Here is a 71,485-nt window from a genome sequence, read left to right as displayed (position 1 = left end):
GCTTCCTTCTCTTCGCCTCCCCTTTAGGGGCTTGCACGAGCTTGGAACAAGGCCCTCTTCCCTTTCTGCCTAGCTTCCTCCTGCACTTTCCTCATCCCTCAGCTTGGTCAGTGCCACCGTGGGAAGTCCACCTAGAACTCCCTCACCCCCACAGAAACTCCACAGCAGCCTGGCCTTCCCCTGCACCGGGCTCGGTGTCACGGTACTTCTTGTCTTTTAGCTGCCCCCCATCAAGTGGCCCTTCCATGGAGACAGGGACCCACCAATATCCCCACACCTGGTATACTGCCCAACAGTAGAACACCTGCTCCCTAGATAGGGGGAGACCGGATGATAACAAGAAGGATCACCCCCCAAGCGGTCTGAGCACCCCGACCCACACTCCTCTTGGGGCACCTTTTTTTTTTTAACAGCTTCTTTTATTTTATTATTTTATTTTTAATTTTTTTTAATAATTTTTTTATTTTTTATAAACATATATTTTTATCCCTAGGGGTACAGGTCTGTGAATCGCCAGATTTACACACTTCACAGCACTCACCAAAGCACATACCCTCCCCAATGTCCATAACCCCACCCCCCTTCTCCCAACCTCCCTCCCCCCAGCAACCCTCAGTTTGTTTTGTGAGATTAAGAGTCACTTATGGTTTGTCTCCCTCCCAATCCCATCTTGTTTCATTTATTCTTCTCCTACCCACTTAAGCCCCCATGTTGCATCATTGCTTCCTCATATCAGGGAGATCATACGATAGTTGTCTTTCTCTGCTTGACTTATTTCACTAAGCATGATACACTCTAGTTCCATCCCTGTTGTCGCAAATGGCAAGATTTCATTTCTTCTGATGGATGCATAGTATTCCATTGTGTATATATACCACATCTTCTTGATCCATTCATCTGTTGATGGACATCTAGGTTCTTTCCATAGTTTGGCTATTGTGGACATTGCTGCTATAAACATTCGGGTGCACGTGCCCCTTTAGATCACTACGTTTGTATCTTTAGGGTAAATACCCAGTAGTGCAATTGCCGGGTCATAGGGCAGTTCTATTTTCAACAATTTGAGGAACCTCCATGCTGCTTTCCAGAGTGGTTGCACCAGCTTGCATTCCCACCAACAGTGTAGGAGGGTTCCCCTTTCTCCGCATCCTCGCCAGCATCTGTCATTTCCTGACTTGTTGATTTTAGCCATTCTGACTGGTGTGAGGTGATATCTCATTGTGGTTTTGATTTGTATTTCCCTGATGCTGAGTGACATGGAGCACTTTTTCATGTGTCTGTTGGCCATCTGGATGTCTTCTTTGCAGAAATGTCTGTTCATGTCCTCTGTTGGGACACCTTTTGAAGAAAACTCAATGGCACACATTCTGGTTTTAGAGAACATGGTATCTGGTGACGGCACTGGGAACACTGGGAACAGTGACAAAAATGTGGCTGTGGCGGATTCACCCAGCTCTCAGGAAGGAGCAAGGACCGAGTCATGCGGATCATACACAGGAAGAGCCTGAGCTGGTACCGCCACGCGGGGTGTCCTGAGCCCCTGGTCTTGGGTTTCTCTTCCTAGAGTATTTATAGCCATCCGGAGAAGCCGGCTGGCTTCATTAATTGTAAGCGTATGTCCACCCAAAGCAGCCATACGCTGAATGTATTGAATACCAGGCCTTATATGGGCATCCCTTGTTGCTTTCTATGTTGTTCCGAAGTGACGTGAAGAGGATGGCTAAGGCAGAATGCCAAATGTTCCTCTCTCCCCTGTCATCTCAAAGGCGCACGTTGGCTGTTGGCTTGGCATATTGTTTGCTTATAATGGAATGACTACTTTTTAAATGAAAAAGAGGCGGTTGTGAGGCCCAGAGACACTGGGGGAACGCCACAGGGACAAACCTCCAGCTCAGAGGTGGCAGCAAAGAATGTGGATTCCAGATCCCTGCGTCAGACAGGCGGTCAGCGTTGGCACCAAATACCGTTACACGAACTCACAGAATGCTCACCACAGCTCGATGATGCGGGAGCTACCACTGTCCCCATTTTGCAAATGAGAAAACCAAGGTTCGGGGAGGTTAAGGGGCTGGCCCAGGTAGTAAGCAGCAGAGGTGGAACTGGAACCCAGGGAGCCTGACTCCAATGTCTAGAAGTAGTGGGGGCCCCCTGGAGACACATTCGGTACAAAGCAAAGCCGAGCCCAGGGACCTACTTCCAGAGGACTCAGACCCCGTCCTGCTTTGGTCTTTTCTCTCCAGAAGGCCACAGAGAAGCTGGAAGCACAGCCCGGGCCTCAAGGAGCACACCGCTTGACAACAGCACAAGTTAGCAAGCACGCAGTGCCACGCAAGGGTCCCACGCGGCACACCGAGGCAGGGACCTCCCAGGTAGCAGGGGGATCCTCCCACTTCCCCCCCCAACTCCCCCGTCGTCAGAGCCACGTCAGAGCCACGTCAGAGCCACCACCCTGCTCTGGTTGCCAAGTTCTGTGGCTGTGGGCAGGTCAGTTTCTTCTTCTGAGGCTCAACTCCCAAATCTGTAAAATGGAGATGATGATAAGGGTGATGATGGCTCACTCACTCCCAGCTCACAAGGATGGTGTAAGAATTAAATGAGAAAAAACACACGAAGCGTTCAGGACTGGGAATGTGTTCCATCAACATTGGCCATTTTAGTTTCTAGCAGAGAGCTTCGGGACACCACCACGCATCCCCTCACAAACATATAGCAAGCACCTACGAATGTGGCAGGCGTGGCGCCGGGTGCTAGGCATACCAGGAACCAGATAGCAGCCAGGCCTTCAAAGGGCGCTTTGTCCAGAGAGGCCGTGTGATGCAGGGACAGCAGGGACGAGGCAGGGAGGGTAGGGGGCTTGGGTCCTTGCAGAAGGAATAAGAGAAGGTGCCGTGGTGGAAGGTGGCAAGGATGCAGGAAACGGGGTGAGACTGTTTCCCTGCATTGCAAAAGCAGCAGTCAGGGGCCCCTCCAGGGTACCCCATCTGCAAGTCAGGGGGCTTGGGGATAGGTGCTACTGCTCCCAAACAGGAACTGGGTTGCAGGCAGGTCACTCTGATGTCACAGTCTCCCTCTAAGTCCTGAAGTCCTCTGTTTCTCCAGATTCAGCCCGAGACAAAGGAATAACTAAATATCTTAGCAGCAATCTAAGTGAGGGTTTTTGGTTTTTTGTTGTTTTTTTTTTTCTTTTTGGTGCCCAATTATTTGCCTGTTAGCCAGCCCCAGGATGGGACTGAATTTATGTCTCACCAAAGAGGCACCAGAAAGGGAAGAGAAGAGAGGGGAAGGGGAGATTATGCAGGGTGGTTTTTTTGTTTTTTTTGTTTGGTTTTTTTTTTTTTTTTTCTCTTCAAAGTGTCTCCTCTGTAGAATCCTGCTGCTCTGTCTCCGGGGAGCGGTTCACCCTCCAGAAAATATGACACTTTATTTCCTGCCCTTGTTTGTTAACACACCCCATTACCATCCATCTCAGTTTCATGTAACTGCCAGCCGGCATTAACGCCCTCCTCCTCGCCCAGGCAGAAAATAGAAAAGGAAGAATTCAGCAGATTTTCCCCCGTGGCACCCTCGGCGGCACCAAGATAGCCAGAGCAGAAACCACAACTGGATTCTTAGTCCTTCAGCCCAGGAATGCGAAGGACGGGGCGGGTTAACCACCTTCTGCATTCTCCTGCAAAGAGAGTCGGCTTGTTATTTCGGTTGTCTGGGCTCCGTTCTCTGCTACGGAGAAAGATACATTAATTAATTTTTTTTTTTTAACCTTAGGCAGGAGATGTTGCAAAACTGTCAGGAACTGTCAGTGGGCGCCCTCCCCAATCAGGTACGCAGCCCGCGGCGCCTGCGGCGGAGGCACACTGACCCCTAGTGGCCGGGCCGGCCCTCGCAGCCCCCAGCCCCGCCCCCAGCCCCAGCTATGGGCTGGGACAGATCGCGGGCAGCTCTGCGCGGGTTGGGGTTGGCTGGTGCCCCAACACCCACGCACACGCACACGCGCACACACACACACACACACACACACACACATGCACAGGCATGCATACAGACACCCGTAGACACAGAGACATATGCACATACACACACAGACAGACGTACACACACATACACAGATACACACAGACATTCACAAAGAGATAGACCTGCACACAAACACACACATAGACACAGGGACCTACAAACCCACATGCAGACATACACACACTTACACACCCCGCCTCATGTCCAATTTCTCCTCCTTTTCCAGCTCCATAAAACCGATTTTCTGAGAACTGTCCGGGTACCGGCCTTGGGCTGCAGATAAGGCCTGCATCTCTGGCCTTGAGGAGTTGAGGGAAAGACAGATAGAGTCCCAGCAAGACTCAGGGGTGAGAAGGAGGAAAGGGGGTGGAGTGTGTGCAGACTCACCAGGCCTGGGCACTATGCACACCTTATTCTACCTTACTCGAAGAGCCTCACAGGAGCTCCAATGTACAGATTTGCAAAGCAGGGCTCTGGTTGGCAATGGCTTGCCCAGGCCACAAAGCTAATGTGATGTTATTTGTTTTAACAAGCAGATATATATACAGCACTTTCCTGCCAGGCATTCTTCCAGTGCTTTACCCGGATTCAAATTATCCCACGGATATCACAGCCCTGTGAGGTAAGGACTACTACTGCTTCCATTTCACAGATGAGGAAACTGAGGCACAGAGAGGTGAAGTAACCAGCGAGTGGGGGCTCCAGCATGAGGAACAAGCAGTCTGGCCTCGGAGTGCTCTCAGCCCCGACACTAGGTTGCCTGCAGCCGGGATGCTCCCTGGTAAGAAGAAGACCAAGATTCCAAGCCCCAGCCCTTCCCCATACTTCCTTCAACCCCTAAGGACTTCCACATCCTCTGTGTGCTGCTGCCACACAGGAGGAGGGGCTGTCAATCTAACTGCCTTCGAAGAAGGATGCCTCGTGGATGAAGGGGTTGAGGATCCTTGAAGTCACAGACCTTGTCGTTCACCTCCACAGTCTCTTGCCGGGCACATGGATGGGGTGTGTGGCGGGGTGGGGGGAGGTTGCTCAGTAAAAGTCTAACTGGACTGGACCTTGAAGGAAGCTTCAAGGAAGGTGGGAAACCAGGAGGGAGGCAAGGAGGGCTTATGAATCACGACCACCCCCATGATAAAGTGTTTTCAAATGCACCCACACTCTGCTAGGCAGGGCATGGGGCTTAGCAGTGTCTCCCTCCTGTGATTAATACCATGTCAAATGTATGTGTCTGTCTGTACTTTATCTCATTTGAGCTTCAGAGCAGACCCATAAAGTAGGAATAACCAGCCCCTCTTTTACCATGAGAAAACAGAGGACTTTTCCAAATAGGCTAAGTCACTCATTCTCTGTTTCCTAACTAACACACAGAGACCTGGACACCCAGGCTTCCTGATGCCAAAGCCCTCGTCCTCTCATTCTGGGCTGCCCCCAAGACTGCACGCAGGGAAAGCCCAGGCTCCCAGCCCCCACCCAGCAGCCCTGTCCTTCTCCCAAGAGGCTCCTTGAACTGGCTGGCTTGTTCCTGTCTTAAGACTCTGCCCTGGCTGTTCCCTCAGCTCTTCCGGTATATGAATCCTCAGGCAGTTGGCTCCTTCCTGTCATTCCGGTGTCAGCTCAAGTGTCACCTCCTCCAAAAAGCCTTCCTTGTCCATCCAACCTAAAATAGCCTTCCAGTCACTCTCTGTTGCATCACGGTTTTATTTTCTTCCCAGCAGTCATTAATCTCTGGTAACTTCTTGCTCCGTTACTATTGTTAGTCTCATCTCAGGTGAATAGGAAGGACCATTGGTTACACAGCACAGAGCCACCACGTGCCACGCAAAGTCCCAGGAGCTGTACACACAGCAGCCTTCTTAGTCTTCACGGCCATCCTTTACCCCAGGTTCTGTCACAATCCCCACTGTTTAGAAGAGGAAACTGAGGCAGGAGAAGCTCAGAAACATGTCCCAGATTCTATCTACCTTTAGTAAGCTCTGCTCCTAGCACCTCAAAAACATCAGCCCTTCAGCAACCAAGGTTTTAAATGGGCAAAAGACTTGGACATTCCTCCAAAGAAGATATACAAATGGCCAATAGACACAGGAACAGACACTCACCATTCGTAGCCAGTAGGGAAATGCACATCAAAACCACAATAAGATACTTCACGCCTTCTAGGGTGCCTATCATTTAAAAAAAAAAAAAGGAAAATAACGAGTGTTGGCAAGGACATGAAGACATCGGGACCTTTGAGCACTGCTGAAGAGAATGTAAAATGGTGCAGCCCCTATGGAAAAGTTGGGTGACTTTCCAGAAGTTCAAGATAGAGTGACCGTATGACACTGCAGCTCTACCCCTAGGTATATTCCCAAAAGAAAGGGAAACAGGTATTCAAACCAAAACTTGCACCTGGGTGGCTCAGTCAGTTAAGCATCCAACTCTTGATTTTGGCTCAGGTCATGATCTCAGGGTCCTGGGTGCAAGCCCCACATTAGGCTCCCTGCTCATCAAGGGGTCTACTTGTCTCCCTCTCCCTCTACCCCTCACCCTGTTTGCTCTTTCTCTCTCTCTCTCTCTCAAATAAATAAATAAATCTTAAAAAAAAAAAAAACCTTGCACACAAATGTTCACAGCAGCTACCATTTAACTATTGACAATAGTTAAAATATGGAAGCAACCCCAATGTCCATCAGCTAATGGCAGGTGAGCAAAATGTAGTCTGTCTATACAATGGGTATGACTCAGCCATATCAAGGAATGATGCATGTCATGGCACAGATGACTCTCAAGACATATAAGAAGTGAAAAGTCAGACACCAGGGCCATATATTGTATAGTTCAACTTATATGAAATGTCCAGAATAGGTAAATCTAGAGAGACAGAAAGCAGACTGGTGGTTGCCAGGGGCCAGAGAGAAAGACAAATGGAAGTGACTGCTTCGTGGGTACAGGGTCAAATTTTGGGGTCATAAAATGTTCTGGAACTAGACAGTGGTGATGGTTGCACAATATTGTCAATGTACTAACTACCACTAGCTTGTATGCCTTAAATTAGTTAAGATGGAGAATTTTATGCGTATGAATTCCATAACTTTTTTTTTTTTTAGAATCAGCCTTTCTCTGTCTTGTTCATCCCTGGGTCTGCAGGACCTAAAATAGTGCAAGGCACACACAGTAGGCACTCAAAACATATTTGTTGGAGAAATGAGTAAAGGGGACCAGAACTCAGGCCTGCCGTCTCTCAGTCTAAGGTTCTTTCCACAACATTGGGAAGCTTCAGGAAGCTCCAGGAAGTTCTAATCCAATGGTTTGCAAAGTCTTGAGTACGTCAGAATCACCTGGAGGGCTCACTAAAACCCAGATCACTTGCTGGGCCTCAGCCCCCGAGTATCTGATTCAGAAAGTCTAAGCGGGGTCTGAGAGTTTGTATGTCTGACAATTTCCTGCTGGCCCGTGGGGACCATACTTTAAGAACAATTGCTCTCTGCTACCATAAAACTGCAAGAGAAGAAGAACCTTGACATGACCCAGAGAGAGGAAAGGCAGGGCCCACATTTAATAAAAAGGGAGAGAGATTTGAACCACCTGAAACCTGAGCCACACAAAATTGAGTAGTCCATTTTAATCCGATAAAAAATCTCTGAAGCAGAGACTTGTTTCCCATCAGATAGATGAGTTTGCAGGTTTGAGGAGAACGTTAACTGGGCTGTATGAGATTTACGGGCTGCCTCCTTGGGGCCAACACTCTCCCTCTCTCTTCAGAGGTGAAGCCATCCTGGCTCTGTGGAAGTTCCTCGAACAAACTGGCTCCTTCCCCACCTCAGGACCTTTGCACTTGTTGTTGTCTCTTCCTGCAACAACACTCCCCACCTGCACCCTCACCTTGCCATACCTCTCATCCCCAATGTATCTTTTTTATCCAGCTAATTCCTTCGCAATCATTGATGGCACCCCACCTCTAAGAAGTCTTCCCTGACAAACCACAATGAGCTCAGGAATTTAAGGATGGCTTAACATTAGGAAAATCACATTCATGTTATTACAATTAATATTGTCATTTCAGGGCACCTGGGTGGCTCAGTGTGTTAAAGCCTCTGCCTTTGGCTCAGGTCATGATCTCAGGGTCCTGGGATCCAGTCCCGCATTGGGCTCTCTGCTCAGCGGGGGGCCTGCTTCCTCTTCTCTCTCTCTCTCTCTGCCTGCCTCTCTGCCTACTTGTGATATCTCTCTGTCAAATAAATAAATAAAAGCTTTTTTAAAAAAAATTGTCATTTCAATAACACAAAAGAGAATTCAAAAAATTAAATACCCACTTAAAAGTTTTTTTTCAAATCAGAAATGGAAGGGAACTTTCCTAACTTGATAATAACTTTCTACCAAAAGAGTACAGCAATCATATAGATTCCCTTTAAAGACAGGAATGAGGGGTGGGAAAAAGAGACACACTATAATGACATCTGTTCAACACTATCCTAGATGTCCTAGCAACAGTAATAAGACAGGAAAAACTAATGAAAGGGGTAAGGATTGTACAAGAAACAGTATTGTCATGGACAATTATGTTTTTATAAAGAGAATACAGTGAAATCTATAATATGGGAAGGGCATTTAGTTCATGTTTCTTCATGTTTGTAACTGCATTAGAGTAACACTGCTGGCCTCTCTTTGCTCTCCCATTCACCCTCAAGAGAGTAATTTGTTGAGCCTGCAGAAGGAGCTAGACCTGCATAGCTCAGTACCTTTCTCTCCAGTGTCCTGAGGAACAAGTCCGCCCCTAGAAAGTACTTATTCTCTGCTCCTCCATTCCAGGATTTTTACAAGGGCAGTGCCCATAGGAGATGCCTGCAGTTTTCCAGCCCTGTCTGTGACTGAGTACATTAATCATAGAATGGAGTATTAAAGAGCCTACTGTAGCTACAGATCTAATCCATATTTTCCAAAGAACCGTACTGGTAATAAAGGTGATCATTCTTATTCTAACATGCTCCTATGTCTACTTCTCAATTTGTTCTAAACTTAGAAGAGAAGCCAAGGTCATACACAGTAATTGTCTCAAAACTGTAAGAATTTTTTAAAAAATGTAAGAATTGGTTAGAGATACCAGAGAGGTGGCTAGATATAATCAATATATAAATATCAATTTTATTCCTATATGCACCAGAATAACCAACTAGAAAATGTAATTGTAAGAAAATTCTGGTTATAATTTTGAAAGTCCTGCACGGTATCTAGAAACAATACTGACAAAAGATACACACGGCCTTTGCAAAGAAAATCATAAAATTTTAATAACAAACATTTAAAAATAGCCTGAACAAATGGGAAGATAGACCATGCTTACAGATAAAAAGATTCAATAATGTAAACAGAGCAGTGGAGAGGCAGCCCTTCTCTACTCTGGGACCCCCAAAACACTCTCTACCTTTTCCCTAAATAAAAAGTTAAAAATAAATAAATAAAGGGGGAGAGAGTGAGAGACACTTTATCTTGGTTAATGAAGTAATGCCCATAAATCTTTGAATCTTTTTAAGCAGTAATAGCTACTTTTATGAAGTGTGTCCTCAATAAAAGAATTATCACAATAACATTTGGAGAGAAGTACTCTTTTTTTTTTTAAAGATTTTATTTATTTATTTGACAGACAGAGATCACAAGTAGGCAGAGAGGCAGGCAGAGAGAGGAGGAAGCAGGCTCCCCGCTGAGCAGAGAGCCCGATGTGGATGTGCGATGCGGGGCTCCATCCCAGGGTCCTGGGATCATGACCTGAGCCAAAGGCAGAGGCTTTAACCCACTGAGCTGCCCAGGCGCCCCAAGAAAGGACTCTTATTAATCCCAGTTTACAGAGAAGGGAGCTGAGGTCCAGAGAGGTCAGTCCACTTGCCTGAGGACACACAGCTTGTCAGTGGTGGAGCCAAGAGCGAAATGCGGGCAGTCTCGCTCCAAGCCTGTGGTCTGAAGCACGGATGTCTGCTGCTGTCAAGATCGTCCTGTCAAGCTGTTGCTCTCATTCACGTGTCCTCCAAAACACTGTCGTGAGCAGGGGGAAGGTGAGGCGGCCGCAAGCTCACGGTCAACTACCATGCTCTAGCCCCTGTGTCTGTGTCAGGGGAGTGTGTTCTGGGAAAGCATATCCATGTGTCAAGGAGGGGGAGGTTGGAAGCCAGGCTCTATATGACAGATGAATCATCTCCTCTGTTCATAAGGAGAGCTTTTGCCCCTGAGAAATGTTCCTAGAAGCTCAACCAGGACCCTCCTCTGCTCAGACATAAGACCCTGGTTCCCTGTGGGTCCGCTGTATTTTCACTTCTTCCCCAGTCCTTTTCTCCCTTCTGACCTATTAGTCTCAGCCCCCTGCCTTCTGGGCCACACACACATACTGAGCTCCTACTTCTCAGCCCCCAAGAGGCAGGCGGCATGGGGCACTGGGCAGGAGCGTTTTGTCTGCCACCGTTCCACATGCCCTGGGCAAGTCAACGTCTAGAGTCCACGTGTTCAATGTCAGGGTCCGTGAGTTCAAGGTCAGAGTCCATGAAATAAGTCTGACACTCAACGGAGGGCCCCCTACCAGGTGAGGGTGTGGGGGTGTCCCAATAAAGACACATCCTGAGCCCTCAAGGAGCTCAGTTGAGAAAACCACTGAATCTAAGGCAGAAAGATTTCAGGGTTAGGACAAAGCGACAGAACATTTGGGCGGCCCAGGGCAGTGAGGGGCTTCCTACCTTCAAACCTCTGCTGCCTGACCTACAAGTTGTGTGAACTTCAACACACTGCCTGTGGGAGGCAGACTAATGCTCTGCCACCCCTGCAAGATATCAGGACCCTGTAAGTACGTTACCTTACATGACAATGGGGAGATGAGGTCACAGATGTAATTAAAGGCACTTATCAACTGGCCTGAAGCGAGTGAGGTTGCCCTGATTTCGCTGGGAGGGCCCAATGCCATCACGAGGGTCCTTAACAGTGGAAGAGAGAGGCAGGAGAGACAAAACCACATAGTGGGAGAAAGGTGCAACTTGTCACTGCTGGCTTTGACAATGGAGGAGGGGGATGCGACAAGCAGGAGCCTCAAGAAGCCGGAAAAGGTGAGGAAACAGATCCACCCGTGGAGCCTCCTGAGAGCAACGCAGCCCTGAGGCGTTGAGACTCGGGTTGGATTTCTGTCCTCGGAATGTAAGGTGATGAATTCCCGTGGTTTTAAGCCACGAAGTTTCTGGTAATTTGTTACAGCCAAGACCTAGAACAAATACACTATCAACATTCTGTAAACCTCAGGGTTCTCACCTATAAAATGGGAATAATAACCACATCTACTCAGTGCATGGAGTGGGTGTGATGATTCAACGAAAATCCTAGTGCGGAAAAATCCTAGCTCAGGGTTTGGCCCTGAGACACTCTCCGACGGCTCCCTAGACAAGCCCGCCCAGGCTCCCTTGGGACAAGGGACGGGGCGCCCCCCACTCTGTAGCCCAGGGTACCTCTTTTTGAGGATGCCCAATTCTCTTTCCCTCGCCCTCCCAATTCCTGCTGTTGTTGGTCTCTGACCCTGCAACCTCTGATTCTGAGAGTTGTGGGCACATGAGGGATAGAGAAGCTACAACCCACTTTCCACCAAAAAGTTTTATCCTTGGCTAGAAGACCAGGCTGTGCGCCTGGTAGTCAGTGATGGCTATGTCCCGGGCAGGCCTCAAGCAAGTCATCTCTTTGCCAATAAAGATGGCCCTTGTAAAAAACTGGTAGGAGTTTTCATTTCCTCCATCTACTTACTCAAAGAACTGCAAGCTTTCTTTCTTTCTTTTTTTTTTTTTAAAGATATTATTTATTCATTTGACAGAGATCTCAAGTAAGTGGAGAGGCAGGCAGAGAGAGAGAGAAAGAGAGGAGGAAGCAGGCTCCCCACTGAGCAGAGAGCCCAACGCGGGGCTCAATCCCTGGACCCTGAGATCCTGACCTGAGCCGAAGGCAGAGGTTTAAGCCTGAGCTCAGTTTAACCTAAGCCATCCAGGTGCCCCCGGACAGCAAGCTTTCCAATGCTGGATTCACAAAGGAAACAGGGAGGGAAATCTCAGATCTTCTTGGAGGGGAAAGAAAGGAGATGTCACAGAAAGCAGATTGAACACCACCGTTTATTAGAGCAGACAAGGTGCAGAGGGGAAGGGATAACCAGATGCCTCCACAGCCTCCAGGGCAGGCCTGCAAGACTCCCCAGAGCCCTGAGGGCAGGCGGCCTGCCAGTCGGCTGAGCCTGAGGTGCCCTTGCATTCTCTGGGGCTGAGCTTCCCCTCCTGCCCTGCCCCCATCAAACCTGTAGGAAGGCCATGCAGGGAGGGGGTTATACTTTAAGCTGTTGGCTTTAATGAGTGACGCAGATTAGTAAAACGAAGCAGCATCTATATCTACATATTTGCCGTTAATCCCCAAGGCAGCCTATGCCACGCCCGCAGCTCCTGAGGTCTGAACACATCCATTCCCATAGCTGAAACACACGTGCAAGAGGGCGCCTCCTCCCGTTTTGATGGTAGCCGGGTCGTGGCTTCTCAGACGGCTTGCTGGAAAAGAACAAGGAAAGAACGATCATGGGATGATCAAGTTGATATAAAGGGGAGTGGAGGAGGGGAAGGAGGAAGCCGCTAAGCGAAGCCATCAGCTCCTAGCACCTCCCTGGATGGACCAGGCAGCTCTGTCTTCCAGACACTGACTTTTTTCATGCTCGGAACAACCGTATGAGGGAAGAGCCTTTACTACCCTCATTTTGTCGATGATGCAACAGAGAGGAATTGGGCATTTTCCCCCCATGACGGTTTTTCACGATCTGAATGCTCTCTGAATCCACATTCCAAGTTGGTGCGCCCCCCTTCCGCCCCGGCTTCCCCGTTTCTGTGTAAGTGCGAGCTGCCGGCCCTGAGGCCTCGGGGGAAATCTGTGTTTTGCAGAAGCCAGTGGAACCCACCAGGGGCTCACCCACAGGACCCATCCCACCCAGAGGCAGAGGCCTCTGTCTGCCCAGGGAGGGTGCCACTGTGGGTGGGGCTCGCTCAACCCAGAAACCACACCTCTCTCCCCGGCCCACACAATAGCACCAAGTCCTCCCTTTCCGGAAAGATGTCAGCACAACCCACACCCCTGAAAGAGGGAACTTCTGTTCCACCCCTCCCCACACACAGAGGACCGGGCAGTGCCGTCTACAGGAAGAGTGTGGGATTCGGCATTGGCAGAAGACTGACATCCCAGCCAGTGCCTGGCAGGAGTTAGTACTAAATCACGCTCACTTAGCTCCTCCATCACATGGGGTTAAACACATGCCCTCAAATGGCACTGGGGTGTTAAGAGGATCAAACAGGAGACTTCGTGGGAGAGCGAGCCCTCTGGAAGTTCTCAAGAGCGTCACCCTAGAGGGAGTGCTCCTCTGCTTACTCACAGTAGCACAGAATCAACGGCAACGCAGATGTAAGATGTCTCTTAATCACAGATGATGAACGACCCAATTGTATCCTGTCCTGCTTCATCCATAAAAATGACAGAGGAGGCCTGACGTCCACTAGGCTTACCCTCTGAAGGGATTTGCTCCTTTATCTAAGAGGATCTGGGAAGGAGGAGTCAGCTCGGGAAGAGGCAAGCCTCCTGGCGTGGGAGCAGGCAGGGTGCGCAGGCACCCTGGGAACGCTGACAGGCCAGCTCTGGTGGCCTGAAAGAGCAAAGCCAGAGCAAGAGGGGAGAGGAATGGGTGGGCTGGGCAGACCTCCGGGTCGGAAGGCTAGGGGAAGGCAGGAAAGAAGCTGCTGGTCCTGGTGACACTGGCGATGGTTACGATGGGTATCACTGGTCAAGGCTGTAGTTGCTGACCCCACCTGTCAAAACCCAAGTCTCCACAAGCCACCTTCTCCAGCTTTGTATTCCAGAGCGACCTCTTCTGGACAGCAAACAGGCTCCCATCCCTCCCCTCTCTGGGATCTCTCGGTGAGTCAGAAGGGGTCAGGCTCCCTGTCTGTCCCCAGCAACCCCTCGACCTGGCTGCCACCTCTCTCCCCTGCCCGACTCCTGCCACTCCCTCCCTAGCCCTCAGCCAGCTGGTTAGCCAGCTCCCCTAAGCCATGGCCTCCAAAGCCTCTGAGCCCATGCACGTGCTGTCCACTGCCACCTACCTAACCCGGAAGGCCCGTGGGCGAAGGGACATACCGGAGGCTGGGCTGGAGCCCCTCACACGGGGTGGACCACGTTCCTGTCACAGTGGGGCTTGCAGTGAGGGTTCAGCCAGTGCTCCAGGAACTGCTCCTCGGCGCGATGCTCCAGGCGAAGCAGATGGTGCATGTATTCCTGTCCAGACAAACCCACACAGCGGAGACAGTGACAGCTGAGCCGCTATGGAGCGACCGGGCTGTGCTTCTGAGACAGGGGAGGGAGGCTGGCAGGCGGGACCGGAGGGACACCCGCCACACCCACGCCTCTCTGCAGGGAAAAGCAGTCAGACACAAAAGAAAGAAATCGGACAATCCAAAGTGCTTAAGGGTGTGTATCTACGGGAACTCACACACACAGCTCCTGGCAGGAACGTGCAACCACCACTTTGGAAAAACGATTGTTTGCTACAATCCAGAAATCCCGCTCCTCATTATACCCCAAGCGGGGGTCCTCAACTGTGATCAGGCCTCAGAATCACCTGGAGGGTTTTTCTCAAAACACAGAAGGCTGGGCCCGGTCCTCCCCCCACCCCCCCGCCGCCCACAAGAGTTTCTGATTCAGTGGGTCTGGGTGGGATCCTGCTCAGCTGAGCAGGGAGTCGGCTTCTCCCTCCCCCTCCGCCTGCCATTCCCCTTGCTCATGCTCTCTCTCTCTCTGTCAAATAAATAAATAAAATCTTAAAAATAAAAAAAGAAAGAAAGCTGAAGTTGCTCTATTATTATCAAATAAAAGAGACTTTAAAGCCAACAAAATGTTACTAGGGAGATGGGGACCAAATACAACCTAGCAGTTCCTCCACATGTCAAGCATGGAGGGCCGGGTGTGACCTGGCAGTTTTGCTCCCAGGTGCACGCCCCAGAGAAACACAGACATGAGCCCACACAGACCATGGGCACCGACGTTCGGGGCAGCGTCACACTCCGCAGCCTAAAAGCAGAAACAACCTGAACATCACCAGCTGATGCATGGAGAGATCCGATGTGGTAGATGCCTACGACGGACTATTACTCCTTCGGCCGTAAAAAGGAAGAAAGCACAGACACATGCTGCAACGTGGAGGAACCTTGAAAACATTCCCCTATGGGCAAGAAGCCGGTCACAAAAAAGCCACATTCTGTAGGATGCCTTTCCCATGAAACAGAGCCCGCCCCACGGAGGGATGTGTTCACAGTGGAAAGCAGCTCGCCGCGGGGTGCCTCCCGCCTCTGAAACCGTCTACTGGGGGAAGCAAGCCAGCACACAGACTGTCATCACCTCCCCCACCCTCAGCCTCAACCTGACACCGAGCAGTGGGACTGTGAGTCAACTCCTGAGAGTCCCAGATGCACACTCCTCCATCCATGCCACATCGGTAGGTCGGGTCCTCCGGGCTTCCCACCCAGGCCGTGACAGCCTCTTCACCCCTCCCCCCTCCCGTAGCACCCCCATCTGTCCACCCCCACACCACACCTGCCCCCCACATCTCCGTTCCCCCTTCCCCCCGACAGTGACCTGTCCAAAATGCTGCCCAAAGATGGTCACAGCTGCCCTCGGGCCTTCGCCGGCCCTGCCCCCCTGGAAGGAGGAGAGGGTAACAACTCACTCTGCCCTCGGGGCTGGCCTGTGGCTCTGGATAACATCACAGGACCCAGCAGGCATCTTCTCCCCAAAAGAGAGTACTTGAAGATGGGAATGATTTTCAACTTGAAGCTATGCTGTGGACACTGCCCTGAATGCAGTCTGGGTGCGGTAATGATGGGATGTGAACCATTGCAAAGTAGAAAACAGATCTTGTTATAAACGCATTCGGGTAACCCAAAACAGCAGGGCAATAATCAGAGACGTGGCATCTCATTTTGGGAGAGAGCAATCGTAGTCAGTAATATCGATACAGGAGTAAATGGTTTTGGTGTGTTTAAATAACATAAAAATCCTAAATCCTGAACTCCTTCCTATGGCATTGATAAAGCTTTGAGGAATCCAGTTGAGGACTTTAACTAAGTGTTTAAGTTTCTATGAAACCCTCTAGGAAGTCTATACCCTGTATTAAACATAGCATTAAAAAAAAAAAAAAACCACCTTCTTTAGTGATGGTGCAAAGGAATGAATTCCAAAGTGTCCAGTTTTCCTGATTTTTTTTTTTCCTTTCCCTCAGGACCCATGCAGTTTGAATCTGTTTTGTTTATCATTGTTGTTTTCATCTGACCTGTCAAAAGCACTCCTTGTCCCAGGCAAGGGAGTCGCTGGGGCAGCCGAGGAGGAAGCGAAAGGTTAGAGGCTCCTGCAGGACCCCGCTGTGGGACAAAGACTCCCCACCAGCTCTCAGGACCCATTTGTGATTTTTGGGTTGAATCCTACCCTGTCCTGGCCCGTCTGGGGAGTCTTTGGGCAGAAAAAGAAGAACTGGGGGGACAAGAAAGCAGTTGGGGTCTTGTAAAAAAAGAACCAAGTCTTTCCAGCACACAGCCTTCCTTATTCTACTGGTCCAGGCAAGCAGTTGAGGGAAGGAAGCCCACATGGCCATCTTCTTGCCCGCCTGTGTGCCAGACGGTATGTGGTAGAGAGGCTTAGAGGTCAGGGTATGAGCCTGGGCCGGGGTCTGTTCAAACCCAGACCCTGCCCACAGAGTTTCCCCTCTCCGGTTTCCTTATGTCCATCTGCAAGACGGGGATGGCGCGGGCACTCATTCCACAGGGTTATCAGGATTAAATGAAATGGTACAAATTCTGTGCCACACCTGGAGTCTCCTTCCACTCGTCTAAATTCATTCCTGTCCTCCTTCACGTGGCCCTGTACGATGAGAAGCTGGCTTAGAAGTGCAGCCCACACTCCCCTGACCTGGGGCTTCCAGATGGGTGTGCTGTAGGCGTACCAGCAGGGGAGAGGGAGGCCACTGGAGGAGACCCAGAGGGTCTGCTGGTGGCATCCACTCCTGAGGACCACAGCTCCTAGGGGGCTGTCCTCTCCTGTTCTGGGAGCCTGCCTTTCCCCTTCACGCGCAGGGGCTGTTAGCCTGGGATCCTTTATCATCTCTCGCTAGTTGACCTGAATCCTGGCTCGCCTTTGCAAGAAGTCTCTTCCTTAAGCTCTGCTTGATTCCTTGGGGGTTATTACTGGATAAGAAAGATCTGATAGACCCAGGAATGGGTCCATAGGAAACTGATAGTAAATGCTTGTGGAATGAGAGACAAAAGCAGCATCCTCAAAGTGGGGTCTGTGCTTCCCTAGGGGCTCCCCAAGGTCAAATCTTAACCAGAGTCAAGGCAGTGACAACCACTATCACTGTCCTTGTATTTTTTTTTTTTTAAGATTTTATTTATCCGTTTGACAGAGAGAGAGAGAGCACAAGCAGGGGGAGCGGCAGAAGGAAAGGGAGAAGCAGGCTCCCCACTAAGCAGGGAGCCTGATGCGGGGCTTGATCCCAGGAGCTTGGGATCAGAACCTGAGCCAAAGGCAGACACTTCACCGACTGAGCCACCCAAGGGCCCCTGTCCTTGTATGTCTGACCATCGTGCACTCACAGTGAAAATGCATAAGTAAATAGGGAATATTCCAAAAATGCCCTTTTCGCTGAAGAACACCCCCGTGAAACAGAAGAAAGTGACCCCATGGGAAGCCTTCAGGCAGTACCTCTGCCGCGTGACCAGGTCTAGTGCTTTTCTCTAAAAAGAGTCCTTGAGGGATTGTTGGTGTCAGGGACTGAACTAGCTACGTGTGACAGGCATCTTTTCAAAAACAAATGAAGTGAGCCTGTCACTTCAAGGAAAACAATAGATTGTACTAGTTACTGAACAATAAGCTTCAAGCTTTAAAAGGGAAATTCGAATTTTGGAAAACTTGTATTTATTCCCATGAGCCTGACAGCTTCCCAATACTTAAGAGACTTTTCTGATGAGATCATTGGGGATATTAACAAATGTCGCCACTGGTATACAGCATTTGCATGCCTCTTTAACCAATATATATTTTTTTAAAGATTTTATTTATTTATTTGTCAGAGAGAGAGGGAGAGAGAGGGAGCACAGGCAGACAGAGAGGCAGGCAGAGGCAGAGGGAGAAGCAGGCTCCCTGCCGAGCAAGGAGCCTGATGTGGGACTCGATCCCAGGACGCCGGGATCATGACCTGAGCCGAAGGGAGACATTTAACACACAGTCACCCAAGCACCCCGCATTTGCACGCCTCTTATAATTATATGCTCATTTGCATCCTCACTCATGTAATCCCTGTCCCACTCAGACAAACCTCCAAACTGTTTTTTCAATGGCAGTGACCAAGGTATGCCTAGTATAGGGCTTAGTGCTGGCACAGAGTAGGACCTCAATAGAACTCACTGGAGAAATCTACAAACGAGTGAATAAATAGATGACATGACCGTTCTTTTTCTGTAATCCTTCTAAATCCCCCCTTGGAAGTTTCCTCGACATCTGTGTCGTTTTCTCATTGTAATGACCCACGCCAAATGTACATTAAAAGCATTGAAGAATAATATGTAGTTCACACTCCTGAACAGCAGCAGAAATGAGCGTTGAAGAAAAACAACCAGACCAGACACACACATAGAGAGAAAAAGAAATGAGCGCTGGTTTCCATGACATTTCCCTATTTATTTAAAATGTTAGGAAAATGGATATGCCACAAAGGCTTAGAAGCAATCATTAGTCAAAGATGAAAAGCCCAACGGCAAATCTGCTGAAAACCACAAATTCAACAATTGCATTGGCTGCATTAGAAATGACCCAGCATTAACGATAAACTCAAATGTTCCTGGATCGAGAAAGAAGGGATAGATGGAAAATAAGTTTTAATTTTTTTTTTGAGATTCCTTTCTTTTAAGGGGAAAAAAAAATTAAAGCAAAACAAAAACCAATATCTGCATTCCATGTCCCATCCCAGCTGTAAGGAATTAAGTAAATAATCTCTCAGTAATTAGAGAGGAAATTGGAAGTGATCCTTTAGGATGGCAGTGGTATGATAATGAAGTGAAACACTTGCTCGACCCTATCTAAACTGAGAGTTATAGAGGGGACAGTTAATCTATCAAGGCAGCAACTTTTTCCAAGGAGGCAAATCCTTCCTCTGACATTTGCATGCAATTAGAAGTCCATCAACATGAGGATGAATCATTTTGCTCATTAGGGCAAACAAGGTAATCCTCAAGGCAGAAAGGTGGATGGGAATTTAGCTACACGGGGACCCCAGAGGGCTTAGCCCTAAAAAAAGGCAGATCGGTGATGTGTGCAATTTACATCACAGTCACTCCAAACTGGCCTTTGAGATCATGGGGAACGAAAGGGTAGTAAAGTTACTACATCTATTTGTCAAGGGGCTAAACACGAAAGCATATTTTAGAAAGACTACATACAATAAAGCTAATATGATTTATACTTGCCCAACGAGAACATTCCTTAAAGGAACACAGGCCAGAGTAGAGTGGAAAGCATATTCCCAGGGCACATGAGCACTTATGAACACACTCACAAAAGACATAATTTTAGCTCCAATGTCATTTTTCTAAAGAATTTCCATGGCCCATCCCAGCTATTGGCAGATAATTTCTTCCCTAAATTCTGGGATGATTAGGAAAAATTTAATGAATTTAAGTGAGGCCATATAAAAGATTTCTTTGAAATAACCTCCCAGTTTTAGGGTAGAATAATGTCCTACAAAATTTCTCCCCTGCAGAGTAGCAAAAAAAAGGTGGGGGGGGGAATGGAAATAAGTATTATGAGCATCTAGTAAATGTCATATACTGTGCTTAGTGCTGGGGACCCAGAAGTCCAACAAAAAGTCCATCTGTTCTAGCAGTTTAGAACAGCCTAGTAGGAGAGACACATTAAAAAAAAAGTCACGGGGCGCCTGGGTGGCTCAGTGGGTTAAAGCCTCTGCTTTCGGCTCGGGTCATGATCCCAGGGTCCTGGGATTGAGCCCCACGTCGGGCTCTCTGCTCAGCAGGAAGCCTGCTTCCTCCTCTCTCTCTCTGCCTGCCTCTCTGCCTACTTGTGATCTCTCTCTCTGTCAAATAAATAAATAAAATCTTAAAAAAAAAAAAGTCAGAAATCTCTATCTTGGGGCACCTTGGTGGCTCAGTCAGTTAAGCATCTACCTTCAGCTCAGGTTGTGATCCTGAGGTCCTGCGATGGAGTCCTGCATCAGGCTCCCTGCTCGGCAGGGAACCTGTTTCTGCTTCCCCCTCTGCACTTCCCCCTGCTTGTGCTCTCTCTCTCTCTCTCTTTCTCTCTCTGTCAAACAAATAAATAAAAATCAAAAGAAGGAAGGGAAAGAAGGAAGGGAGGGAGGAAGGAAGAAAGAAGTAGCTATCTTGTGTTATGCCTGAGCAATGCTCTAATTCATAGTGGGGAGCCTTGGAGCATCAGGGAGGCTTCCTGAAAAAGACATCATTTACAGGGAATCTCTGTGAGTAAGAGTTTACCAGGTGGACAAGAGCAGAAGGCAGGTGTGATCAGAGAGCTTCAAATTCAAACAACATTATTGCAGACACCTGCTTCTCCACATCGGTTTCTAATGCCAGTGAATGGCTCCAAGGTGTCCATGCAGACCCCTGCAAGTCTGGGCTTCAGACCCAGCACCTGCAGCCGCCTTTTATCCCTCTCCTGTATTGTGTTTGGGAGATGTATACATATGAGTGTACATATGAGTGGATTGAATGGATTCCCCCCAAAATATATGTTCATCCAGAACCTGCCCATGTGACCTTCTTTGGAATTAGGGTCCTTGCAGATATAACCATGCTAAGATGAGGTCACACTGGACAAAGGTGGGCCCTACATCCAGGTGTCCTCGTGAAATGAGTGCAATTTGGATGTTGGGACACAGAGCACACGAGGCCATGGGATGGTGGACACGGAGACCCGCCAAAAAACACCGAAGACTAAAGCAACCATCAGAAGCTGGGAGAGAAAACCAGAACAGATTCTCCCTCGGAGCTCCCCAGAAGGAACCAAACCTGCCAAGATTTTATTTTGAACTTCTAGTCCCTAAATCTGGAGAACTAATGAGAGGGGGGATCAGTGTCTGCTGTCAAAAGCTGCCCCATCTGGGGCACTTTGTAGTTGAGGCCACGGGAAATGAATACACTGAGGAATCGCAAAAAGGACGTAAAGATGAAAGTAAAAAATTTGCCCCAAATCTTATCACTGAGAGAATACTGTCACTATCATTTGGCAACCTGTTTCCATACATGCATACAGAGAGACGGGTCGGAAGGTGACATTATCTCTTAAAACTACATTTCTTTCCATTTTGAAAGTCCTGGCAAGAGCATAGGGACCCCAGGATTCTTACATGCGCTCAAGGTCAGGGGGGTTGATACAGTTGATCAGGCAATGTGCCCTGATTTAATTCAGTTAAAAGTACATAAACCCTCTGTCTCAGCAATCCCATTTGTTATCATTGAACTTGGCCAAACACGTGTGTATAAGGATCTTCATCACACACTGGAAATACCTAAAAAATGACCATTGTTCCAGGAAGGGCCAAGTAAGTTGAGCTGAAATGCGCCTTTGTCCATTTGGGCTGCTCTAACAAAACACCACAGACTGGGCCGCTTACTCCAACAGCAATTCTTTTCTCACCGTTTGGAGGCGCAAGTCCAAGGGTAGGGGCCCAGTGTGGCCAGGTGAGAGTCCCCAAGCCCCTTTTTGGGTCACGGACTTCTCGCTGTCGCTCCACTTGGCAGAGAGGGGTAGGGAGCTCGCTGGACCCCGACAGGGGTTAGGAGGTAGACATATGAATAGGACAGTGGGGTGGGGGTGGGGACAAGATATATGGTTGAATGGAAAAAAAAAAAAAAAAAGCAAGTTGCAGAACAAACCCAACCCCGCTTACCACACAGCCTTATGTCGGCCGTGAAGGGATAGGTAAGGCAGGCTTCCAGCGTCTGGCTCACCGCAGTAGGACTATAGATTTTATTGGGCATAAAGCAGGGAACTACTGGAAGGTTTTTGAGCCAGGGAGGGACAAGATCCGTTTCGCATTTTTAACATCTGACTCTCGCTGCAGTGTCGAGAAGAGACACGGAGGGATCCGGAGAGAAGGCATGGAAGCGGACAAGAAAGAATTCCTCGGTCTCCTCTAGGGACCCCTGTGGTGGCGGTGGAGGGCAAGGAGTGGTCAGAGTCGAGATTGGGGGCACACAAAACTACGCGAGGGGTTGGCAACATTTTCCCCGTTGTGGAAGGCAGGAGCTGGTGTCAGACCCAACTTAGGGCTGTTGGGTCTCAGCTGTCTGGGAAAGGTCGCCAAGCGAGCAGACTGTCACGTAAATGAGTCCGGAGCTCCCGGGAGAGACAGCGTGCAGCCATCACCATAGTCACGGGACTGGACGAGGTGGGAAGACAGGCCCTGGGCCTGTCCGACATTTAAAGGACTAAGGATCCCGCAAAACGGATGGAGGAACAGAAACTGCCAAGTAGGAAGAGAAGTCAGGCAAGGTGTCCCAGAAGACTGGAATCCAGATGAGGAGAGTGCCCAGAAGGAAAGGGGAAAGATGGGTTATGTCATACAAAATAAACGTGGGCTGGCCCTGGCCCATAGGATACTGAGAACAGAGGCTAAGAGTCCCCCTCCCAGGGACCTCTGCAGGATGGCACTTAGTCTCCCAGACCAAAGCGTGCCCGGGGCCTCTGGGGCCTGGCGGAGGAGGAGACTGGTCTGCAGGAGGTGCAAGGAAGAGTCTGAGGTTCCAAGAAGCCCACCAGCCAGGGCTGGGGATCACATTTTGAGTTTAGACCCAAGCCTCGAAAATCCACATACATGCACAATCACAACTGAGGAAATATTCAGGGAAATCTCAGAACATTTTTTCCACTTTCTTCCCTCTACACATAAACCCGACCCTTCTTTCCATGCATCGATTTCTCCCCAGGTGGGTTTGTTTTTTCCTCCCTGAGAATTTTGAGGCTTCATGATACCAAAGCTCTTCTAACACGATGTCTTTGTGAACTGTCCTTGGGGTCCTAATGTTGACCCCCAAAGTGATTCAGCTGACACCTAACGCAGATGGTCAGTCCCCCCCCTTCAAATTCCAGCCTTCCGGGAGAGCCCAACAAATTCCTCTGAGGTCTAGAACCCATTCCCCCCAAATCCCTGAAGATTTGGGAGCCATGTTTCCCCCAAATCACTCTTGTGGCCTTTCTCACCACGACAGTGGCTTCCAGATCAGAGAGATTACCATCCTCTTTTGTCCACCACACAGCACATCTCCCACCACCGGCCATCCCCCAGAAAGAACCACTAACACAACGTTGCCGTGTTAGCAGACTTCTCCCAAGGTCTGGAGGTCGCAGAGGGTAAGGACAGCACAGGGCACAGAATAGCGGCAAATTTAACACCAGGCAATACTGTCAGGACAAGTGTCCGCTATTGGCTATTTCTCAGGGAGGACTTTTCTCCTGAGCCCCCACCTTCCCACCTGCTTCTCTCTCTGTTCAACCTCTCTTCACATCCCCCAGTGCTTCCTGCCCGGCTGCCTCCATGGAGTCAACATCCCTCCTGTTTTCTTCCCCAGAGCCACATCTCCTCTTGGTGTCTGTCCCCATCCCCACCGGGTTCTACCTTCTTCTGTCAAGGATCCCTGCACGATGCTTACGCTCCTCCGGGGCGGAAACCAGCCCTCCCCACAATGCAGAACCACACCTTCCCAAGAGCATGGGTCCTTCCCGCCACATGGTCAGAAAAGAACAGAATTTGCGGTGAATCGGCAGGATTTGCGCAGTCGAAACAGTCCAGCCCCTGGGATGCAAAGGCACAGCTGGTCTGAACCTGCCTCTGAAAAGCCTGTATGTCCGCGAAAGCCAACATCTGCCAATACTTGAGCCACGAGTCAAGATTGTTAACATTGCTTAGTAAATACTGATGTAGAGGGGGCTACTGCAAATCTTCGTACTTGTTTGCATTTGGAATTCTTAATACCTCCCCAAAGCTCCATTCACTCACCCCAATCACTGGCCTCTCTTCTCTCTGAATCTGTTTGCTTTTGCAAGCCCCTCAGAAGGGACAAGCATGATAAAATAACCCCATCAGGCATCTGTCAGTGATTTTAGCTCCGGAGTGAGCACGAGTTTCAAGGCTCAGCTCCCAAAGGCACACACATTCCCCAGAAATCACTCCCTCTGTTCATTTGTCCCCATTCCCCTGTCAGTCTGCTGGGTCCCATGGCAAAGAATAGCAGTCACCTGTCCAAAAATGTCACTTCCCCTCACCCATGTGTAGTGGGAGTTAAAGGGCAGCGTTGAAGAGCTGTGTCCCAGACCTCTGCATGGTTCCTGTCACCTGGCTCCGGTCTTGTCACTCCCCCACTTAAAATCCCCGGTGGCTCCTACTGAGTGCAGAACGGAAGTCACCTCTGCTGTGATAGCCGTGGCCTTCCAGCCTGGCCCCCCAGGACCTTCCGTTGCCATCGCCTGTCCTTTCATATATTCCAGGGACTCAACTCAAAGTCAGAAATGGAGGAGAGAGAACTGGAATCCAGACCTTCTGAGAAATTATTCTACAAGGTCTTTTCCAAAACATACATGCACACATTCTCACACAGACACAGACACACACAGTCATACACAAACCTTACACACACTCTCTCTCTCACACACACACCCTCATATATACTCATGCCCTCACACACACACACACACACACCCTCACACATACACAGACACACACAGTCATATACAAACCCTACACACATGCTCTCTCACACACACACCCTCTTATGTACTCCTGCCCTCTCACACACACAGCTTCACATACACAACACACACTCACATATACACACCCTCACACATACACACACTCACACACGGACACACCCTCACATATACAACACACACTCATACACACCCTCACAGACACACACACCTTCACATACACAACACGCACGAAATGTGTGCGCTGAATACCCAGGACGGGGTACCCACTCTACCCTTTTTCCCTAGCAGATGGTTTGCACAGAGAAACGAGGAGGCTAGCAGGTGATCTGGGCAAAAGGTCGAGAGCAAGGAAGTACGGTTGCCCCCAAATCAAAGGGACTTAGCCTGCCTGTCCCCAGGCTGTAGGCTGTACGGCTGTTCCGTCCACCACCCTGACCTCCCCTGCGGCCAGAGGTCCCACCCTGTGGCCTCCTCATGAACAAATGTGGGGTCACTGTGTCCAATGCTCAGTGACATAGGACCAGGAGCACCGTGATGTCAGCCGCTCAGCGAGAATGAGTACATGGCTCCTTTTCCATGACAGGTGATTGGTATTTATTTTGCTCTCAGCGAATCCATAAGAAGGAAGAGCCAACGAGACCGCACCCGACCTGGGGGGAGAGGTCAAAATATAAGTCTAGGATGTGGGACACAGGGGCAACAGGGCTGGCATGAGGGGAGGAGTCTCTGTTTAAAGAAACCCTGCAGGGACCTCTAAGCAGACCCCCCCCCCCCGGCTCCTCTCCTAGGGCCGTGTCCTGCTGCCCAAGGCTTCTCCTCGAGCTGCAGCCTGGCTACTGGGAAACCTGGGTTGTCCCCCGAAGCTCCATCCAGATCCCTAAAATACAAGACCAGGAACAGACCTCTTAGCTAGATTCTCAGCAAATTCTCTGCACTTGAGAGCTCCAGAGAAAGGAAATTGACTCATCCTGAGCCCAAAGCCCAAAGTCCATGACTACGTAGTGGCAGGATACAGACTGAAATCACCCCAGGGGGACTATATTCTTTCCGCCTTGCCTCCATGCCTTGCAGAGCCTGAAAACTCCTCATTCTTCAAGCCTCAACTGGGTGAACACCTCCTCTGGGAAGCCTTCCCAGCCTCCTCCCTCCTTCCAGTTAGAGCTAGGCATCCTCTCCCCGCAACCTCATCAGAGAACACTCTGACTCTGCATGTACCCACACAACAGACACGGGCTCCTAGAACAAAGGAAGAAAATCTGACTCATTTTCCATCCCAGTACCCGGCCCCTGGTAAGGCCCAGTCAATGGAAAGCATAATGAAGTGCACATCTGGGTCAGCAAGGAGCGCTCTGGGCATGCACCACATGACCCTCTCATTCTCGCTGTCTGAGCTGAATGCAAACTGGGGCATTTACTCTCCATACCACTCCGTTCAACCTTGAACTGTTTCCTAAAGGATTCATGCTCTTAATGTTCGTGGTCCTGACTGGACTACGGGAGCGGGTAGAACAGCTGGCAGGTCTGTCCCAGAAGGCCTGTCCCCAGGGGTTCTCAGCCTCAGCTGCGTGGTGATACCACCTGGGCAGCTGTGACACGCACCCAGTGCCCCAAGCCACACCCCAGGCCACCCCCCCCCACCTTGGGAGCGGGACACAGGCATCAGATTTTTAACTTCCCCAGCTGGTTCCAGCATGCAGCCAAGGTTAAGAAACACATTCCTAGAGGGGCACCTGCGTGGCTCAGTCGTTAAGCGTCTGCCTTCGGCTCAGGTCATGATCCTGGGGTCCTGGGATCGAGCGGGTGCTCTGCTCAGCGGGAAGCCTGCTTCTCCCTCTCCCGCTTCCACTCCCCCTGCTTGTATTCCTTCTCTCTCTGTCTCAGTCAAATAAATAAATAAAATCTTTTTTAAAAAAAAGAAAGAAAAAAGAAACACATTTCTAGAAAAATGTGATACCAGAAATTGCTTATTGATTCAGCCAGTTCTGCTTGCAGGTAATATAATATAATAAATAAAATGGAATACAATATAATAGTGAACAATAGCATAAGAGACATGCAGAATAAAAGAGAAAGAGGTTGTTCAGCACTTGTAGCCAGGGTTCCTCACCCTTAGCACTGTGGACATTTTAGGCAAGATCATTCTTTGTTATGGGAGCTTCCCTGTGCATTGGAGAACGTCCAGCAGCATTCCTGGCCTTATCCAATTAGACGCCAATAGCAAACCCTCCCTCCTCCCACCCCCATGGCTGTGACAACCAAAACGTCTCCAGACACTGCCAGGTGTCCATGGGGATGGGGGAGAAAAATCACCCCTGGATGAGAGCTACTGAGGGAGGCTAGCTGCCAAATAGCTTATTGCATCTTTATTTCCCATGTCAACTGCAGGTCACATGAGCACTTTTCCAAATTTGGCCGAGTGGCAGAGGGTTCTGGACACTGGGGTCTGTGTCTCAGTGAGGGACATGCAGGGCTGGGCTGGATGCAGGCTGGATGGGAAATGGTTCTGAGAGACAAGATAGGATCACACAGAAGCCAGAGAAGGTAGATTCAAGGCAGGTAAAAGAAGTCATTGGTGATCAGCCTATAATGAGATGATCAAAAACAGAACAAAACCTTCCCTGCCCCCCACAACCCCCGCCTTACCTCTCAAATTCCTTAATCACAGAGATCATATGATAATTATCTTTCTCTGACTGACTTATTTCCCTAAGCATAATACCCTCTAGTTCCATCCACGTCGTCACAAATGGCAAGATTTCATTTCTTTTGATGGCTGCATAGTATTCCATTGTGTATATATACCACATCTTCTTGATCCATTCATCTGTTGATGGACATCTAGGTTCTTTCCATAGTTTGGCTATTGTGGACATTGCTGCTATAAACATTCAGGTGCACGTGCCCCTTCGGATCAGTACATTTGTATCTTTAGGGTAAATACCCATTAGTGTGATTGCTGGGTCATAGGGTAGATCTATTTTCAACTTTTTGAGGAACCTCCATACTGTTCTCCACAGTGGCTGCACTGTGTAGGAGGGTTCCCCTTTCTCCGCATCCTCTGGGATTGGGAGAGAGACAATCTCACGAAACAAACTGAGAGTTGCTAGGGGAGGGGGGTGTGGAGAGGGTGGTTGGGTTATGGACATTGGGGAGGTTATGTGCTATGGTGAGTGCTGTGAAATGTGTAAGCCTGATGATTCACAGACCTGTACCCCTGGGGCAAGTAATACATTATATGTTAATAAAAACAAAACAAAACAAAAAATAGAACAAAACCCCAAAAGCCAGACCTTCAGTAAAATCACAGAGCTGGAAGCAAGCCAAAGGTTGTCGCTGGTGAAGGGCAGTGGTAACTAGAAGCCAGGAGGAGGGAAATGGTCAAAGAAGGAGCTCTCAGAAGTTCTGGGCAGGGAAGAACCACACCAAGCCGTGGTTGGGGACACAAGTCTAGAATGGCATGGAGGCTGACACGCGAGGGTCACCAGAGGCACCCTGGCTGATCTGCCATGGTCCAGTCCCATCCGCTGCAACACTCCAGACTCACCTGTTGCCTGATGCTTAAGATGGCCTTCAGTCCCCATGATGCCAGAGCTCAGAGGAGGCAGGGGCAGATGGTGACAGAGAAAATGCCTCTGTCACCTGAGAGCCTCTCTTCTGAGCACCTGGAGGGGAGCAGCTTCTTCAATTCTCCCAGCCTCCTAGGGCTCCTGAGGAAGAACCTCTGGAACGGCCCCTCCAGACATCAAGCCGAAAGCACAAGGAGCCAGTTAGAGCCCCCAGGGAGCCTGAAGCCAGGCATCCTGCTCTCCACACTCTCTCGGTCTCCCCAGTATCGCCCCGCATTCCTTCGCAGCCCGCTCGAGCTCCTCCTCTTTTGCTCACCTCTGAGCATCGGCATCCCCAGACTTCAATCCTGGACCTCTTCTCTTCTAATCACATCTCAGACCGTCTGTCTAAAGCTCCAGTGTGCACTCCCCCACTTAAAAACTCCCATCGTCTTCCACTGAACATAAGAGGAAGTCCGAGGTACTCCAGCCCTTTCTGATCTCGCATCTGCCGCCCTCCCAGTCCCCTTCTACCCTGCGCTTAGACAGTCCAAGCCACATCTGACGTCAAGAAAGAAAGGCCATGTCCACTCCTGACAGCCTGATGTCCCTGATTCACTTCTAAGACACTCGGTGTAACAGCCATTCACTGCCTTCTCTATGTCTGTCACCAACTCTGAGCAGAATTCCAGCAACTTCTGCTCCCAGTCTCTACACCTTTGCCTGGTCCCTGGTACTTAATACTCAAAGGAGTCATTACTGTTAAAACAATGTAACAGTAACAATAATGTAACAGTTACAATAATGCTGGGTATTATTCTAAGTGTCTTACTAGGTATTCCTTTATTTTATCTTCATAAAGCAGTTATTTGTATTATTATTTAGAACAATAATATTATGTAGGAATGTAAGTACTATTTATTGTTACCCTCATTTTATAGACAAGAGTACAGAGGCACAGGAACACAAGGAGAGGTGCCCAAATTCAGCAGGGTAGAAAATGGGGAGCCACGCCCACACAGTTTGACCAAGGGCCAGCACTCTTCCCCACCCTGCAACACTGCATCTTTTTTTTTCTTTTTAATACTACATCTGAATAAGAGACTTTTAAATGAAATAATCCTGGTAAAAATACCAGAAATGTCAGTACTTCTGCCGTGTGAGGCAGGCGACAAGCCAGGCCAGGGCCAGCAGGGTCTGATAGCACCCACAAGTCACAACATAAAGGCAGGGGTGGTGTCCTGGTTCAGAAAGATGAGGCAGATGGCCACCACAAACCCAGAGGGCAGGCCTGGGGCTAAAGACCAAAATCAGAGGTGCGAGGTGAGGGCAGAACCCTACAGGCAGCAGGGCAAGGAGTCTGTCTGTCCAGACAGAGTACCGCCGGCTAAGGATGTGGGTCCGGCTTGCTCGATGCCCAGGGGAAGCGGGGAAAGATGCGGTTGGCACTAGCTACAACACACAGCCCCTAGCATCCCATTCACGGGTGACATGGGAGATCCTGGGACTCTGGCTGTCAGCCCCACTGTGTGCATTGTAAACACTGTGTGCAGAGTAGGCAAGTGGGGCTGGTCCCTCCGGAGGCGCGGGCGACAGGCTGAGAGCCCCTTCCACTTGAGACCCTGCAGAACCTCCACGGGGCTGCTGGCCCTGAGCTGACATCAGCACCCGGATCAGTTTCAGAATGCAGGGGAGCATGGAAATGATGGCACCTTCCCTTCAGGCAGCTGGAGGCCAGCACTCACCCTCATGGGCTCATCGGGGAAACCGGGTTTGCTGGGCCTGTCCTGGCGTCGGGACCTGAGGATCTGCTTGGCCTGCTTTTCCGTCAGAATCGGGGAGGACCCTGAAAAAGTCAGGAAGGGGCCTGAGGGACTCTCGGCACACCCGCGCGTGCCCCGGCTCACCCGCCGACACCAGGATTTGCAAGTTCAATTACGGTCAAACACAAAAGTTCTTTCACAGGGACCTGTCCCAAAGGATGCCGTGTTCCAGAGGCCTCCGGGAACAATTCTGAATTGTTTCTACCTTGGGAAGCCCAGAGCAGAAGCCGCACGGCTGACTTACCCATGGCAAGGGGGGCATTTCTTAAAAGTAGGAGCTAGTTTCATGAACATCGGATTTTTTTCCCCTTTTCTTTCTTTTTTAAGTCATTTCTATACCTCATGTGGAGCTTGAACTCATGACTCCAAGACCAGAGTCGCATGCTCTACCAACTGAGCCAGCCAATTGCCCCTGGATAAGTTTTTTAAAACATATTTTCCTCAGTTCTATGGTCAATGTGTTTCTTGTCCCTTAGGTTTGCTTTGATTTTTTTTTTCTTTAAATCCCCAAAACACTAAATCGACTAAAAGTTGTTATTGGGCAATTCTTCATGAGAATAGGATTGTGTTAAACTTGATAATCACACTTACCCCTCAAAGAGGATATTATGATGATAAAGTTAATATTGTTTTAATAATCATACATAAATGCTAAATGATATCATCCGATAAAAGTCTGTCAGGTCTTGATGATCTCATATGAATTCTAAACAATGATATAGTTGGGGCGCCTGGGTGGCTCAGAAGGTCAAGTGTCTGCCTTTGGCTCAAGTCATGATCCCAGGGTCCTGGGATCAAGTCCCACATCAGGCTCCCTGTTCAGTGGGGAGTCTGCTTCTGCCTCTCCACTACCCTCCTCTCATGGTCTCTCTCTCAAATAAATAAATAAATAAAATCTTTAAAAAAAATAAAAGATGGTATAGTTCAAGATTTATCAGCATTTCTAGGAATTAATATTCAAATACATTTAAAGACTAAAAAAATAATTTACCTCTAATGATAGCAACTCTGGGAGCCTGCTCTTGGCAGGGCAAGCATTGAATTATTATACATTACATATTCTTTGACATGAAAAAAAAATTTAATATGAAATAGACTTATTCCAGTTTATCGTGTCAGCAGAGTAATAGGCCATTTTCAGAGTGAATGCTCACCTGCGAAGCAAGTCAGTAAGGTAAGGGAGATGATGAGCGTAAGTAGTTTCTCCATGCTGCCTTAGCTCCTGTCTCAGCTCCTTGCAGAATGAATGCCGCCCCCAATGGGCCAGCCTACTTGAAGGAAGCCACGTCCGGCCCCGAGCTTGTTTATGCTGTGACTAACTCCACTTACGGTATGATGCTAAATGCATCTGACTCCAAGTTTTTAGTATGACCACTAAACCATTTTCCTCTGAATCCCTGTCCGTTTTCATCCTGAGCAAGGAAATTACCCCTCTGCGATGTGACGTTCAGAGCATGAATTTGAGAAAACAACATTGATATTCCCTTCATTTAAACAGACATAGCCACACCCTACACGCACCTACGGTAGGTGTTCTGTGTCTGTAGCTTCAGAGTATGCTCCAACTGTTTGCACTTCTTTTGTTAATCAGCTCTTTCATACGCCCACGGTGTGGCGTTTCTCCAAAGCCCGTTCATTCCATTTGACCTTCCTGAGAGTTTCAAAGGTAGGCAGGGAAATTGGCAAGGGGCATGGTAAAGGGGGAATTTTTTTTTTTTCAGCTGACTGTGGAGCCAAAAAGACCAGGGTTCATGTCCTGGCTTCACCTCTTTCTAGCAACGTAAACTTCAGTAAATCCTTACCCTTTCTGAAATTCGGTTTGCTGCCTATCTTGTGGGTGTGATTAAAGATGAGGGTTAAATGGCAGCGAGCACCATCTCCATTTTACAAGGACGGATGTGAGGTTCAGAGATACAAGACCATGGTCAAGTCCACACATCACGGATGCGGAAGTCGAGCCAATCTCTTCAGTCTTTAAAGTCCACTGCTCTTCCCTTTCGTTACACCTTAAAGGGCCTCCCGCAACATGCTGTCAATAAGAGGGGTAAGCAGCCCCCAGTGCAGACTTCAGATTGATTTTGTAAAGACAAGAGAATCTCGGTAAGCTGACATCCTTTTAAGTTCAACTCATCTGTAAGTATTACCTAAAAAATGATTAAATATATTCTAAAAATATGTCTGGAAGTCATGTGGCACTTATGGGGACGAAATCCTCAATTCAGAGAAATCATCTGCTGTTTCTGTTCTCTCTTGGGCAGCTCAAAGGATAACAATGCCCTCTCTGTAGTTGTCCGAATTAATGCTAATGTTGTGTAACTGATATTGAACCTAAATGCTTTGTCCATTCTGTTGGTATAAAGACAGTTTGAACAGATTATAAACAAGGCAGAAAAATCATACCTTGTCAGCAAAGTTGCTCAGAGTTAGATCTTTGGTTTTATGTCTCTGTCACTGTTAACCATTCTTCTGTTTTTATATAGTTTTCAATAACTGAGGAATTTTAGGAACACTATTTTAGGACTAGATATTTGTCGTGTTAAACATCCTGGGGTTTTTTAATGTGCATTGGCAAATTTTTCATTGCTTTTGTTCTTTGTGGTTGGAATCGAACACTAACTGTATTGTTTTGTTACATCAAATAAATACATTCAGTGAGCCAGAAAGAGGAAATTTATACCTAGGTAGAAATTTCTAATGTATCCAATGTAAATTTCCTAGAAAAATATTTTTTAAATTCAGTAACTTTTGTCCATATCAGCAGAGTTAAAAAAAAATAAATAATGTGAGCTACGATACAAGCCACATACATAATTTAAATTTTTCTAGCAGCCCCATTTTTTTAAGCAAGAAGTAGGTAAAATTTTTTATATTCTATTTTATGTATCATGAAATGTCAAAAATATGATTATGTAATATGTAAGGAAGCTAAGCAAATTATTAATGAGACATTTTGTGAGTTGTTTTGTACCAAGCCCTCAAAATCTGGTATGTATTTTTACACTCATGCATTTCAAGTGCTCAGTAGCCACATACGGCTGGTGGCTACCATATTCAACAGCATGGGTCTAGATCCTTCCATCTCTATGGCCACCCCCAGGGTCTAGTCTACTGTTACTCCTCACCCAGCTTCTGGCACCAGGCTCCCAACTGGTCTCCCAACTTCCCTTTCTGTTCACTTCAATCCATTCTGCATGTAGCAGAAAAGATGACCTACTTAAAATAGAAAATGGGGGACACCTGGGTGGCTCAGTTGGTTAAGCAGCTGCCTTCGGCTCAGGTCATGATCCCAGCATCCTGGGATCGAGTCCCACATCGGGCTCCTTGCTCGGCAGGGAGCCTGCTTCTCCGTCTGTCTCTGCCTGCCATTCTGTCTGCCTGTGCTCGCTCTCGCTCCCTCTCTCTCTCTAACGAATAAATAAAATCTTTAAAAAAAAATAAAAATAAAAATAAAAAAATAAAATAGAAAATGGGCCTCATCACTTCCCTGATTAAGAATTCTTTCTTGAGGCACCTGGGTGGCATCATCAGTTAAGTGTCTGTCTTTGGTTCAGGTTGTGATCCTGGCCGGGGTTCTGGGATCGAGTCCTGTGTCGTCATCATCATGGGGCTCCCTGCTCAGTGGGGAGTCTGCTTCTCCCTCTCCCTCTGCCACTCCCCTTACTCGTGTTCTCTCTGTCTCTCTCAAATAAATAAATAAAATCTTTTTTCAAAAGTATCCTTTCTTCTCACTGGACTCAGAATAAAATCAGAATCCTTACCACGTACCCCAGGACCCTGTGGTATCTCCACTTGCTGCCCTTTCCAGCCCCACTCTGACCACTCTTCTCTAGCTCACTGCAATCTAGACACACTCAGTTATTTTCAACTTAATAAACTCTTTCCCACCTCAGTACCTTTGCATATGATCTTTCTCACTCTTTTTTTTTTTTAAAGATTTTATTTATTTATTCGACAGACAGAGATCACAAGTAGGCAGAGAGGCAGGCAGAGAGAGGGGGGGAAGCAGGCTCCCCGCCGAGCAGAGAGCCCGATGCGGGGCCCGATCCCTGGACCCCGGGATCACGACCCGAGCCGAAGGCAGAGGCTTTAACCCACTGAGCCACGGCTGGATCCTTCTCATCCTTCAGGTTTTGATCTGAAAGTTTTCTTGTTCAAGCAAGCCTCCCTTTACCAACCTAATAAAAGCTCCCTGACCACACCCCCATCCCACCATTCCACTCCATGCCATAGCACTTACCAGAATGTGTAAATATTGGTTTTGTTTACTTTTTAAAATCTGTCTCTTCCACTAGACTATAAGCCTAGTGAACCATGTACTACCTTAGTAATTAAGAAAAGGGAGAAAGTAACCTCTGGAGGACTGGAGAGGTGCTGCTAGAGACAGTCAGGCAACTGTATCTCATCCTAGGATCCTGACTCAAGGTCTCAGGGGAAGGGGCAGATGTGATGGCTGGGCCATTCAAATGTCCATCTGCCAATATTGTCCTTAAGGGGTAACTATGGGAAAAATGAAAGAGCTAGGTCACTTTGTAATGTCACTCGGGTGAGGAGAATTCTTTCCTACCCCCTACCTCTGATTCTCAGGGAAAGCATCTGGCAGATCAATTAGATGAATCTGCAGGGCTCTCCGTTGAACATGCAATTCCCAAAAGGTCCACAAGGTGGCAGCCTAGAGAACAGAACCAGGGCCAACCAAGGTCATGGGGAAAGAAACTCAAGGCCACCGAGGTTTGTTCTTCTAAAAGTTTCCAGGACTACCAGAGAATCCACTGGAGATGGAGAGATGGCACTGCTGTGCCTCAGACTGTTTTTTTAGGATCTTAATCAATCTCAAGGTTTTCATTAGATGCTAAGGGTTAGGAAAGCTGCATTACCAGTTATCCACAGAACGAATGCTACTACCCACGTTCTCGGCATCCTAACATAAATGATATTTCCATTTGTGTGGGTTTCCCATCTCTTTGTAAAAGGAATTCCTGGGGTGCCTAGCTGGCTCAGTCAGTGGAGCATGCAACTCTTGATCTTGGGGTTTGGAGTTTGAGCCCCACGTTGGGGGTAGAGATCACTCAAAAATAAAATCTTTTAAAAATAAAAAATAAATAAAAGGAATTCTCAGATCACAGTGATGTTTAAGGATCAAGGATAAACCTGACACCATCAAGCTCCTGACATCATCACATGTGAGCACCTGGTTGGATCAGCCAGTTAAGCATCGGCCTTCAGCTCCTGTTATGATCCCAGGGTCCTGGGGTCGGGCTCCCTGCTCAGCGGGGACTCTGCTTCTCCTGCTCCTTCATCCCCTCCCCCTCATGCTCTGTCTCTCAAATAAATAAATAAAATATTTTTTTAAAAAAAGGATGTGATAGTGATGTCTTTATTTTAAGATTTATTTATTTGTAAATAAGCAAGGGCGGGGGCAGAAGGAAAGAATATCCAAGCAGACTCCTACTGAGCATGAAACCCAATGAGGGGTTTAATCCTATGAGCCATGAGATCAGGACCCAAGCTGAAACCGAGAGTCAGATGCCCATATGACTGAGGCACCCTGGTGCCCCAAGACAGTGATTTCTAATTCGGTCAGCTAGAGAAACTTCAGAGAACAGGGAAACATCTTTAAAAACAAAAACAAAATGATGGAAAGATGCTGAATCTGTCCCAAGAGAATTATAATGTGCCCACATTCTTTAGGCCCGGAGTCAATTAAATAACTTCTAATATTCCTTTTTGTAGTTGTTTTCATTTTTTTTTTTTACTATCTTTCCCACTAGACTATAAACTCCGTATTTTTACAGTATACACACAATTCTCTTGTAATTTTTATTATAGTCCCTGCATAAGCTGCCCATGAACCATACACAGGTTCCTTGATAGGTACGCTGTGTAGACAGGTATGAGGTGTGGGCAAGTGTGGTGGGTGAGAGCGCCTGCATCGACCCGTCTCCACCACCACATACATGTCTTTGCTGTATGACTTTGCAGTCCTGCCCTTTGACCATGGACTCAACCAAGGGCCTTGCTTCAGACAATGGGATGGTATCAGACACAACACAAACAAGGGTACATGCCGTGTGTGTGCCCCCAGGCACGTCCGCTCGCATTTCTGCCATTGCTGCAAGAAGAACTTCCCCCAAACAGCTGCCCCCACCCCCCGCCCCCGCAACCAAGCTGAGTTTCAGAATTAACTCTGATGGAAGGGATCTGAGCAAGGAGCTCAGCCTACCGAGCAATGGACTCACCCAACCCAGGCCCACTCACCTTGCCTGATCTCCAGCCACCACAGCAGGAAGCCCAGCCGCCCATAACCTATGGGTCCTTAAGATGACGTGACTGTTACTTTAAGCCACGGGGTCTATGAGTGGTTTGTTACATAGCCTCACTCTGACAATAGCTAACCACTACGAGGGTTCTCTGAAGATGGGTAGTGTGTCCAAACCTGGGTGCTCTTGGATGTAAGTTCACGACAGGGTCCGGACAGAAGCTTCACTCAAAAGTAAAGGAGTATCGGGGTGCCTGGGTGGCTCAGTGGGTTAGAGCCTTGTGTCATGGTCCCGGGGTCCTGGGATTGAGCCCCAAGTCGGGCTCTCTGCTCAGCAGGGAGCTTGCTTCCCTTCCTCTCTCTCTGCCTGCCTCTCTGCCTACTTGTGATCTCTGTCAAATAAATTTTTTTAAAAAATTCTAAAAGTTAAGGAGTATCTACTGTGTAGGCCATGTGGTACCATGGCCAAGATTGTGGAACACAGAGTCATTGATGAATCCGGGCCCCAAGATTAGCACCTGGGTTATAGTGAAGCTGTAATCAGGCAGGTTTCTTGACTATCGAGATTATTGTCTCCTCATTTATAAGAAAAGAATGATAATTATGATATGACTTACCTCTCACTGTGTTTTGAAAACTTAAATAAAGAAAATTAAAAATAATAATCATAAATAGAAAAGTTCATTCTAAAAACAAATTAATCGAAAAGGAGAATGTATTTGTAAACTACTTGACAGATACAGGAAGGATCTAATATTTGGAAATCCCTGTTATTGTTGTTACTAGCAGTGTAATTATTATTATTCCTCCTTCTCTTTGTGAATCGCCTTTCTATTTTCATACCCATTCCATTCTAAGACCCGTAACAGAAGATGTATAAAACTGTCCTCAGTGACCAAATGATACAGAGATTAATCAAACACATATTAAGATACATAATACTGTATATTGTTGAAATAAAAATCCATCTTTATTCGAAAAGAAAATACGGCCTCTTTTCAACAGGAGTTGATGTCCCCGCTCTGTCTCCACACCCCATGCCCTTGGCTTCCCTTTTCATATCCTCTGTACTTCTACACAAACACACACCTTCCTGTTTGGAGCAGTAATACAATGGTAAGATGGTTTGGCCTTGGACAGGAACCTTGCTGGCCTGCTGCTTGCTGCCACAAGTGGGCTGTAATTTCTGCCCTGGGTCCAGGACATTGGCTCCAATTTACATCTGCCCAACAGGTAAGGACAGCCAAGGTCAGCATCGGATTCCCGATGGCCAGTGCCAGGCTGCCCTCTAAGCTAAACAGGAATGACAGAGGCACTGGCAAAGTGTAGGAATGTACGGTGGTACAAATCAATACACTGGGGGAGTGGAGCACAGACCAAATAATTTGTGAAACCACTTCTAAAGGCTGCTGTCATTACACTTCATTCAGGAAAAGTGCTAAGCCTTCAACAGGGAGAAAAAAGCTTAGTTCTTCCGGGGAAAAGATACTGAAACCTGTGTTGTTTTTTCTGTGGGATTTCAGTTGGGATCATCAGTTTCAGAGAGGGGAAGAGAACTTCTGGCAGTGGTTCTCTAAACTTAAGCTGCGTTAGGATCCCCCAGAGGTTCATGAGACATCTGTGAAAATCTCTTACTGAAAGATGAAGACAAAGGAAACCAGAAGGAAAAGCAACGTGCAGCAATACAGAGACTGTGTGAGGAGAGAAGCGGGGGGGGGGGAAACTATCCAACACTATCCTCTGCGAGGCAAGAGAACATTTCTGCTCCCATAAAATGTGAATGGGATACTGTTGGGAAAAAAAAAAGGAATATTCCAAAATCAAATCAACAAAAGTTCATAGAAATTAAAAAAAATCAATGAAAAGATCCAAAGATAGAGCAATGGAAATGTTTTAGAAAAATAGAGTAAAATTGAGAGAGAGAGAATGAGAGAGAGAAAGGGGAGGGGAAAGGGTTAAAAAAAAAAGCAAGATAGAAAAAGTATTTTTAAAGATTTTATTTATTTATTTAACAGAGAGAGAGAGAGAGAGATCATAAGTAGACAGAGAGACAGGAAGAGAGAGAGAGGGCGAAGCAGACTCCCTGCTGAGCAGAGAGCCTGATGTGGGGCTCGATCCCAGGTCCACTGGAATCATGACCTGAGCTGAAGGCAGAGGCTTAACCTAGCCAGGTGCCGAAAAAGTATTTTTAAAGAGAGGACATTTCTCCAGGTGAGTTGAAAACTTATGTCCATACAAAAACCCACACACAGATGTCTGTAGCTGCCTTATTCATAATTACCAGTTCTTGGAAGCAAACAAGATGTCCTTCAATATGTAAATGGATCAATAAACTGTGATAATATTCCAGACAATGGAATAGTATATGGCACTAAAAAGAAATGAGCTATTGGGGCCCCTGGGTGGCTCAGTAGGTTAAACATCCAATTCTTATTTTAGGCTCAGGTCATGATCTCAGGGTCCTGAGATGGAGCCCCATGATGGGCTCAGGGATCAGCAGGGAGTCTGCTTAAGATTCTTTCCCCTCCCTCTCCCTCTGCCCCTCCTCCCCCACTCATGGGCACATGCGCTCTCTCTCTTTCTCAAATACATAAATAAATAAAATCTTTTAAAAAAAAAAAGAGTGTCTTCCTCAGATGTGGTAATCTCTATTAATCTGCCCTTACACAGATAAATTTCCCAGATGATTTTCACTTAGGAAAAAGAGACTACGATTGTTTAAAAAAAAACTTCCATAAGACTTAAACTGTTCATATTCTTTTCCTAAATGTGAGAATCTAAGGAGATAAACCTAAACAGAGGAACAATATATCATAGCAAAATATTAGAGACAAAGAGCCAAAAACAGAGGTAAGTTTTTGTGGGGCTCCACATCATGGGGTTCCATCTCAGGACCCTGAGATCATGACCTGAGCCTAAAATAAGAATTGGATGTTTAACCTACTGAGCCACCCAGAGGCCCCAATAGCTCATTTCTTTTTAGTGCCATATACTATTCCATTGTCTGGAATATTATCACAGTTTATTGATCCATTTACATATTGAAGGACATCTTGTTTGCTTCCAAGAACTGGTAATTATGAATAAGGCAACTACAGACATCTGTGTGTGGGTTTTTGTATGGACATAAGTTTTCAACTCACCTGGAGAAATGTCCTCTCTTTAAAAATACTTTTTCGGCGCCTGGCTGGGTTAAGCCTGTCTTCCTAGAATGGAACATTATGCAACTATTAGATATAAATGCATAAAAATGTGTAAAAGTTATTTTGTAAATGAAAAAAATAGTTGGACAGAGATTATATCTACCATATAATCAAACCTACATGTAGAAAAAAGCAAACCTATTTGCAAACGACATATCAGATAAATGGCTAGTGTCCAAAATCTGTAAAGAACTTAGCAAACTCAACACCCAAAGAACAAATAATCCAATCAAGAAATGGGCAGAAGACATGAACAGACATTTTTGCAAATAAGACATCCAGATGGCCAACAGACACATGAAAAAGTGTTCCATATCACTCGGCATCAGGGAAATACAAATCAAAACCACAATGAGATATCACCTCACACCAGTCAGAATGGCTAAAATTAACAAGTCAGGAAATGACAGATGCTGGCAAGGATGCCAAGAAAGGGGAACCCTCCTACACTGTTGGTGGCAATGCAAGCTGGTGCAACCACTCTGGAAAACAGCATGGAGGTTCCTCAAAATGTTGAAAATAGAACTACCCTATGATTCAGCAATTGCACTACTGGGTATTTACCCTAAAGATATAAACGTAGTGATCTGAAGGGGCACATGCACCCGAATGTTTATAGCAGCAATGTCTACAATAGCCAAACTATGGAAAGAACCTAGATGTCCATCAACAGATGAATGGATCAAGAAGATGTGGTATATATACACAATGGAATACTATGCAGCCATCAAAAAAATGAAATCTTGCCATTTGTGACGACGTGGATGGAACTAGAGGGTATCATGCTTAGTGAAATAAGTCAAGCAGAGAAAGACAACTATCATATGATCTCCCTGATACGAGGAAGTGGAGATGCAACATGGGGGGTTAAGGGGGTAGGAGAAGAATAAATGAAACAAGGTGAGATTGGGAAGGAGACAAACCATAAGTGACCCTTAATCTCACAAAACAAACTGAGGGTTGCTGGGGGGAGGGGGGTTGGGGGAGGGGGTGGGGTTATGGACATTGGGAAGGGTATGTGCTATGGTGAGTGCTGTGAAGTGTGTAAACTTTGCGATTTACAGACCTGTACCCCTGGGGATAAAAATATATTGTATGTTTATAAAAAATAAAAAATTTTAAAAAAAGAAAAAAGCAAACCACAGTTTTCATAGAAATTAATGGAAAAAATGTGCCAAGATGTGCAAACACAGGTTGTCTTAGGGGTGAGAGAGGGATGATCCTTCTTCCCTTTTTATAAAAATAAAGAAATAATAAAGAAATAATAAAGAAAATATCTTTTCTATATTTTCCAAATGTTCTATAATGGGAACTTTTTTAAAACCCTCAATTTTTAAAAGTATATTCTTCGTTATGTTTTCAAATAGAAGCTACATTAAGGGCTCTGGTTCAATTAGGATCCACAGACGTGTGTGGCCAGGATCGATGTGCTCCATGCCTCACCACACCGTCTGACACTGATCCCACCTCCAATACAGCCAGCCCCAGTCTTCACAATCCAAATGGTTAAATACTTACGCTGACCACTCCAAGTGTGTCCCGGGAACCCTCAGCATCAGCATCGCTGGACATGTGTCAGAAATGCAGACCCTCATGCCTCTTCTCCAAGAAATGGAATTAGAATCTGCATTTTTAACAAGATCCCCGGGGGGCAAGGTTCTTCGAAATGAAATAGGAGACACTCTGATGGTTTAGTTAGGATTAAAGCTAATTTGGATGACCAACTTAAAGATTTTTTTTTTTTTATTTGACAGACAGATCACAAGTAGAGAGGCAGACGGTGGGGGGTGGGGGGTGGAGGGGAGTAGGCTCGCAGCTGAGCAGAGCGGAAGGCAGAGGCTTTAATCCACTGAGCCACCCAGGTGCCCCTGGATGACCAGCTAAAAGGGATCTCAGTCCCAACATTGACTTTGGAGCATCAAACATGTTTCTCTACCGGTCTATGCCTTGGTTTTCCTCATCTGGAAAATGGGGATGCTAAACTCAGCCTGGTGCCTAGCACCAGGGATGCAGTAAGCCATTATTAATAGGTCTAAATAAACGCTTCTTGTCAGGCTTGTTACAACACGCCCGGCACTCTGCGAGGCCTGGGACTCCTGGCAGAGTGCGTGGACCACAATAAGCCAACGCGTTTAATAAACTGGCAAGCACTCAGGTGACATCTATTTTTTACCTGGATTGTCCCATTCTTTTAGTATGTAACACTCTCAAAACTTTCGGTTTTCTCCCTTCCATCATTCGAAACCGGGCGGGCTCCCACCTCCGCCAGACAGTGAGGGAGGTGGGGGAAGGTGAATGTCATAGACAAGCTCGCTGTAAATCACTCATGCTAGAACTTCCATGGCTACAGGTTAGCGCGGTTCCACCTCGCGTCCTCTCTACCGCCCCCACCTTACTGTTACTCCGCCCACTGTTCTCCCTAAGCCACACCCACTTCCCCAGCTCCTTCCTCCCGGCTCCACCCTTTCCCCCCAAGGCCCGCCCCCCGAGGTCCATCAGCCCCCGCGTCCCACCTCACACCTCCGCCCCGCCCCGGGGCTCGCGCGGCAGGCCCCGCCCCCGCCCGCGGTCGCGCCGCCGGGCTCGGCGTGCGTGCGGCTCGCAGCGCCCTTCGCTGGCGTCGGCGCCCCGGCAGGCACCGGAGAAGCGCTTGTGAGCGCGGCGGCGCGAGGGCGGCCCCAGCCCTGGGCCCCGCAGCAGCGCCGCCGCCCGCGCCAGGTAGGGCTCGAGGGGAGGGCAGAGGCCGGTCGCGAGGCCTCGGGAGAGGGATGAGCGGGTGGGGGCCTGCGGGAGGCCGCGCCCGGCCCGAGCGGCTGCGCGCGGCTGCGCTCGGCCGCGGAGTGCGGGCCCCAGGCTAACGGTCACGGACGCAGCCGGCGCCGCGCGGCCCACGTGCGCCACAGCGCGCAGAGCTCAGGGCGCCGAGCTTCGCAGTCGTCTCCCCGCCGAGGGCCGCCTGTCCGTTTCTCCCGTGCCGGGCGCCCGGCGGAGCGTGACCACGCCGGGCGCCGCCCCCTCGGCGCGGCTCGGCTGGAGCCTCCGGGGTCGAGCGGCGGGGGAGACAGCGGGGCCACCCGCGCGGACGGCTCCCTCGGGGTCCCCTGAAAGGCGGAGGGCGGTGGGGAACCGCGAGCCCCGGGTGGACCCCGCCTGTTTCTCTCTGTTAGAAATCGGCCTCGGACGAGATGGAAGCGGAGAAGCGGCCGGCGCCCTACGAGGGCCTGTTTGCCGACGGGCACCTGGTCCTGTGGACGCTGTGCTCGGTGCTGCTGCCGGTGTTCATCACCTTCTGGTGCAGCCTCCAGCGGTCGCGCCGCCAGCTGCATCGCAGGGACATCTTCCGCAAGAGCAAGCACGGCTGGCGCGACACGGACCTGTTCAGCCAGCCCACCTACTGCTGCGTGTGCGCTCAGCACATTCTGCTGGGCGCCTTCTGCGACTGCTGCGGGCTGCGCGTGGACGAGGGCTGCCTCAAGAAGGCCGACAAGCGCTTCCCGTGCAAGGAGATCATGCTCAAGAGTGACGGCAGGGCCCTGGACGCCATGCCCCACCACTGGATCCGGGGCAACGTGCCCCTGTGCAGCTACTGCGTGGTCTGCAAGCAACAGTGCGGCAACCAGCCCAAGCTCTGCGATTCCAGGTAAGCCCTTTGTGCCCCAGATGGCGGCGTCGGAGTCAGGATGTCGTGGAGTGGGTGGAGAGGCCTGCCTTGATCTCTGCAAATGGCCTAAACTGCCGACTTCAAGGAAGCAAGCCCATAAATGTCCCTGGAATTGGACAGGCAGGGCAGCTTTGCAGTAGTCATTTGCTCAGATGATACATCCAGCCCCCACTCCTCAGCCAGGCTGCCCTTTTACACTTCATAGCCACTGTGTGTTATGTGTTGGCTTTCGTTCCTGTTGATTATCTCCATTTTAAGTAAGGAGAATGGAAGTATGGACAAATTAGCTTTACACCAGACTCAGGAAACTGATCCTCCTCAGGATCAGCGGTATTATGAATGGTCAGTGAAAGGGAGTTCGGTTCCCTAGAGGCGTTGGGGGCATTGTTTTCGAATATAGGTATTGGCGCTGTAGTGAAAGACAGCACTTAGAGGGACTCTGCTTTTGCCAGATGGCCTTCCAGGACATGTAGCATCTCAGACCAGAGTCTTTGGGTAAGCTAAGAATATTTTAGTGGCTTCTAAATAACAGACACCAGATGAAACATTAACGTTCTTAAATACTGTCTGAAAATAGGGGAAGACGCCTTTGGCTGTTGTTAGATTGGTATTTAGGAGAAGCTGCTTCTGCGATCATCTGCTCTCATTTTATAGTTGAGAGAATTTTACTTGGTGGTAAGATAGACCTGTGTCTGGAATTTCTAACCCCCAGTATAGGTTTAGGCATACCGACATCCTATACTTGGCTCAGCCTTAGGTCTGGACATCTTCATTGTCATGAGTTTTATTTCTGACAAGCAGAAAGGGCCCTAAATGTGTTTAGAAACTAAAATAGCAGGCTGACACTGGATGACAAGTTACTTTTTTATCTTTATTTTTTATTTTACTTCAAAATCCCCCCCACCTTTTTTTTTTTTTTTAACTTAGCATGAGCACTGTTAGGTCAACACCTATTTTTAAATCTTATTTTTAACAGTTTTACACATCAGCTTTAGACTCAAAAATTTTGAACAGCTACAGAGTTTTATAACCATTGATTTTTATTCGGTATCTTTCGAATTTAGATGTTGTTTTTTTGGCATCAGTGAGAGCTAGGTTACCAGCGTCTTTAGGTAAATTTCATAATTCTCTCTATAGGTAAGCTTTAGTCTTCAAAAACTGGGGTTAGTTGGAAAGAGACAATACTTGCATCTTATTCCCTTCTCTTCTTTGTGTCTGCAGAATTAGATAAAAATGGCTTCCATAAATATCTTAACTGCTTCACATACTCCTTAACAGATAATCCTAGTGCTCTGATCCTCTGCCTGAGTAATAATAGAAAAGCATATCTGACCTAGTCCCTGCTCTGAGTAAACCCCTTCACTTGCTCCCATCACTTACCCTGATGGTCTTCCGGTGTAAACTTCAAGTGCTTTCCATGGTACCAGGGTATTATGCACTCTCCAGACCCTGCTTGCCCTTCAAGGTTTACCTGCTACCAATGGCATTAAACTTGATGTGCCTGCAATGCCGAGCTGGCTATGCCTTCCTTAAAATACCAGGCTTTTTCTTCTGTCCTTCTCTTTCTCAAGACTTTCCTCCCCTGGCTAGCTGCTAGGCATCCGTAGAGACTGGCCTGGTGCCCTTTCCTCCAGGAACTCTTACCTGATCTTCTACTCACCCCCAGGCCCCAATTTTTCCTTCTCGATGATGACATAACGGTCTGTATTTCAGTGGTTCTCAAAGTAGGTTTCCTAGACCAGCAGCATTAGCATCATTTGGAAACTTGTTAGAAATGCAAATTCTAGTTTGCCAGATTAGTGAACAAAATAAATCATTTGCAATATTTGGGACGGACTTATACCAAAAAATTATTTGTTTATCTGAAATTGAAATTTAATCAAGCATCTTCTATTTTCCTGGCAACCCTACTTCCACCCCAGACCCACTAAATTGGAAACTTGGCCTGGAAACCAGCAGTTTTTGCTCTAGCAGGCCCTGCAGATAATTCTAAAGTAGGGGGATGACTGCTGTATTTATGTACTTTTTACAACATCAGCCTTCATCCTTAATGTTGTATCCTCCCCTTTGTGCACAGTGAATGTGATGATCTTTTCCTTGTTCTTACCAGTTATTGAGCAGTTTCTTCCCAGCATGCTAGAACCCCTCACCCATGGTAGAAATTATCTCTGTATAATTTAGGAAGTGTTTATTATTCCCAGGAGAAAAGAGCACAGTGTCCTGAATGTTCTGCAGTGTTCTGATTTATTTTAGCCAATAATGTTATGCAGGATTGCTGTCTGCTATGACCTTTTGTAGGAATGAGATATTTCAGAAAAATAAATTAAATAAATACCTATTTAGAACCTTTAAACACAAGCCAGACTGTCCCTCTCTGGATTTTATCCAGCCCTGGCAAGGGCTCCTTCCCTATCTATATCACGATCTAAGTGCGAGACTTAAGAGAACTGTTAAGACTCGTGTGATAACTGATTTTAAAGCCTGCAGTTCAGTTAAGCTCTGCAGAATAAGTGACAAAGGCCCTTTAACTTACACTCATTCGGTCATTATTTTTACATAGTTAGCATCTATTTTGTGCCCAGGCACTGTACCAGATTCTACATTCCCTGTAGATTTTTTTCTCTCGTGTATATATTCCCGCATCTACCCCCAATCTCTGTAATGTGTTTCTGCACCTAGTATCTTAACACCCCTTCCCTGGTCTTCCTTTTCTTCTTCCTGTCTTTCTTCTAACTAAAATAGAGAATTGTATTAGAAGTATTTATTACATTCTTTAAACCTAGTTCCTCATAATATTATTAGGAAAACCTCATCTGTTGTTAAGAAAACTTAAGGTGTGGGGTGCCTGAGTAGGTCAGTCATTAGGTGTCTGCCTTTGGCTCATGTCTTGATTCCAGGATCCTGGGATCCGGCCCTGCATTGGGCTACCTGTTCAACAGGAAACTTGTTTCTCCCTCTCCCACTCCCTGCTGCTTGCATTCCCTCTCTGGCTCTCTGTCAAATAAATAAGTTAAATCTTAAAAAAGAAAAAAAAAAACTTAAGGTACCTTTTTACTGATAAGACCTTTTCTTCATTACATCCTATCCCTTCCCCTTCACTGCAACCCCCCCCCACCCTCCCACCCCCCAACACACTGATTAATGAAACAAAGCTTCTGACTTTGAGCTGGGCCACTTTAGTCTTGGCTTTGATCTTAAACTTTACATTTCTGTGTTCTCTTGTTAAGTATTTATTCATTTTATTCATTATCTGAAACAGTGAAAGATACCAGATCATCTTCTAGAGTAGAGGTGGGCAAACTTTCTATAAAGAGCCAAAACTAAGTATTTTAGGCTTTGCAGACCCTCACTTAATTCACTGTTCATCATAGTACAAAACCAGCCCTAGACGGTAGATAAATGAATGGGGGTAGCTGTGATCTAATAAAACTTTATTCATAAAATCAGGTGACAGACATATTATTTGTAGTTGGCCAACCCCTGTTTTTGTGGAAATATACCCAACCATCTCAACCCTACATATAGTTCTTCCGCCTCCTCCAGCAAACTAAAGAAGAGAGCTACCGCCAACAAGTAGCTTTACAGAAAATAATAAACATTGTTGCCAGTAGTTTCTTTTTTCCCTTGTAGAGCTCTTTTTTTTTTTTTTAAGATTTTATTTATTTATTTGACAGATGCACTGAGAAAGGGAACACAAGCAGGGGGAGTGGGAGAGTAAGAAGCAGGCTCCCCACTGAGCAGGCAGCAGAACAGGAGGCTGGATCCCAGGACCTCAGGGTCATGACCTGAGTCGAAGGCAGATGCTTAACTACTGAGCCACGCAGGTGCCCCTTCTTTTTTTTTTTTTAATTTTTCTTTTAAGATTTTATTTCAGAGAGTGACCGAGATAGCAAGAGAGAGCATAAGTAGAGGGAGAAGGAGAAGCAGACACCTGCAGAGCAGGGAGCCTGATGCAGGGCTCAATCCCTGAACCCTGGGATGACCTGAACTGAAGGCAGACCCTAACTGATTGGGCAACCCAGGCGTCCCTATAAAGCTTCTTTTTAAAAAAATCAAAGTTATACTCCTGTACAAGAATGGCACATAGTACGGTGATGTTCTGTATGTTGATAAAGGTTTTAGTTACATGAAAGTGTTCATTTGTCAAAACTCAGCAAATGTACTAATTAGCATTTATTTCATCACATGTAAATTTTATAGCAAAAGAAAAAAAAGCTATAAATAAATGATGAACTCTAGGTAATGATATGCCTGCTTGGTGAGGCATTTAGGAAGTATCCTGATATCTACAGTTTACTTGAAATACACCAAAAATTAGGTGGGTTAATGGATGGATAGAAATGTAACAAAGCAATTACAATAAGATATAAATGCTGAAATGTAGGTGGTAGACTTACCTATGTTTACTGTAGGGAAAAAAATTTTTTTTTTTTTTTTAAAGTTTTATTTATTTATTTGACAGAGAGAGATCACAAGTAGGCAGAGAGGCAGGCAGAGAGAGAGAGAGGAGGAACCTCGCAGGCTCCCCGCTGAGCAGAGAGCCCGACGCGGGACTCGATCCCAGGACCCTGAGATCATGACCTGAGCCGAAGGCAGCGGCTTAACCCACTGAGCCACCCAGGCGCCCCTGTAGGGAAAAAATTCTAATGCAAAACATTTTAAAAAGGAGACTATCCTTGTATTTTGAGAATACTTGTTGAAGTATTGAAAGGTGAAATCTTATAAAGTCTGTAATACTTTCAAATGATTTAGCAATATATGAGTTCACATTGAAAGATAAAGCAACTGTGGGAAAAATACTAAGAGTCAGAGTGAAGCTCATTTTGATATATATTTTTTTAAGATTTTTATTTATTTATTTGATAGATCACAAGTAGTTAGAGAGGGGAAGCAGGCATTCCCGCCAAGCAGAGAGCCCAGCACGGGGTACTCGATCCCAGGACCCTGCGATCATGACCCAAGCCGAAGGCAGAGGCTTAACCCACTGAGCCTCCAGGTGCCCCTATACTTTTGACTTCTGTTTGGGTTTAAAATTTTGCAAAGTAAAAAGATAAGCAATTAATCAAAATGATATGATTGTTGAAACTAAAATATCAAGACATTATCAGTAATGTCTTATTTTCCCATCAGGTTTGAAATCTAGGTCAGGTTAAACAGTTATTACAAAATACATAAGGAGACCAGTTGCAATTTTGAATATGAAATTTGTAAGGAAAAGTATAATGTTGCACAGCTAGCAAGCATTTTAGCTCTACCTTTATAGAGCAAAGGCTGATAATAGCTATCATTTTAGGTAACAGAATCTTTGTGAAATTTATGAGAATGTAGTAAATGATAAAGGTGTCCCAAATCAATGGGGATAGAAAAGATTATTTTATGAATCATGCTAGGACAAACAGGTCCTCTTTGGGGGGAAAAGTGAAATCTTCATATCGTACTATATACCAAGATAAACAGCAGGTGGGTTAAAGTAGTGGCTCTTAGTTCACAGATGGCTAACATTCCAAGAAACCTGGACACTTTTCATGAGATTCTCAGTAACCTCTTGTCTCAGAAGAAGCACCAAATTAATGACAGAGAGATGAGAACTGAGTGTCTAGTTTGGAAATAGTGAAGGACTTGAAAGCATAACAGCGTTTAAATAAACCACAAAGGGAAATAAAGATCTATCAAAAAATGACATTCAAAAGTAAATTTAAAAGAAAACTGAAACAAATTTGCAATAAATGTGACAGAAAAGAGGTTGATATCCTACATCAATAAAAAGTGCATGCAGTTGTTAAAAGCTAGTAAAAGATGAATATAGGACATGAATCACAGAGACAGAAAAATATTCAGCTTCACCTAGTGATCAAAGACCCCCAAATTAAAACAAAAAAAGTTTTCTATGAAATTATCAAAAAATTTAAAATACTAATGTGCAGGATAAGCAAGTATTAGCCAAGATGAACATCTCCATTGACAACAAGCACACTGGACAGACATATATCAGTCACTCTATTGTATTTTTGAAATTAATGTACATACTAGGTGTCCACTATACTCAGAAAAATTTTTGAAGAAAAGAATCTTGGGAAAATGCATGCCCTTTGAGTCAGTAACTTGGTTTAGAGGATTCCAGAAAAATAATCTCATTTATGTTTATGGTTGTTAATCATGTCGTTTATACTTAGAAAAATAAATTATTTGAATGTCTTATTTTTTAAGGCTGAATATATTATAGTACATCCATATGATGTACTATATATGTTCTTTACAAACCATATTTTTTCTTAAAATACTTAATGACATAGGACAACATTCCTGATAACATGGAAAGAAAAGTATTGTTCAGCTCCATCTACATCATATCTCTCCTGAAACACAAGCATATATGCACAATAAAACTGAGAGGTACATCCAAAAGTTAAGAGGAACTGTCTTTGGATGATTTTATTTTATGTCTTTTTGATATACTCATATTATTTAAAATACAATTTGAAAAGTTTATACAGGGAGTTTATCAATATATTCTGGTTTTTAGAAACAAGTAGTACAGCAATACAGAAGAATATAGAATAAAAGGGGAAATGTTCTTCTCATCCCTCAGCCCTACTTTTTTTCCCAGAGGACAGCAGTGTGAAATAATTCAGAGGGACCCTTGCAGGTTATTCTCAGTAACAGTACCCAGTTTTCAAGTGCCTGGTGCATGCAGTAGGTGGGGGTGGGAGCGTTGGGGTGCAGTAAGCAGTCTGTTGTGGTTTCTCAGGCTTGGTTTGAAAGCGAGTACTAACAAAACGTACGTAAGTTATTTTACAGTTTTCTAACAGATCCTGCAGATAACACTTCTTTCAGCAGTAAATAGGACTCCTGAGTCTATAGCAGTAATCACTTGGCAAATCTGAATATCCACCGGAAAAAACAACCTTAAAATAGAAGTCCAAAAGGGTTGACCTTGGGCAAAAGACTTTTATCCTCCTTTTTTTTTAATTCATTTAATTATAACCATTATTTTCTGTCGGCCTGCTTTTGTCTGTAGGGTCAGCTCTGTCTTGTCTGTGAGTGGATTAAATTCTTAGCAGATTAATAATGGAAACCCAGGACCTTTTCCAGCTCTACTCCTGTTTGTTCCCACACACCCATCCAGAGAGGCACATCTGAATGGAAATATCTTCTGTGTGTATTTCGAATGCAAATGCATAGACTAGTTTTGTATTAACTGCCAACAAGAAATTGACTATTGTGCTATATTTACTAGAGTGTTCACAAATGGTCATAGAGGTTTTCAATTAAGATTCGGAAACACTGTTATAGACCCACTTTTGTTTATGTGGATTATGTCTACTGGCATTTACCATGTTACACGTTAAACTGAGAAATTGTGGGGTGCTTAAGTGGCTCAGTTCAGCCCAGGTCATGATCTCAGGGTCCTGGGATCGAGCCCTGCCTTGGGCTCTCTGCTAAGCCAAGAGCCTGCTTTTCTCTCTCTGCCTGCCTCTCTGCCTACTTGTGATCTCTCTCTGTCAAATAAATAAATAAAATCTTTTTTAAAAAATGAAAAATTGTTTTAATATTTTTTAAGTAATGTAACAAAATATTGTAATGAAAATTTAATGAGAGGAACGACAGTTTGACTTTTCTGGTTTAGAGGCCACCTAGATTTTCTTGTCTGCTTCTGCATTGGATCTGCACACTCTTGAGAGAAGGAAGATGGAATAGCGTTTCGGAATTATTGTTAAAGTGATTTTTTTTTTTAAGTAGGCTCCATGTCCAATGCAGAGCTTAGTGTGGGACTTGAACTCACAACCCCGAGGTCAAGACCTGAGCTAAGATGAAGAGTTGGACAGCTTGGGACCTTTGGGTGGCTCAGTCAGTTAAGCATCTCCCTTCGGGTCAGGTCATGATCCCAGGGTTCTGGGATCAAGCCCCGCATCAATCCCCCTGCTCAGCTGGGTGCCTGTTTCTCCCTCTGCCTCTGTTGCTTTCCTGCTTGTGTGCATTCTCTCTCTCTCTGACAAATGAATAAAATCTTTAAAAAAATAAAAAAGGGATACAACTAAGTCACCCAGAAGTCCCTTATTATTAAAGTGATTTTAACCTCAGAGTCATCCTGAAAGGATTCTGGGGAGCCCTAGGGCACACTTTAAAAACCACTATTAGATTACAGTGCCAGGTATATTCAGACTTGATTGTTTTGTTTTCACTATGCAGAGTTATAAATCTTTTACTTGGTAGATCTTATGTCCAATGGTGATGAGATTACTATTAATTTTTTGACAGGAATGATCTGTTTACAAATCATTAAAATTATGGTTTAAAATTAACTATTGTCCTTGTTTCTTCCTTCCCTCAGGTGCATTTGGTGTCAGAAAACAGTACATGATGAATGCATGAAAAGTAGCCTGAAGAATGAAAAATGTGATTTTGGAGAATTCAGAAACCTCATCATCCCCCCAAGTTATTTGACCTCTATTAATCAGATGCGTAAAGACAAAAAAACGGATTATGCATTGGTAATCAGAGTTCTATTTTCCTTATGTAACTGGTTTTCATAGAGCCGTTTAAGTCAGAGTGCGACAGGTACCGGGCACTGAGGGAGAAAGCCTTACAGCAGGCCGGAGAGCCCTGCTTAGTGTTCAGGGAGGTGCCTCAGAGTTTGGCTCTTGAGTCCTTTCATGTCTAAAGGGAAATTGGAAATGTCCTCTTACCGGTTTCCCAGTCCCCGCCTGCATCTAAGTCACTTGGCGAGCTTTTTGAGAATGCAGAGTCCCAAGTGTGGTTCCCTCACTGGGTTTGATTCAGTGGGTCTAGAGCAGGTCCCAGGAATCTGTATTCCTTTAAGGTCTTCAGATGACTATAAACAGCCAGCCTTGAAATTCTTTATTACTATCTATGAAAAGAAAACATGGATTTTCCTCACACACTGTTCTAACATAATTTTCCTACTTGGAACCTTATGAAGGGTGCCCAGAGATAAGTTTACCTTGCATTAGCTACTCCTTACAAACAATTTGTGAACACTGAAGTGTCAGCGACACTTTGCAGTATGTGTGTATTTGGAAATTGATATAAATGCATCTCTCAGTCTTTGTTATAAAAGGAATAACTATAAAAATTTGCCTGTATTTCCTACTTGAATATGTCAAAGTAACTGAACTATTTTTTTTAAGATTTTATTTATTTATTTGAGAGAACATCTGAGGAAGCAGAGGGGCAGGGGGAGAGGAAGAAACAGACTCTCTGCTGAGCAAGGACCCTTGACTCAGGGCTTAATGCCAGGACCCTGGGATCATGACCTGAGCTACAGGCAGACACTTAACCGAAAAACCACCCAGGTGCCCCAATTGAACTATTTTATTTTGAAATTCAATTTTGTGTCTTTTCCAAATTAGGATTTTATATCTTAAATGTCATCTTTGTCAGTATTCTACTAAAGAAAAAGGCATTTTATTTTATTTTATTTTATTTTTAATTAACATATGTATTTTTTCAGGGGTACGGTCTGTGATTCATAAGTCCTACACAGTTCATAGCACTCCCCATAGCACATACCGTCCCCCAGTGTCCATCACCCAGCCACTCCATTCCCCCACCCCCGTCCCCACCAGCAACCCTCAGTTTGTTTCCTGAGATTAAGAGTCTTTGTCTCCCTCTCTGGTTTTGTCTTGTTTCATTTTCCCTCCCTTCCCCTATGACCGTCTGTCTTGTTTCTGTAATTCCTCATATCAGTGAGATTGTGTGATAATTGTTTTTCTCTGACTGACTTATTTCACTTAGTATAATACCCTCCAGTTCCATTCACATTGTTGCAAATGGCAAGATTTTGGGGGTTTTATGGCTGCATAATACTCGTGTGTGTGTGTGTGTGTGTGTGTGTGTGTGTGTATCACATCTTCTTTATCCATTCATCTGTTGATGGACGTCTAGGTTCTTTCCACAGTTTGGCTATTGTGGACATTGCTGCTGTAAACATCGGGGTGCAGGTGCCCCTTTGGATTACTACGTTTGTATCTTTCGGGTAAATACCCAGTAGTGCAGTTGCTGGGTTGTAGGTTAGCTGTATTTTCAACTTTTTGAGGGACCTCCATGCTGTTTTCCAGAATGGCTGCACCAGCTTGCATTCCCACCAACAGTGTAGGAGGGTTTCCCTTTCTCTGCATCCTCACCTACACCTGTTGTTTTCCTGACTTGTTCATTTTAGCCATTCTGACTGGCATGAAGTGGTGTCTCATTGTGGTTTTGATTTGTATTTCCCTGATGCCGAGTGATGTTGAGCACTTTGTCATGTGTCTGTTGCCCATTTGGATGTCTTCTTTGCCAAAATGTCTGTTCATGTCTTCTGCCCGTTTCTTGATTGGATTATTTGTTCTTTGGGTGTTGAGTTTGATAAGTTACAGATTTTGGATACTAGCCCTTTGTATGATATGTCATTTGCATATATCTTCTCCCATTCTGTCAATTGTTGAAAAAGACATTTTAAAATTAAAAACATCGGGGCACATGGATGGCTCAGTCAGTTGAGTATCTGAGTCTTGGTTTTGGCTTAGGTCATGATCTCAGGGTTATGAGATCGAGCCCGGCCCCTCCCTCACTCAGCGCGCAGAGTCTGCTTGTCCCCTTCCCCATCCACCCTGCCCCCGCTCATCCACGCTCACACTCTCACTAAAATAAATAAAAATCTTTAAAAAAATTTTTTTAAAGATTTTATTTATTTATTTGACAGATCAGAAATAGGCAGAGGCAGGCGGGCGGCGGGGGTGGGGGTATGCAGGCTCCCTGCCCAACAGAGAGCCCAGTCTGGGGCTTTATCCCAGGACCCTGAGATCATGACCTGAGCTAAAGGCAGAGGCTTAACCCACTGAGCCACCCAGGCACCCCTATGATACATATGTTTTAAATGTACAATCCCCTAATGTATCTAAATTCAATCTGAGATCCTTAGGAATGAGAATCACTAAGTAAGACTGTGGAACATCTCCATTCATGTTCACATCCACAAGAAGGGGCAAAGAAAGAAATGGATAGGTTAGAGGAACATGAATTTCATTTGACTTTGGCCTTTGTGCAAATCTGGATTCTTGAATCTGAGTACCCCACTTTTAAAATTTTTTTTAATTAAAAAAGAAAAAAAAAACTTGGGTGCCTGGGTGGCTCAGTGGGTTAAAGCCTCTGCCTTTGGCTCAGGTCATGATCCCAGGGTCCTGGGATCGAGCCCCACATTGGGCTCTCTGCTGGGCAGGGAGCATGCTTCCTCCTCTCTCTCTCTGCGTGCCTCTCTGCCTACTTATGATCTCTGTCAAATAAATAAATAAAATTAAAAAAAAAAAACTTGCAAACTGAAATACATTAGAATACATCCAGAGGGCCGCTGGGTGGCTCAATTGTTAAGTGTCTGCCTTCAGCTTAGGTCCTGGGATCTAGTACTGCTTGGGCTCCCTGCTTGGTGGGAAGTCTGCTCTTTCTCTCCCTCTCTCCCTCCCCCTGCTGTGTTTCCTCTCTCACTGTGTCTCTCTCTGTCAAATAAATAAATAAAATCTTAAAAAAAAAAATACATCCAGAGGAGAACAGTCAAGGTAAGAGAGCAGAGAAAATCTGCGTTCATTCTGTGAATAGTTGAAAGAACTTACAATGGATCATCTAGGAGATAAGACTGATAAAAGATCTAATGCTTCAGGTGTTTGAGCACAAATTCTATGGAAGAACAAATAAAATTATTTCTGGTAGCTTTAGGAAGCAAAATTAGAACAATGAAGAAAAGTTATTGAAAGACATTTTTAACTCCATTTTAAGTCAAAACTTGCTAACAATTTGAGTTATTAGTAGAATGGGCTACCTTATTAGTTCTTCCTACATAAGTATCCAGGAATCACCAAGTGACTTATGTAGAAAAATGGAGAAGAGAATTAATACAGTAAGTGCAACTTAAATCATTTATCTCTGAGTTCACTTTCCATTCCGGGAATTCTTTGATTTACATATTGTATTCATTTTACTAGGATCATTGTTCTTCTCCCAGCATATTTACAGCACTATTGTTACCAGGAAATGAAAATGGTATTCCTCAACATCTTTGAGATATTAAACCCTTTTCACTCACATTAATGTTTTTAGCTAGCCTCTAAGCTTGGAAAGCAGTGGACACCATTAATCATCCTGGCCAACTCTCGTAGTGGAACTAACATGGGAGAAGGGCTGCTGGGAGAATTTAGGATCCTCCTAAACCCAGTCCAGGTAACTAAAGAGAAAAGTTTCCTTCTGTGGTAATTTTGTCATGTTTAGCTTTTCATTTTCCCTCATTGTAATGGTGGTTAATGTTTTAAAACAGTAGACCTCCAATTATAGAAAGAATTTAAGAAATATCAAGCCATTCAAATATATGGAGAAAGAGGTGCTCTGATGGTGGGGATATAAAATGATGTAGCTACTTTAGAAAACAGTGCAGTAATTTCTTGAAAAACTAAACATAAATTCACCATACCACCTGCCAATCCCACTTCTACCCACCAACCCAAGAGAAATGAAAGCATGTGTCCCACAAAGACTTTAATGCAAATGTTCATAGCAGTAATATTTATAATAGCCAAAAAGTGGAGACAACCCAGCTGTCCATGGGCCAGCAAATTGATAAAACCAAATTTGTCCCCACACAAGGGAATATGACTCCATGATAAGCAGGGACATGGTACTGATGCGTACATGTTACCAAGGGTGAGCCTCAAAAACCTGCTGGGTGAAGGAGGCTAGGTGCAAGGACCTAGAGAGTGTGGCTTCACTTACAGGACCTGTCCGGAAAAGGCAGGTGCCCAGAGACAGGAGGGGAGCGGCTGCCTAAGGCGCCCGGATCCTAAGGGGTCTTCTCGGAGCACAGATAATGTTCTAACCTAGATTGTGGCGGTGGATGCACGACTCAGTAAACTTACTAAAAATCATTTAATTGTTCATTTTAAATGGGCTGATTTTAAATAAGCATTTTGTTACATGTGACTCGTACCTCAATTAAAAAAATAAGAATAAAGGATCATACCATTGAGTTTACATGGTAGTAGCTTCTGCTTTGAGAAATGTTTATAAATAACCCATGTAATGATCAGAAGGGCATTCACTTTTTCCCTTCCAATTTGTATTTTTCCCCTTCAACATTGTACAACTTAAGGAAACTATAAAAATAATAAAAAGGAAAGAAAATCACCTGTAGTTACCCCACACAAATACATCTGTTGTTTTCATTTGTCTGTGTTCTTTCCATTCATTGTCTCTGCATCTCCATATTAACATTGCAGTAATAATCCAGGTTAAAAATTTGTATTTTTTATTTTAAAGGATATTTGTCCATGGTGTGATGGACATTCACATTACATTATTATCACATTACATGTGATAATTATAATTATAAATATAATTATGCAGATAATTAATTGAACAGATATGTCATGTTTACCCAGTCTCCTGCTATTGGAGGTTGCGTCTGTCTCTAAGACTAGGCAACGGCAAATAAGGCCACATTGAACACCTTTATAAACAGACGTTTTTATTTTTTGAAATATTTTCCTAGATCACTTACAGAATTACAGTTATGAAGGATCTTTGCATCTTTATGTCATTTTATGCATATTGCAAAACCGTTTTCCAGAAATGTGCGCTCAATTGCACTAGTAATGGATGTGAAGAATCCAGTATAAAGTAGGAAGTACTGGTTAAAGATGAACTTAGCACATTCTGGTTTCTTGTGAGCAGGAAGAAGGCAGTGTTGTATAATAGATACACTATAGGATTGAATTTGTATGTCAGCACGTAATTATTGGGGGAATCACGGGCAAGTCACTTAACTTTCCCGCGCCTCCGCTTCTGGGTCACCAGAACGAGGCTCACGCATTGTAAACAGTGTCAGTGTCAGGCTGCGCTGCAAGGAATGTCAAGAGCCTGGCGCCTTGTGAGATGCATGGTAACCGGGGATGTCCTCCTGCTGTGTCTGTACTCATCTCATGAGTGGAGGTTGGTGCTGGATGGAAATAATTTTTCCTTTTCTTTCATTTCTAGGTTTTTGATGTAACTAAAACACCCCCCATCAAAGCCCTGCAGCTTTGCACTCTTCTTCCCTATCACTCAGCCCGGGTGCTCGTCTGTGGAGGCGACGGCACGGTGGGCTGGGTCCTGGACGCGGTGGACGAGATGAAGGTTAAGGTATCGGTCTTGAAGGGCTATGTGCCTCTCGCAGCAGCAGCTCTGAGCCCGTGAGGCGGTCTTTGGGTTCTGTTTTGTATTATGCAGAGGAATGTTAGAAGACATTGCTGATTTTGAATCTCATGATTAGACAGTTCCTGTAACCTTCAGCAAAACAACGTGCAGTTGTTACGTTGTTGTCTTTTTTGCTTCAGTCTAGGTATTTGACCAAATACTGTGAGCCTGCAGGTGGTCTGAAGAGAAAAATCTAACCTGTACCTCCCGTTTTCTAGGGACAAGAAAAGTACATTCCCCAGGTCGCAGTCTTGCCTCTGGGAACAGGCAACGATCTGTCCAACACCCTGGGCTGGGGCACGGGGTACGCCGGGGAGGTCCCGGTCGCACAGGTCTTAAGAAATGTGATGGAAGCAGATACAATTAAACTAGACAGGTGAGTGGTATCCCCCAAAAAGTGGATTTCTGGAGCTTCGGGAATATTGTTTGGTTTAAAATGAAGACTTGTGTAGCTCTCCAGTGTAATGGAAACAGACGGTGTTACTTGTACTCATCCACGGGTGCTGGCCTTTTATCTTGTTGCTGTACTGTGCTGTGATTGAAGGACCCGTGAGGCTGAGGACTTACCTCAGAATTTGCATCATTGCTTAGATGTGCTTAATTTTTCAAATGTTCTTTTCATAGAAGAACCTCATCTCCAGGCATCCAGACTTGACTGGTAATAATTATAGTTAACTGGCAGTTAATTTGGTAGTAATTACCTTTTTTTTTTTTTTTCATTTTTTAGATGGAAGGTTCAAGTAACAAATAAAGGGTACTACAACTTAAGAAAACCCAAGGTATGTGTCTCAGGCCTCCGTTGCAAGCAGCTTCTGAGCCATGAGGGAGTGGCCTTTGTATGGGGCTGGCAGTGTGCTGGGGTACAGAGATCTGGTGCTTACTGCCTCCAGGGCCAGTCATGGAGCGGAAGAGGAACCCAAGCGCTTGGCCCCCAAGTCAGACTGAAAAGAGGTTTGTGGGGGGAAACAGCAAGGGCGCTCAGTGCATCCCCAACATATCGGGCAGGAGAGATTCAAGGGGAAGCGACTTGTGAGGTGGTCCTTACAAGGGAAACATAATTGAGATCAACAGAAGAAACAAAAGACTCCTAGCAGAGGAAGTAGTTCCTGGGGGAAGCAGATCCCGGGCAGCAACTACTGCAGTGACAGCAGCTCTGTATTTTCTGGCAGATATTCTGGGGATGGAGCAAAAATAGCCTGGGAACTTGGCACAAGGGCAGAACAAGGGGCCTGTCGGCAGGAGGCCCATCAGGAGACGTTCTAGAGGTGGAATTGAGGGAGACCTGGCAGCTGATCAGTATTAGGGGAAGAGAGAAGATACATGTTATACCACATTTCTGGTTGTTTTGTCTGGGTATATGGAAATGACTTTAAAATAAGAAAAAGCGTTTCATGTTTAAGAGGAAAAGGAGTTTGATTTGGGGCATCTCGACCTCGAGGCTGTGGCACTTTGGACAGGAGTTGGAAATGTAGGCTTAGTGCTTAGGAGCAAGACAGCTGGAGATGGAGACGGGGGTCCATGCAGGGTGGGAAATCGATGAAGTGGGGACCCTGCAAGTTGCAGTGAAAGTACGAGGCACATGTGAGGGGAACACAGGCATGCAGAGCCTGGATCCATAGTAGAGCCAGTGGGCGGGAGGGTGGGGGGATGGGGACACGATGCTAAGATCTGAGGTGGTGTAGCATATTAACCAGAACAGCAAAGTGAAATTCATATGGACTGTTAGCGGTTTTTGAACTGAAGCTTTATTTCTGGAAACTTCACTGGATAGCATTAGCTATAAGTGACAAATGCAGAAAGTACTAAATTTTCACAAAGAACATAAAGACTGAGATTTACATATTTGACATTTGTCACAGACTTAGACTGAAGTATATCGTGTTACTTGCTCTTACCCCTTCCACAGGAATTCACCATGAACAACTATTTTTCCATTGGACCTGATGCTCTCATGGCTCTCAATTTTCATGCTCATCGTGAGAAGGCACCCTCTCTGTTTTCTAGCAGAATTCTTAATAAGGTGTGTTGGATAAAATAACATTTCCTGCTTATCACCGAAGGTACAGTAAAAATCAATAGTTTAATTCTATCTAGCACTCTTTCAAGTAGATTCAGATCGAACTGACTTATAGAAGCACGTACCTCCTCTGTTTTGTATAAGACTGTCAAATTAGATCCTGAAATATATTTTCTCAGAGTATTTTAGAACTCTGACAAACTTTTTATAATTCAGAGAATATTTAACAGCATATTTTGTTTAGGTGGCAGTGCTTATCTTACTTAAATGGCAACTAAAACTAGAAGGATTTAGGCAGGAGAAAGTTTTGGTGAAGTCATTAGTGGAAAAAAAAAGATTCCTTTAGCTTCAAAAAACTTCAAAATGCAGATGAAGTAAGAGAAGGAGCAGTTTGTTTACCATGGCTTTTAACTATGTTCATGACTCTGATTTCTAGTATAGGTGATTTCCTTTGGTGGAAGTTTGATTTTGAATTTTTTTTTTTTCCAAAGATCTTATATCATTTGAGAGAGAGAGCACAAGCAGTGGGAGAGGCAGAGAGAGAGGGAGGAACAGACTCCTGGCTGAGCAGGGAACCCAACTCGGGACTCAATCCCAGGATCCTAGGATCATGACCTAAGCCAAAGGCAGATGCTTAACCATCTGAGCCACCCAGACATCACTGGGATTTTTTTTTTAATGACTTTTGGTAATTGAGCAACAGGATATGAAATTTTTTTTTTTTTTAAGATTTTATTTATTTATTTGACAGAGAGAGTGAGCACAGGCAGATAGAGTGACAGGCAGAGGCAGAGGGAGAAGCAGGCCCCCCGCCAAGCAAGGAGGCTGGGATCATGACCTGAGCCGAAGGCAGCCGCCCAACCAACTGAGCCCCAAGCGTCCCCAGGATATGAAAATTAAATGCAAAAGTTTTTCTCCTGGTTTTATTTCATGGATGGATGAATGGATATAAAGAGAGAGAGAAAGAGAGAGGGTTTTTTTTAAGGTTTTATTTACTTATTTGACAGAGACACAGTCAGAGAGGGAACACAAGCAGGAGGGAGTAGGAGAGGGTGAAGCAGGCTCCCAGGGAGCCCAATGCAGGGCTCAGTCCATGAACCCTGGGATCATGACCTGAGCTGCATGGACATGCAGGGCTCAGTCCATGAACCCTGGGATCATGACCTGAGCTGAAGGCAGACACTTAACCAACTAAGCCACCCAGGCACCCCTTATTTTACAGATATTTTAAATTAACAGAATCCCCTCTTATTAATATAGTTACTACTAAGGCAGGAAGTGTTGCTATTTGTATGATTAGTAATTAGCATCTCAGTGCTTCCATCAACCTTTCTGTACTCAAAAGTAATTATAAAATGTTCACTAGATTAATCTGTATTCAGTAAGTAATCCCAATTATTAGGAAAAGGTAGACTTTTCTAAGTTTAGTATAATATTTCTTTATAAAATGCAACTTTTTGGATAAACTGGGAGAATACACCATTTTGGCATGAACCACTCCTATCTCACATTCCCCCTGAAAAATGGGCTAATTCAGCTCAAAAGTAATAGTGCCTGTTCTTCCCACGAGAATCTGGTCCACTCTAAGGAAATGTGGCTCAACAGTCATGTCGGGAAACTTTGCTAACAGTATCTTTGTGTTGCTGCCAGAGCTGCTTAGGTTGCTTTAATATCCCCTTTTTGTCCATTTCTCATAGGCTGTTTACTTATTCTATGGAACCAAAGACTGTTTGGTGCAAGAATGTAAAGATTTGAATAAAAAAGTTGAGGTAAGCTTTTAAAGTTTTAGGTGATCTCTGGATTATCAACTTTTTTTTAACAAAAATGCTGAATTTTCTGTTAACATATTTTGTTGACATACATGGAGTATTTATTGTATGCCAGGCAATTTATTAAGTGCGTTCTACACATTGCCCCCCTAAATCATCACCACTACCCTATAAGTCAGGTACTGTTACATTCCCATCCTGCAGAGGAGAAAATCGTGGAATTAAGTAATTGGCCCAGATTTACATATAACCAGGACTTGATCCCAAGTTCATCCACCTCCAGTCTGTTTAATGCTGAACAGCTTCCTTTCATACTTGATGGCACACTCGAAGCAGTCTCACACAGTTCCTGACTCGTCAGGAACTCTAGAGGAGGTTTAAACACAGAGTGTAATTTCTGTTATGGCTGTGAGGTGTGTCTGTCTTACGTACTAAAGCAGAGTGAAGATGCAGGAGCAGTAAAAGTAGGATACTAACAAGTGCTCATGCTGCAGTACCCGAGATGGCAGAGTCTTGCGCGTAGTCCTTGCTTGCTTCCAGAAAGAATCTGTAACGGGTGACCACACTGACAAAGATATCAATACAGAGAAACCTAAAACTGGTAAATTAAGTCAGAGGGGACGAGCCAGGCAGACAGCTTGGGAAAAGAGAGAACAATGAGCAAGCAGCGTGGGGAGCTTGAGGATACGTAGGCCAGGGAGGGCCGTGGCCGGCAGGCGAACACCGAGCTCACAGACTGCAGCCGAGGCATGGGATGAACAGCACGGTTTGCCATAAAAATAGTTCCCTTCCGCTTTATCATATTTCCTTTGTCCTGGGCTCTGATAGCATTGGTAGAGTGAAGCAAACATGGTGTAACCCTTTATTTTTGTGTGTGTCTGATATTTTATTTATATAAAAATTATTTGTGAAGCCACCTACCAAATGCCAGGCACCATCTTAGGCGCTGGAGATGCCGTGATAAACCCCTCGCTCTGTTCTCTGTTCACTGTGCCGTGAACTCAGTGAGAAGACGCTGAAGCCACGTTGCAGTACAGTGTGAGGGGCGACATGGTAAGGAAGGTATTCGGTCTTAGGAGAGTAAGTAAGAGCAATGCATAACCCAGGGGCTGGGGAAACTGTCTAGGGAAAGTGACTGTTGCCAGTCTCTCTGGAAGACACGACAAGGGAGAATCTGAAAATTCAATAAGAAATAGCTAAGTGTAAAAGGAGGTGAAAATTGTTCTAGGCTGGGTGACCCTCTTGGGTCCCCACCCTCTTTGGTAATTCTTTTACTCTATCATTCAATAAACTTAACTGTCACTCAGCACACGTTGCTTTGCTGCCCCATCCCCAAAAAAGAGAATCGAGAATTGTTCTCAGCTGAGGAGAGCATGTGCAGTGACCCAGAAGTAAGAGAGAACATGGTGTATTTGTGTGAGTTCAAGCTGGAGGATCGCTTGTGGGACGGAAAGTGGCGAGAGCTGAGGCCAAATCTCTGAGGGGCCGTATTGGCCCGTAAACTGGGATTTCATCCTGAGCACGAGTCAAGCACCGAAGGGCTGTCATCAGAGGATGGCATATCTGCATTTTGTAAGCGCCTGTCGGCACTGCTCTGCGATGAGGAGTTTCGGGGGCCACGGTCGGTGGGAAGTATTTGGTGGGCAGCGGGTCACGCGTATCTGGCCCGGGTCCTCTCCCGGACCAGCAGCCTAGAGCTGTCAGCACTGAGGTGGTGGGTAACGATGTGGCATTGGCTGAGTTTTTCCTCCAGAGGCTGCAACCTGAGGAGAGCGAGGAGCCCAGGACACGGCGTGAGGCAGGAGCAGGGGCTCTCAGTCGTGACTGAGAAGGAGCACCCAGGAAGGACAGTCCGGCTCCCAGAAGCCGAGGAAGGGAGCAGTACAGGAAAAGAGTGTCGGGTGCTACTGGAACAGCATACTAGAAAAGGCTGGGAAAAGATACTGAGATTTAACAAAAAACGTGCCATTTTACCTTGGTTTAAAAAAAAAAAAAAAGCTATAATTAACATATTATAGTCACTGAACAGGAAGGCAGATTCCTTGGGGGCGGTGGGTGGGCAGTAGTCTCTTACACGGGCATCTCCCATCCTGCGTGGACGGACATGGGCGTGAATCCTGAGTGGCTCTGTCTGGAAATCACATGCCTCGTGGTAACTAACTGCTCGGATTTCTTTAAAGCTAGAGCTGGACGGCGAGCGAGTCGAACTGCCCAACCTGGAAGGTATTATAGTTCTGAACATCGGATACTGGGGCGGTGGCTGCAGACTGTGGGAAGGGATGGGAGACGAGACTTACCCTCTAGCCAGGTAGGTACACTTGTGGTCACTTTTGGCATGTCATGTTGCCTTTAAAGCAGCTTGTCCCTTCTTCTCTGTAGACCATTCATATTTTCTCTTCACAGTTTTCTCTTTTGCATAGCTCATTAATACGAATATTTAACCAGTTGATTGTCCGCCTCGGTGAAAACGTAGTTGTCCTCACGGGCTGATTTCCTTCATTTCCTCATGTAGTCCATGTTTCCTTTTCCCACCTGTAGACACGACGATGGTTTGCTGGAGGTCGTTGGTGTGTATGGCTCTTTCCACTGTGCTCAGATCCAAGTGAAGCTGGCAAACCCTTTTCGAATAGGGCAAGCACATACAGTGCGGGTAGGTGAGATGTTGCTCTCTGTGGTTCATATGTACAGAGACTACTTGTCCAAGTCCGTTTCTAAGCCACTGATCTGTAGAAGATCAATCTGCCCGCTATGGCGTCCCTTGAACAGTGTTTTATGGGCCGCCCTGTGGCAGCCTCCACCAAGGCCTGGGAGTAACCAGGGAGCGTTGGGGGGTGGGTGGTGGAGAGACTGGAGCTGTGGAAGAAACAATCTCTTAAACAATTGATGAGGAATCTGAATAGGTTCAAGAACTAGCATTAAGGGACTGTGGATAATAATACTTAGGAAGACCTTTCCAAACTTTGGGGGACTGACTTTGTTCTAATTATTTGTTCCCTAAAACCAGTTGATTTTGAAGTGCTCCATGATGCCAATGCAGGTGGATGGGGAGCCGTGGGCCCAGGGGCCCTGCACGGTCACCATAACTCACAAGACACACGCACTCATGTTGTATTTCTCTGGAGACCAGACGGATGAGGACATTTCCAGTACTTCAGATCAAGAGGACGTAAAGGAAACCGAGTTGACGGATGAGGAAATGCAAGTTTAGAGTAAAATCCACACGCAAGCAGATACGTGGTCGTCCAGAAGTTAGAAATTCCTTATCAGCTGTTTAGTCTGATTTTCACCAGTAGTATGATGGGGATACATTTATGTAAATAGCATTCCAGAAACAGCCAAATTTCCGGTTGTTTACAGACACCTGTTCCTTTTTCAGGAAAACACCCCAGTCATATTGTACTAACTTTAAAAAGTCACAGAACGTTAATTACTCGAAGGTGAGGTGTTTTTCGGGGCTGCTTGTTTGAGAGTGGGACTCGCTCTGAGCCCTGCCCCCCTCATTCCTTATTCTCAAATACACATTGATGGACACATTACATGTCCAGCAAGATGTAGGTGGAAAAATCATTGCCATCTTAATTCTTAAGGGGTAACACAATAACATTTTAAAAATGAACCTGCTTTTTTGAGAGGAGATGATGTGTCCAACCAGCACGGGTAATGCGGGCCTTCCTCCTGCAGCTTGTCTCTGACAGCTTTCTGCAGCCCAGCAGAGCAGATCCCTGCGGATCTTTTTCCAGAAGACCTACAAGGAGAAATGTTAAAGAAAGACAATACTTAAATTTTTGTTGTAATTTTTATCTTGAGAGCATTTTCAGACCCCCAAATGTTGCTTGCTTAACCCTGTTAATGACCACGTTGAACTTGAATTCAGCATCTTGTTTATGACCCCGTGTAGACAGAAGACAACCACGTAGGTGAATTGGTGAAGGTTAACATTGAGAACACTTTGGATTGAAAGTTAGGGTTTTCAAGCTGGATGGTTGACCTGTTTCTCCTGAAAAGAAGACAGTATCAACAATTCAAAAAAAGTACTGCAGAAAATGTATTAGTCATAGTAATTGCTCAAAAACTTCTAAAAGTTCAGTGGTGTTGTAGTATTTTGAAGTACAGTAGTCTTTTATATCCAAAGTACTTAACAGAATCCATGGATTCAAAAAAAAAAAATCCATGGATTCTGTTAAGAATCACAGACAGAATCCTGTGCTAAAATGCTTTTATCATATTTATTTTAAAATGAGAGAGATATTTTTTTATTTATTTATTTTCTTCATTGTGGTATACTTGTGTTTAGTGTTTATAATATATGGCTTTATTTAATAAGTTTATCACATAAATTCAGCTAGTCAAAATCAGAATTGTAGCCTATTGACTAAAACCCATAATTTAATTCTGACATATATATAATCTAGATGTTTTCCTTCTTCAGAAATATTACTCAAGATTTTTTAAAAAGAGGGAAATGAAAGCACTGGCAAACTTTTGCATAACTGAAAGTTTCATTTCTTTATCTGACTGACCCTCTCTGCCAGGAACTTACTGAAGGGCTAGTTTCATGGTTTCCCCACTAGAGGGCGCCCTTCTGGTGTCTGTTGGCCTGCTCCCTCACTGGGCCTCCAGCCTGGTGTTTTCCTAACAAATGGCGCATTTTGTGGGCTTCGTGGTCTTTCATGATGTTAGTCTCTGAAAGAATAGAATGCATCCTCCAAAACAACATTAGTTTCCTTGAAGGATCTGTTTATGGCAATTCAGGGATGACAGATCCATTAACTTAAATTTCATTCGTCAGGCTGAGGCCATGTTTTGAAGGAAAAACTTAGTAGTGATACAGTAGTCAGTGCATTTTATATATATAAAATACTTTTTTTTCTGCTTAAATTAACCTCTTCCATTTCCTAAGAGGAGATGCTGAATTCTGTATTGAAAGATTTTGTAAACAAATCTGTTTCACCTTTTTCATACACCTTCATCAAGGTTGATGAAGGGAGAGTCTTAACAGATTTTCATTTATGGACTGATCATGTTTTAAGTGTAATGAATTTGATCTCTTAACTCATGGTCAGCATTGTTACAGATGTCACATTTTATAAATATACTGTTAAATTCACTTTGCTTTAGGCTGTAATTTATCTGTAATATAATTCCATAGTGCTAATTGTAGAATCAAAGTAGATGGTTTGGGATATCAGCATTAAAATGATCAAAATAATTAGGTTTTTTTGTTAAAACTATACTCTAACCATAATGTTACATTGGATTTAGAACAGGTCTATATAACACCCTCATGTATTTAAACAAATTGTTTTTTTAATTTTCGTAATCCAGTGAGGTTTTATCCCCCCATTCACTCTGCAAGAAGTTTCTTCTGTTGCCTTATTCAGTCATTCAGGCTTCATTTCCATTTAGGAAAGTTATTTCTGAATGCCATATCATAAAACACCGTTTTAGCAAAGTCCATTTACTTTTTAGGCACATGTACCCAGCATTTTAAATAAACCATTAGGCATAGGTCTTGTTTTAAATAAGGTCAGTTTACAAGGCTCACATTTGCAAATTGTACATTAGAGTAGCGATGTCAGCTGCACCAGGCATTCTGTACTTTGCAAAGATAATTTGCCATAATACTTTCCTGTTCCATTTTAAGTCATTTAGACTTAAGCATAATAACAAATTCTACATTCTCAGGAAGAAATATATGAAGTAAAGCCTGTCTTCATGTCTGTCTTTAGATTCGTTCTATCCTTTGCTGTCCGGGTGCATTCCTAACTCCTTCAGCTTAGCAGCCTAAACACTGAGTACCCGGCAGCGTGTATGGATCCCATAAGTAGGTGGTGATAAGTTCAGTGCTTTGTTATGTTCATTAGAAATCAGACCGACTTGGGTTTTAAAATGCAGGTTGTCTGATAGTGAGATTACAAGATCCTAAAGGACTTTTAGGTTTTCTGCGATAGCTGTGAACCCTTAATGTAGCTAATGTTTATAAAAATTTTATAGTCAGAATTATTTTTATTTTTGTAGGGTGTGTCAAAACATGTAGTATTTGCTTTTTGCAGTATGTTTGCCTAGAGTTGTAAATATTCTGTGACTCAAATTGCCAAGTTCTTTGTGTTGTAAAAATGAATACTACCAGCATGTCAAAAGAAAAATGGTTTGCGTTTGTAATATAAAGCAAAATTGTATTTACTATATATTACGGAATTTTAAATTTGCACTAACTAGGAAACTTTAAAGGTTATGTTAATTTACAGATTCATGTGGATCCGAATACACAGTTTTTACTTGTTCGGCCAAAAGGGTCAGTAGAAAAGGTGATAGTTTTGTGTGTTTTTTTCCCTGATATGATAATATTGAAGCAAGAACCAGCACTTTCTATTCAGAATTCTTTTTAATTCTTCCTAATTTGGAACAATAGAATATAGGTAGATTTATTTTTAAAAGTACCTAGGAATTTAAAAAGAGAAAAGAATGTTACTCTGTCCCAGTGTGAGTGAATGAAGGTATGTTCTCAGCGATAAGACGGAAGCGGCGGTTTTGGTTTTGCTTTGGCTTTGAAAATATGCCCCTGCCTTTCTCAGATTTTCCCTTTAAGTCCTGTCTCCTGTTTCTCAAAGTGTGATCCACACATTGTCTGCAGCACCAGAAGTACCCCCAGGCGTGAGGGCTCTGACCCCAGAGCCCGGCCCCTGACCTGAGGCATCAGTGTCTCTGGCAGTGGGACCAAGGGAGACTGCAGTTTTACTCACAGGCACCTTGGGTGCTTGCGCAACACACGATGTTTCTCAAGCAGCTGGTCCGCACCTCATGTGCTCACCCAGGGCTTTTGCTGGATGGATACCTTGCAGAAAAATGGAATGAACTGGATGTTCTTAAAATGGTTCCTCCTTCACTCCACTCACTGCGTACTAACCCCCAAATCATTCTTCTGAAGGAATTCTGTGAACAGTTTGTTCCCTGTCTTCAAATTCCTGGGTTCATCTAGACTCAATTACATAAAAATTGGTAGCTTCCGTTCCTTCCGTGGAAATAGCTTTTGGACTGTGATTCATGGAGTCTCAGAATAAGCAGTGCAGGGGGCCAGTGGAGTGGACCCCCAGGGGCTCCTGCTTTCTCACTTTGATTGGACGCTGTTGCAGACAAGATCGCAGTAGATCAAATTCTTCCTCTTTTTTGGGGGGGGAAGGATTCTGCTATTTTTTTTAAGGGTTTGGAAGCCACTCTTTTAATGACTCGTCACCTGGTTCATTTTCTGCTGATTTGTACGTATTCAAAAACCTCATGGGTTTTGGTGAAAAATACTTCGGAGGTCTCTGTTGCTGCTTGAAATATGACCATTTGGCTATTTCTCAAGGCTTAAAGCCATTTTCTTGAACAGTAAAGCACTGGCTTAACCTCTATTCCTCCTGTTTCTAATTTTAATGTAGAAATGGTCCTGATTATTTTAGTTTTGTAAATGCACACGTGTGCGCACACACATACACATTTATCCTGCACCCTCCCCGGCCCTGACTGTAGTTGGTGCATGAGGCTTGCAGATATCAAAAAGGTACATTCCAAGGACCTGGAGAAAGAATCCAAAATGTCCCTCATACAGAAGTTCATAAAACATAATGACTGAACTTAGTCACCTGCAGAAACATCTGAAGAAAGTCCCCTAGAAGCTGCAGATAAACACATGTTGCTGATCCTAGACGCTTCCCCAGTCTTTGCTGCTCACTTCCTGGGCTGCCTCACCCCCGAAGGGAAGCGTCCACGCAGAACACACTGCACAAGATAACCCACAGGAGGTTTCCACTGTGTGATGCTTTTCGGTGACCAATGTGGAAAGCTGGAAAGGAGAGCTGGGAGGTGACGTTGCCACCCTTGTTCCCCTCCCACTGACCAGGCAACACTCACGGACTGTGCCACAAGAGAACATTCCTGCCGGAGGGGTAGCCAAACTAGTCCAGGACAGTGGCTCATCAGAACATTGGATCTCGTTCCTCTGGTTCTTAGCTCTGGCAGCAGTCTTTCTCTGCAATTTGGTCTACTTGAATGAGCCCCACAGACAATGGGCACTCTGATTTGTAGTTCTATCTAATTCACGTTTAGAGCAGCCTGGATCCTCGGCCCTGATCACTCGGCAGGTGAGCTGGCTGAGCTGGCTCTCTGAGCCCACACTATGCCCCAGCTGGTCTTTGTACGCCCACCCCCACTCCTGCCCACAGTGCCAGGTACTTATCGCTTAAGTACCCCGTGTTACCAGCTTTGTTGTGTTCGCTCTGTATCGTTGCCGATGCCTACAGAGAAATGTGAATCAAAGCATTCGATACGTTGGAAACGTTTGCTTGTTTTTCAATAAAATTTAAAGTACAGCCCTCCAAAAACCATGATCCTGTATTGTTTTTTGACACAACAGAGAAAATAAGCAGCTTTGGGTTAGTTTCACAGATGATGGACCTTGGTCTACAGCAACAGAGTATGTGGGAAGCTCTGGGTCAGGTGCTTGTGGACAGAAAGAATAGAAGATTTCTACCGCATGGTTTTGGTAGCCTGGGGCAGAGTATATGAACCCTAACGCACATTCATTCTTGTCATCTTTACCGAAAAGTCCATTTTTACTAGTTTTTTGAAATAACTTCAAATTCACTGTTCACTTGCCTACTTTTTATTTTAAAAAGACACTGCCAAACCTAGCATACCTTTCTTGATCAGTTTAAACATGAATTACCCTGCTTGGCAGTCACACCCACTCTTGTTCACGAGGAAGACTCTGTTAACCAAAGAGCCCCAGACAGGCCCATGTTTGGACTTCTTAGCAGTTTTAACACATTTAACACATTTATTGGCCCTTTGGTGGTTCTGCTAGATGTTTCTACTTACTTTCATCTCATTATAATCTGCAGTGCTGTGAGTTAACCTTAAGCAGTCCATATTACAGATTGGTAACTCAGAGCTAGATGATACCAGGTCCTCATCCGCAGTACTTTCTTACCGTCGACAACCCCCCCCCAACCGCCGCCGCCAGTGTACCATACAGAAAGCAATGTGAGGTGTGGACAGGCACATCATGGGACTGGGCGCTGCGAATGCTAGGGTTAAGCCCTCAAAGGGGCTCCCCACACAAGGAAATTGGTCACATGCATATTAAAGATTAATTACTTGTAGAAGGAGTTTCAAGATTTTGATGAGATGAAAGTGTTACACATTGGCCATAAGAATTGAATTTTGGGGGGGTAGGGTTTTGGAACTAGGAAATAGAAACAGCATTAATTAGTCTGAGAAAGCTGTGTATACTCAGAACCCTTGAGGGCAGAGAGCTTACCTTGTTCATCTCTGCATTCAAATAAACGAGTATGTGCACAACTCTTATGAAGATTCTGTTCTATGTGTTCTAGAACACTTACCCTACAGGACATTACTCTCAGCCTCCAATTCCCAGCATCATCTTCAAACAAATGAAGTTGCTAGGGCACAACCCTAGGGCAGCCCAGGCAAACAGCACACCCATGTGTGTCTCACACCCCATTCCCTGGGAAGTGCCCCCAACCAAAGACCCTACCAAAGGACCATGTAATCATTCACCCCCTTGTGGCTGACTGGACATGGGGAGCCCACCAGATGACCAGTAACCAGATTCTCTGTGGGGCTTTGTTTTCATGTACCTTCTAAATCCATACAACTCAAAGCATGGCCCACAAATTGTTTGCTCCCAATCGATCCAGAAGTAAGGGCAGAAACTTGAGTAAGGGTTTAGAAATTTTTATGGCTTATTTTGACAGTTGATTATTGAATCTAATGATAATAAAATGTGGCTTGTATTTTATATGTCTTTTTCATGTCATTTTTCTCTGTTTTCTAAAAATACCAATACATGATGTATTGGAAATTTTAAAAAACTAGAACAACGACAAAAGCACCCACCTGGTCCACCACAGTGAGTTTTAAGAAGCCCTGCTTTAAATCCTTACTGCCTTTGGTGGAGGAGGAGGGGCCAGTTGCAGTGAATTTCCTTATAAATAAGCTCTGACTGAAATATTGCAGGAAGCTTGCTTTAATTTGATGATAGGAGCAGTGACCTTTGGTGTCCTACGAAAGCTTGTGACCATGATTCAGGTAATGACAATGGACTCTGAACCAAAGAAACAGATCACTGGAGGAAGCGGGAGAGAGGACCAATAAGGACTTGTCAACTGTATTTCAAATAAAAA

At 45.5% G+C, this 71,485-nt stretch overlaps 2 protein-coding genes across 2 annotated transcripts; one reads left to right on the top strand and one right to left on the bottom strand.

Annotated features, from left to right (window-relative positions):
• Window positions 1–12,094: 12,094 nt before the first annotated feature.
• C5H17orf67 (chromosome 5 C17orf67 homolog) lies at window positions 12,095–31,387 on the bottom strand. The gene is made up of 4 exons (XM_044250516.1): window positions 31,333–31,387; window positions 30,101–30,201; window positions 14,164–14,301; window positions 12,095–12,536 (listed from the first exon to the last, which is right to left on the bottom strand). The coding sequence occupies exons 1-3, from the start codon at window positions 31,385–31,387 to the stop codon at window positions 14,185–14,187; spliced, it is 273 nt and encodes a 90-aa protein (XP_044106451.1). The 3' UTR covers window positions 12,095–12,536; window positions 14,164–14,184.
• Window positions 31,388–42,270: 10,883 nt separating this feature from the next.
• On the top strand, window positions 42,271–69,667 carry DGKE (diacylglycerol kinase epsilon). Its single transcript, XM_044248624.1, has 12 exons — window positions 42,271–42,355; window positions 42,805–43,277; window positions 51,631–51,790; window positions 55,389–55,508; window positions 57,315–57,458; window positions 57,731–57,888; window positions 58,240–58,291; window positions 59,419–59,532; window positions 61,227–61,298; window positions 63,479–63,606; window positions 63,837–63,948; window positions 64,303–69,667. The coding sequence occupies exons 2-12, from the start codon at window positions 42,823–42,825 to the stop codon at window positions 64,504–64,506; spliced, it is 1,719 nt and encodes a 572-aa protein (XP_044104559.1). The 5' UTR covers window positions 42,271–42,355; window positions 42,805–42,822; the 3' UTR covers window positions 64,507–69,667.
• The last annotated feature ends 1,818 nt before the right edge of the window (window positions 69,668–71,485 follow it).

This window comes from Neovison vison, chromosome 5 (genome assembly GCF_020171115.1).
Source record: "Neovison vison isolate M4711 chromosome 5, ASM_NN_V1, whole genome shotgun sequence".
NCBI classification, from domain to species: domain Eukaryota; kingdom Metazoa; phylum Chordata; class Mammalia; order Carnivora; family Mustelidae; genus Neogale; species Neogale vison.
Note: the sequence above shows the minus strand (reverse complement) of the source record. Positions and strands in the feature narration are given on the sequence as shown.

Bases quoted from the DNA above. Each gene is read 5' to 3' on its own strand.
- C5H17orf67 (XM_044250516.1), bottom strand. From the start codon at position 31,387: ATGGAGAAACTACTTACGCTCATCATCTCCCTTACCTTACTGACTTGC. The intron at 30,202-31,332 runs GTGAGCATTCAC...TGACTTTTTCAG, and splicing joins CTTACTGACTTGCTTCGCAG to GGTCCTCCCCGATTCTGACG. The intron at 14,302-30,100 runs GTGAGTGCTGGC...TTGTCTGGACAG, and splicing joins TCCCCGATGAGCCCATGAGG to GAATACATGCACCATCTGCT.
- DGKE (XM_044248624.1), top strand. From the start codon at position 42,823: ATGGAAGCGGAGAAGCGGCCGGCGCCCTACGAGGGCCTGTTTGCCGAC. The intron at 43,278-51,630 runs GTAAGCCCTTTG...TCCTTCCCTCAG, and splicing joins CCCAAGCTCTGCGATTCCAG to GTGCATTTGGTGTCAGAAAA. The intron at 61,299-63,478 runs GTAAGCTTTTAA...ATTTCTTTAAAG, and splicing joins ATTTGAATAAAAAAGTTGAG to CTAGAGCTGGACGGCGAGCG.